Below are 72,089 nucleotides of genomic sequence, written 5' to 3'. Positions count from 1 at the left end.
CAAATTTATAGGACATAAATCTAACCACATTATTACACAGATTGGTAAACTGAGGTTCACAAAAATGAATTATTTTGCTTAAAGTGGCATAACTAGTTAGCAACTGAAAATATGAGCTCATGAATCTGCATTATGTTCTTTTTCCACTTCATCACTCTGCTTTACCAAAATGTAGAACCATTTCTCTTTCCAAAGAACAAAAAAATAATTCTGTCATTGTTGCCTTTTAGAAAATATACAGATGGCACTTAGTCTAATTTGTGGGCTATAGGCAGTAATCCATCATTAAAAGAAAAGAATCATATAGCTTCATGAGATTACACATATAGTGATCAATAGTTACTAGCTACTTTCTTTCTTTCACTTTTATTGCTCTGAGAATTACTAGAGAAGTCAAAAGATTGTAATTTATTGGAAGCAGAAGAGGGACACACAATTCTGCATCTCTTGGTAGTTTATGATGGTATACTATATAATTGTGATTGGTGAGTTTGAGGGGAATTTTAGAAGGAGTAATTAAGTGCCTATATGGCACTTCCTTTTAAAGGAATCCAGAGGTAGGAATTTGGCTAGAACTATATTTTCTTTATAGATTTATCCTCATAGACACAACAGTGACTGCCCTATAATAGTTTAATAATATAATTTGTTAAATTATATAATATGTTGAAATGTTTATATAAATTAGTAAATCTGTACCCTGTTTCTTTCTTCATTTTAAGAGGAGGAATCTTAATTTCTTATCCAAATTGAATTTTTAAAAATCTAATAATAATAATTCAGTTCCATGTTACTCTTGCCTACTATGTCCTGTTAGTCTTTCATATGCACATGTTTGGGCCTTTATCCTTCCAGTAGCACAACATTAAACATTTCCTCTACTTTGTTTTCCAAATCAATTAAGTACCTCTTCCTACCACACCCTGTGTTTAGGATAAATGCCAAAGTTACAAATGATTTTCATTACTCTACAATGAATTTGTTTAGTAAAATCACTTTTGCAACAAGATCAGTACAGTGGATGGAAATATTCCTAGAAGCCAGAAATAATGTGAACTACATAAATATATAACACTAAATCCAAACTCAATGTGTCTTTTAACCATCTGCGCTTTATATAGATACCAAAAATGCTTGCAACCATTGCAACACCATCTGACACCAGGAAATAGTGACGTTGGGGGCAACATTGACAGAGAGAAATAGCAATGTCAGTTAATTGCAGATCTAAAAAAGTCATTTAAAAAGTTTTACAAAAACCACAGACCCATGTGAAGATATTATTGTGCTACTCATGGACCCAGAGGAGAGTGGTCTTAAAGCCTAATTTGCATTAGCTTCCTGGTAAACCATTTTGTTTTTTTGTTTGTTTGTTTGTTTTTGTTTTCAATTTTACTGGATTAGCATATGTTTATTACATCCTTTATTTTTTTGCCTTATTTAGTTTATTTTGCTCATATTTTTATGCTTTCTGAAAGAGAGAAGATTTTATTTTTGACTTTTTCAAAGCAGTGGTGAACTATGGAGTTCCTAAAAAATTTTTTTGTGAGGTCAATTTCCTGAGACTTTCCTTCTTTAGATCTCTCTAGTAATTTTTGGTTCCCTATGGTTCCATATTTTGTTCTTCTAACCATAAACGTAGAGCTCTAGTTCTTTTGCTCTGCCATTCACCTCAGCAACTAAGACTCTATCCAGGGTTAAGTGATAGAAGGTCAGTGAGAAAAGAAAAGGAGCAGAGGTTGGCCCCATCCTCCTGGAACTACCACTCCAAATAATAAAGATGTTTCCAATCCCTCCAAATTTTGGTTTCTGCAGGATCCCACTACAACCACTGACATAGCTACAAGTTTATTAGGATGCTGAAGTCCCAGACAATGGAGAAAATGAAAAGCCAACCAGCCAACCAACCAACCAAGAAAAGGAATGATTTCTGTATACTCTCTGATATTAGGAGTTCTTTTTCCCATTCTACAAGAAGGAACTTGGAGAAATATGGGACAGTTATTTCTGGAAACTAGAAAGCAGATATATTCACAAATTGAATTATATGGAGTATATACCTCTAACACAAATATAGTAAGTATAATAAAGACATTTTGAAACTTGAAAGAAAGAAAAAAAAGACTAAATAAATGCACAATAAAGTGGTTTAAGTATAAATTTCAAAAGTGGCATGTCTTTAAACAGTTACTAGATATATGACATTAATGCCTACAAATGACATTCATCTTCTAGTCAACTAGGGGCCCACATTCCGATGCATACAAGAAGAAATGCAATCCTAACATATTATAATTTTCAGCATATAAAAAATGTGTATTAAGTCAAGGCACTGTACTCCTTGTGGGTTTAAAACTTTAGTTTCCATTGATGAATAAAAAACAGAAGACTTGTTTGTAAAGCAAAACTGGACAACTTTGAAATCATAAAAATAAAAATGCACTGAAGTTAGAACCCAGTGTGGCAAGGGATTATAGGATCAGGAAAGGTATAAAAAGGGTCAAAATATGTATATTAAAATTGATATAAAGGTATAGTCAGATTTGTAAAAAAAAGATGGAATGGTGCAAATCATATCAGAAATAAATTTAAACTATCAACAAAGAAAAGTACAAACTCAACCAAGGAAAACTGTTAATATGGTGAAACAGCCTTTGAAACCTAAGATAGTCTCCTTAACTTAATAGATAATTACAGTGATATAAGTTGCAATTTTCTAATTAACACCTGAATGTGTCAAAAATGGATACACCTCAATGTACAAATAGTTCACTCCTAATAAAAACCAAAAACCGGGTGCCTGGGTGGCTCAGTTGGTTAAGCGACTGCCTTCGGCTCAGGTCATGATCCTGGAGTCCCTGGATCGAGTCCCGCATCGGGCTCCCTGCTCGGCAGGGAGTCTGCTTCTCCCTCTGACCCTCCCCCCTCTCATGTGCTCTCTCTCATTCTCTCTCTCTCAAATAAATAAATAAAATCTTAAAAAAAAAATAATTAAAAAAAAAAAAAAACAAGAATCTCTAGCCACTAACAGGACACTTCCATGATTTACTAATGGAAACAAATATCCTGAGGTGAAATAGACATGGACATGAAAATGAAAATAGCTCATTTATTATTATAGTAAAAATTAATGGGAAGAGATAATATCTAACTATAGCACTGAAAATGTTGAATTTCAAAAATCACTATAAACTCTTACAATCATCTTTAGAGAAAAACAAAAGCAGATACTTATAAGAGAAAGTATAAATGAAGCTGAAGCTGTGTCCTTAGAGGTCTCAAGTCAATAATAACCACAGCCATAAAAGGCAGTAACAGAAACAAAAATAACAATACCACCACCACCAATAAAAACTTGTTGAATAGCTCAAAACTTGGAGGAGAAATAAAAACTTCTGAGATGCTCAACAAGTAGAAATTCACCATTCTTAGTGATTTCTTGAAAAATATTATCAAGCCATATCTGGATAAATTAGAGATGAATAAAAATAATCATAAATGGGAAAATTTAGATTTGAAAAGACCAAGCCATGATAGCAACCTTCTTAGGCTACAAGAGAAATGCGCTTTGGTTTTAGTGGAGGGAGTGAAGCACAGAAATATCATAGAAGTTCAGGTGCTCCAAAGGCTCAAGTGCATTGTCATACCTCAGCTAGTTCACTCTGCTTGGGACTGGTGGCTTCAGGGATCTCAGCTCCTCCAAATTCTCCATCTCCTCCAAATTCTGCATGTCTTTACTGCAGCAGCTGGACTTCAGTTTCACCAGATCCCTTTGTATAGCTTCCTCAACTCCTAGGCAAGATTCATATATGGTTCTGTGGTAGAATGTACCAGGTCTTCTGCAAGTTACAGGCATCAAAGAAGCTGAAGGATAGAAATGATCAAAGGAAAATATGGGTTCCGATTAATTTGGTGGATTTCAGCTCACCCTGGAGGGGTCCAGTTTGCCTGGCTACCCCCTCTATATGTTCATCTTTCCTCCCTGATAGCCAGATCTGCTCACTTTAGGACCTGTAGCAGATGCCAGGGTAAAAGACTTACATGGTGGACCTAACTCAGCCTCACAATTGTATAAGATCATATCAACATAATACATCCCTTTTATCATTCATAGTGGCTTTGCTTCTTTGACGAAACCCTGAAAGATTTATTTTCCTAAAGTAGAATGGCAATATCATTCTTCTTGAATACAAAGACTACAATAATGGTTTATCTAATAATAATAAACTATCCTAATTCCCAGAATAAGCTAACAGAAAACATACAGTTGGAGAGAATATAGTGGTAAGATCTAAAATAAATCGATTTCCTCAATATATATGGGGGAAAAGGATAATATATAAATAAGAATATTAAAAATAATGATCTAAACTATCCGTCATGTAAGGTTCCTGAGGAAGTACAATCTACTCTGCCAAGAGAGCTTGGAGAAGTCTTTCTGATGTTTGACTAGAGGTTAAAAGAGAATAGAGAACATTTCAGTGAGATGATTTGCATAAGGAAAAAAGATGGGTTTGGTTGGTTTAGAATGCTATATTTTTTAATAGTAGGGAATAAGATCCCCTGGTTTACACTGATGGTGCTTCAGCAAGACAGATTTGTGGTATGGCAATGTTTTCACTGGTAACAAGTAATCCATTCTGGGTTGATGAAAAACCCAAAGCTGCCAGTATATACATATATGAGGAAACACATCAACACATCAAGTAGGGTACTTTGAAAATTTCAACATAATTTTTTCTGAAGTTTAAAAAACTAACTTCCCCCAGCAGAAATGCAATATGCTCAATAGAGGAAGAAGGAGGAATTTTGCTATTTTATCAGCTTTGACTTTAAAAGCTGTGAATACTCCCTGAAAATGACATTATTTCCTGACACTAATTCCTCAATCCAAATAAAAAAAAAAAACCTGCATATCTATTCCTTGATACTTTTCATTTTTCAATTGAAGAGGCTTTAAGAAATATATTCTGCTTACTGTACTTTGTAAATGAGATGAAATATTTAAACTTTAAATTTGCACTTGTTGTCTTTGAATTAAATGTGTGTGCATAGTTTCAATAAGAAATGTGATGAGCAATATTTTGGCTCCTGACAGATAAGAGAAGCTCATACTTAAATCCTTCTTGTAAACTAAGTTGAATTGTAAAAATAGTAGGAAAATACACTTGACTGTAGATTTCTATGGGCAAACTAGCATAGGACAGAGGAGATTAGAAGAGATAAATTCCAATTAGTATGAAGAGCCAACCATAGGGATGGGATAAAATGGAGTTCAGAGTTTATACACTTATAAAAAGAAATAAAGACACATGACTGAGTGGAAAAATCTGCCTCTTAAAATGGTTATTGACCTGTGGTAAATTTAGAGGTAAACTGCACTGAGATCCAAGTGATGAGTTTCAGAAAATTCAACATTAATTTGTACCATCTTTGTCAGCTGTAAAATCATATGGCAATCAAAGCTTATGTAAAAAGTTCTTTTTTTTTTAATCAATCACAGAAAACTAAACTTGCAATGGGCTTTTTGATTTAACAACTTCAGTTATGGTGGCTGAATATATAAAATTTAACTTAATATTGAAACATAGGAAACATATAGGGGAATGCAAAGTTAGGTCCACTTTTACCCTGGCATCTGCTACAGGTCCAAAATGTAATTTTTAAAAAGTTAAAAGCATGACTCTTATACAAGTATGCTATGAACATGTGTCAAATATTTATTAACTCATCAATGAGGAAATCAATAAAATGATAAAGCTGATTCAAAGAACGTTTTGAAAAACTGGGCATTAATAGTCATTTTGAAAAAAAATTAATGAAGATGTTAAAATAAAATAGCTAAGATAGATATAAAACTAGTAAACATCCTCAAGGGCACTAAAACCATAAATTCTGGAGTTGTCTTCTATACTGGACAGAAATCTGCATGTTAGCATGCACTTCACGTTGTCTGGGCTTTAACAAAACAATAAGTAGCAGAGTCACCACAGGTTCATTCTACTAGATAATTAAATAATCCTAAGGGGCTCTTGTTAAACAATACCTGGTATGACATTGAAATCATACTGCACATTATTTTGTCTTATTTTCAAATTGGATACTTTTACTCTATAGTTCATTAACAACAGAAGGCATTGGGCAGGCCATTTTAATTATTATAATAAATATAATGAAACTATTTGAGTTTATATATAATTAAAACTGAAGTTACTTAAAACTAATGATAACATATACACAAAATTAAATTACAAATTATTAAATAACTTAAATTTCTGTATTTATATAATAAAAGAAAGGTTATGCATTATCTGATCTTGTTTTATAATGATGACCATTCCATTCCTATATCATATTCTTTACTTCCAAAAACCTAGGAGATAGTTTTAAAAAGTAAGTTAATATAAACTTTGTAAATGGTCACAATGTTAACCTTTGCTTTTTATTGTTATCTTGATTCTCCAGTTAAGTATTCATTTGTAATGCAGTTGTATTTTTGTTAGTTTAGTTTTTTTTTTTTTTAATTAACCCAACATTCATATTATCAAGAAAAAGAATAGTGGTGACTAGAAATAAGTTAAAAAGTGATAGAGACAGAGACTAAGGGATGTTCTTATAGAAGTTAAACTTTTAAGTCAGAATTAATTGGTATGGAAGTTGCCAAAAGAATATTAATCTAGGTTTGAACTTGTGGATATAATGGTTAATAATTTTACAACCCAATTGTAGACATTAGCATAGCTTCACTTGAAGCCAGTTTTGTAAGTTATTTAACACTAAATATAAAGTTGATTTTTAAAGGATTAATTTGGGAAGCTAAGCAGTTTCAGCTACAGCATTTGACATCTGCTGCTTAGCAAGTAATAACATTAATAAAGGAATGCAATTTTCTACAATGAACAGAATGGATAGTCTAGTAAATCACTAGATAACTTTACCAATCAATCTCTTCTTGCTCAAGGCTGGGGCATGACTGAAAACAAGAAAAAGAAAGAAAATAAACAGAAGGCTTTTCAGGGGAGTGAAACATACAAGTGAAGTAAATTTTCTTATTTGGATAGAAGACAAATGTTTCCAAGTCAGCGAAAACTACTCATTCTTAAACAAAAGACTTTGGTCTCTTTTTTATTCCTCTTCATAGCGGAACACTTTAGATTGTGGCTCTGCAAATTGATAACCAAGGATAAGAGCAAATAGAGGACATTTGCTCTCAAATTTCTTTCTTCCTCTTAAATTTTATCGCTGCCCGATTATAGGGGATGGATATCCTAGCCACACCCATGTCAGGGCAAGGAAGATGTGAAAATGTCTCTAAGTAACATTAGTTTACAGGTTGGAGACAGAACAGTTGGAAGATTAGCTTTTCTGTGGCTAGCACAGAAAACACACCAAAGACAACAGTAGAACCAACGTGAGTGAGAAACATCTCCCTATACCCACACTTCTTATTTAGAGAGTCTTAAGAATTTAAATTGGGAACCATAATGTTGGGAAATTTTTAGCAACATTTATATACACAGCTCCCGTGCTATGAAAGATTGAGCTAAGGGACTACATTATGTTATCGATTCTTGTTAATTCCTTAACAGCGTATGTTAAATTCATATAAAATGGTTTGAAGACAAGATAGATTAGCATGCATTAAATATCCATAATAATATTCAAAATTGTCAAAGAGATATTATGAAATAATGATGACATGTGAAAAAGTTCAGAGAGTTTCCCCTGGTGTCAATAAATAAATCTCAGCTTTTAAGGTTCATGGGCTCCAATTAAAATGTTATTCAAAGGAACCAAAATGTCAAGTTCAATAGAAATAAGAAAAAAAGATTAATTATGGCAGAAAAAGCATTTTCTTACATTTGAATAAATATTTCTGCAGAATCTTAACAATATGTCACTTTCTATTAATGGAATTTTATTTCACTACAGAATAAGTAAACTGATTTGATCTCCTTGAACCATATATAGGATAACAATCACTTTGTTACATATGTATATTTCATGATTCTTCTCTCAATATCAGTAACATTTTAAAAATGCATTATAAGAAACAATAATTAAAGTAATTATCTCAAAAAAATTATCTCCATATTAAGAATGCAAACAGTTTGTGGTAGGGAAAAAACAATCATGAAATGAGTGTGTTTGCCATTTTAGTTATTTTCTCCCATTTCTCTATAAAGTGGCCTGCTATGGTCAAATGAAATCAGAATTTTCTTCAAACAAATCAATGAACAGTCATTTAATATATTTTCTAAGTAATCAATTAAGTATATGTTTGCCTCACTCCCTTTCTTATTTATAACCACAGAAAAGTTAAGCAATTTGTGGGTGGTCTCAGAGAAGTCACTTTTTATTGCACTTGAATTTCCATTCCTCTAAGAATCCACACTATTTCTTCTTTCTAACTCACCAGTCCTCAGCCCTCTGCATTTGGTGTCATATGGATATATGGACAGTGATCAAGTTGAAAAGCAGAGCAGTGCAGAAGTCTTTATAGGGATGTACCATCAACTCGTTTGATGTGAAACTTTCTGAAGTTCATGAGACTACCAACAATCTTAAGAAAATTAATTTTCAAATTATTATACTCAATAGTCTTCCTTAAAACTGCCCTTATGGGAATTCATCTGCTGATATTTCTACCTACACTTTTACGATTGTCTCTTCTCACGTATTTCTTGTATCTTTGGAATCTTACCACGGAACAATAGCCCGAGGGTAAAAAAAGCCCAGCATACCAAACAAAGGGACATTTCAAAATACAGTATTTAACTGATAAAGTTGTTGAAAAAACGGGAAATGCCAAGTCCTGACTGACAGATCCTTTTAAAACCAGTCCATTTTTGTTATTGTTGTTCTAAACATATTGGATGGAAAACAAAATTCAGTTCTCACCTAGTAGCTTATTAAAAATAATTTTTGATTATAAGTCACTTTTGTCATATAAGACAGGAGGTGTACAAGGAGTTAAGTGACATCGCTTTAAAAAAAAGAACTTTGCCACTTACATTTACTTTTTTATAACAACAAATTTTCTGAGTCCAAAGCTATAAAAATGAAGACTGGTGGACAATGTTTCATTCCAGCAAATATTAGTATTTCTGTGTGTATATAATAATTTAATAAGTATCTTCTATCAAATTAAGGAATATGTAAACTATAAAATGTTATTTTAATAAATATCAAAAGTTAAATATATACATATACACATTGTTTTGATAATCATGTACTGATAATAATTTTATAAAACCAATTGAGGAAAAACATTTTAAAACCTAGAGACTTAGGACAACAGGATATTTTATGAATAGACTTCAAGTTATATATATATTCTGTTCTATGAAACTCTGATTAAGAAGGTAAATATAAAATATTTTCAAGAACAAAATATATTAAATTAAGATGTATTTTTAGGGAAAATTGGAGTGAAATAGAGTACAAAGAAAAATATTTAAACTTTTCATTGAATATTATAGAGAAAGAAAAAATGCACAAATCACTCAAGAATAAGAAAAACATCAGCATTACTGAGGGCCTCTTTGTGTATCTTTCCCATCACTAACCCACTTACCACAAAGTAAGCCCTATCTTGATTCCCAACACAAAGGAGAGTTTTTTCCTGTCCTAAATTTGGTTTGCACCAAAAATACTTCTGAGTCTGGTCCTCTTATCAATATGTAATGTGTTACTCTTTCCTATTTTTGTACATAGTTAAAGTTCGTTCATTCTAATTAGTAAATAACATTTTATTATGTAACAAAACTAGAATGAAATTGCTTAAAGGCATGCGTGTGTTCACTTCTCCAGTTTTTCTATTAACTTTCACTTCCAACAGCATATTATGATATTTCAAGCAGTTCAAGACCTCCCTAACATCTTGGTGTTTTTTAAGATTTTATTTATTCATTTGACAGAGAGAGAGAGAGTGCACAAGAAGGGGGAGTGACAGGCAGAGGGAGAGGGAGAAGCAGACTCCCTGCTGAGCAGGGAGCCAGATACAGGGCTAGATCCTGAGCCATCCAGGCACCCACTCCCCATCATCTTATTTTGTCTCTCTTTGGTATGTTAGCCATTTTGATGGGTGCATAGTGTCATCTGCAAATAATAGCAATTATCTCTTCCTTTCCAAAGCACATGTTTTTAATTTTTTAAATGTACTTGTGATACTATATCATATTATCTGACATTCCATTATATTGGTTTGGTTTGGTTTTGGCCATATTGTTCTGGTGTGGCCTAGTCCTGTAAAATGTTTTATAGTACTAGTAATGTAGGCATCCTTGCCTCACCCAGAACTCAGCGTTAAAATTTTCACATTTTACTATTATTTATCATGTTGTAAATTTTTGGGGTAGAGTTCTTTATTGAAATAAAAAGGTCACTCTATTTCTAGTTTACTAGAGTTTATATCATGAGTGAATTGATTATTTTATCAGTTGAATTTTCCATCTCTAGAAATAGTACAATATTTTATTTCTGTTAATATTATAAATTATATTGAATGCTTTGTGGATGCTAAAATCACTCATATTCTAGGAATTATCTTACTTTGTTCAATGTATTTATCCCTTTGTTTACTTCCTGATTTCTTTTACTAATATTTTGTTTATAATTATTAAATATGTGTTCATGAAGATGATATTTCTGTATTTTTTCCTTGAAATTTATTTGTGTGGTGTTGATATCAAAGTTACTGAGGTCTTATACTGGGGCGCCTGGGTGGCTCAGTCAGTTAAGCATCTGCTTTCAGCTCAGGTCATGAACTCGGGGTCCTGGGATGGAGACCTAGAACCTGGAGCCACAGTAGGAGTCCTTGGTTCCCTGCTCAGTGGGGAGTTGGTTTCTCCCTCTCCCGCTGCCCCTCCCCCACGTTGCACACTCTCTTTCTCTTTCTCAAGTAAATAAATGAAATCTTTAAAAAAACAAACTAGGGGCGCCTGGGTGGCTCAGTCATTATGCATCTGCCTTCGGCTTGGGTCGTGATCCCAGTGTCCTGGGATCGAGCCCCGCATCGGGCTCCTTGCTCAGCAGGAAGCCTGCTTCTCCCTCTCCCACTCCCCCTGCTTGTATTCCCTCTCTCGCGGTGTCTCCCTCTGTCCAAAAAAATGAAATAAAAATCTTAAAAAAAATAAATAAACTAAAACAAACAAACAAAAAACCCCAAAAAACAAAGTAACTGAGGCCTTATAAAAATAATGTTATGTTTTCCTTTTTTTTCCCATTAGCTAGAAAATTTTGCATAAGATTGCTGTAATTCTTTTTTTTTTTTAATATTTGGAAGAATTCTGAGGAAGCCATATGGGCATAAGTTTGTAGATTATATTTTGTAGGTTTTTTTAAATAATAAACTTATTTCTTTAGTAGACATCACACTTTCAGATTATCTATTGCTTCCTTTGTTTTGGTACATTGTAGTTTTTTTAATTACTACTTTTACACAAATTGTCAAATTTAATTGGCATAAAGTTGTTTTTAATATGTTCTATTTATCTTCTGAATATCTGTGCAGACTTCTTCCAGGCTAAGAAGAAATAATACTAGTAAAACTATGATGTGAGATCATAAAATCATGTTTTGGAAACAAAAACAAGCAAAACAATAAAATGCTTAGAACATATTTTTAAGTGAAAAAAACTTTAAAGTGTTTTAAAATCTTTACTAATTAGATAATTTGTATATAGAAAGAGTAAAATAGATTGAGGCATATACATGCAAAGTAAACACATTTAAATCATAACAAAGTTATCACAGGGAAATGAGATACAATTGCCTATCATTTTGTCCTTAAAGACTTTTCCCTGCATATTACATGGTTAATATGAACATGAATTGCTTTCATAGTGAGAACAATGTTTCAAACTGAAACAGAAGCTTGTAATTTTGTTAGATCTCAATCAAAATTAATTTTCTAAACCGTATTTGTAATTGCATAAATGCAATTATTTTATGTATTCCAGAGTCCTATTAAATGTACATATATACTTTTACTCCAAAACTTGTTTTTGGAAGGTAGTATTTCTCCAAATCTGTATTTACTTTTACTCTAGTATTTACTTTTACTAGAAAATATATTTAAAAAATAAAATATATTTAACATTATTTATTTATAGTGATCACAAATGCATGTTGTCATTTCTCATGATGATGACTCATTAACATAAATCAATTGGTGAGAGTTGGAAAAGAGCATAGACAAATCACTCTTTGTTCCTGCATACATTACTGAAATGACTGTAAAGGAACAGACATGGTATCAGGATCCGTTACATAAATGAAATGTAGCCAACCAATATTAGGAGATGGTTGTGGCATAAAGACAAGACCCATGTGCACTTCTGAATCTAATTCAAATGGCTGAAATTATATGAATGTGTTATGTCCAGATTCCCTAGGACCACATCAGGTTCAGTGATTCTGTAGGACTGAGAATCCTAAAACATGGTTATACGTATAGTCATAGTTTATAATAGCAAAATTATACAAATCAAAATCAGCAGGGACACCTGGGTGGCTCAGTCAGTTAAGCTCAGGTCATTGTCCTGGGATCCTGGGATTGCGTCCTGTATTAGGTTCCTTGTTCTGTGTACTCAGCTCATCAGTACCCAAGGTTTTTACAAGCGCTGGTGTAGTCACTCTCTAGTTTGATATGAATCTACAGAGCAGGATAGAACTTACACAAAATTTGGGTTTTATGTCGAGATTGATGGCAGCACACACACAAACACACACACACACACACACCAAGAGTGTAAGAAGAGGTTTATATTCACACAGTGAGAATTTTTGGGGTAGAAAGTGGGAGGAGAGTGTGGTGGTACTCAACAGTTCCTGTACAGGAGACTGGCTTGGGGTTTTTATGTTGTTTAGAAGATGCATTGGGATGAGGGTTACATAGTCTGAATCTCCTGCCAGCACCAATAAAGGGAGCACCATGTTTTCTTATTAGCTTACCCAGATGTGAGGCGGCAGGGTAAGAGTGAGGGACTTACTCTTAAAAGAGTAAGTTTAAAAGCTGTCTGAAAACATCAAAATATTGAGTTACATACCTTACTGAACCTTATTGAACACATGCCAAAATGCCAGACTCCTAGATGAAAGCAGATGTTGACTATCACCCACAGTTCTAGCACAGTAAGCCAGTCTTATCACTGAGGGAAGTTTTATACTAGTGTATGGAGATGTTTATCCACCAAGCTCCTAAACACCAGCCAAGGACGAACTCATCAAGACCTTTCTTAGGATGGGCATCTCCGGCCCGCAACATTAGCTCTTTTTTTCACAAGTGTGCCCTGAAGTTCACGTAGACTACCTCACCACTTTGATGTCACATGTTTTTGTAGTAGGCTTTAGCAGAATTTTTTTCTCAGCTTTGTTCTTCTGTAACATATAGGACACATTCTAGTAAAGATATTGCAGTACAGAGAAAACAAACAAAAAATAATCCTCCAATAGGGTGTGATACACACTACTTTGTCTACCTAAGTTCTGAGCTTTTTAGCTGTGGCATCAATTTGTTGAACATTTTCTGCTAACCTTCTGAGTTGTAGAATGTGAATGCTCCATCATATATATATATATATATATACATATATATATATATATACATATATATATATATACATATATATACATATACATACACACACATATATATATTTATTTATTTATGCAACTTATTCCCTGTATTCTTTAGTTTATACTTTTGATGAGAAATTAATTAATGACATCTTAGAGTAAACTATATACAACAAGAAGATAGTTTCATTAACTTACATCTGTGTATTCACTACGTATATCAATAAGCTTTTAAAGCTGTTAACACCTTTCCATTTAAGTGTTATAGTTTTAAAATTCAACTATCTTCTGATATGGAACAATCAAGGTTTTTTGTTGTTGTTGTAGGATAGTTACAATTCTTGGGGCGCCTGGGTGGCTCAGATGGTTAAGCGTCTGCCTTCAGCTCAGGTCATGATCCCAGCGTCCTGGGATCGAGCCCCGCATCGGGCTCCCTGCTCAGCGGGGAGCCTGCTTCTCCCTCTCCCTCTGCCTCTCTCCCTCCTCATGCTCTCTCTCTCTCTGTATCCCTGTGTCTCAAATGAATAAATAAAATCTAAAAAAAAAAAAAGGATAGTTACAATTCTTGTAATGAATAAGAGATTGAAACTATAAGCAAGGTATGGCACATTTATTAAAGTAATTATACTCTGAATACTTAGCTACAAATTTCATACCTCCTGGCTGAGGAGTAAAATCGAAATAGCAAACATGCCATAGTGCAATTTACAATATAATTAGCTGTCGGTAGCATTATGTATTTCAAGTAACTCCATTATTAAAACGTTTACAATTTACATAATCAGACAAATAATTTAATGAGGTTGATATAGGAGAGTTTTTTTCCTACATAGAATGAAAGACTACTTACAAGTAGAAGTAATGGCCAATTCTATTATTTTTATTTTTTTAAGATTTTATTTATTTGGGGCGCCTGGGTGGCTCAGTCGTTGAGCGTCTGCCTTTGGCTCAGGTTGTGATGGCGGCGTCCTGGGATCAAGCCCCACGTCGGACTCCTTGCTCTGCGGGAGGCCTGCGAGACACGGGGAGAGGGGGAACATGAGCAGGGGGCGTAGGAGAGGGAGAAGCAGGCTCCCCGAAGAGCAAGGAGTCTGATGGAGGGCTCAGTCCCGGGGCTCTGGGATCATGACCTGAGCCGAAGGCAGTCGCCTAACCGAGTCATCCAGGTGCCCCTATCTTAACATTTTAAACAGATTCCATGAAAATAAATATTCATTCAAAGCAAAGCTATTTAGCCTCTTAAAAGACACTGGATAAGTTTCCAGAAAAAATAAAGAATACAAAAATGTTATAAAATGTGAGAAAGATCTGTGAATAACAGCTTGCCTAGATAACTTGAGTGTATTGTTTGTCAAATAATGGCAGAGATCATCTCACCCACCCTTATGATATAATGCAAGTAAAAGCAGGCTTTCCCCATAGAGAGAGAGAAACAGACAGAGACAGAGAGAGGGAAAGAAGAAGAATTCTCAGTAACAAACTGGTGATTGGTGGTTATTTGTTTCCAGAGTCTTGTATAATAAAATATGCTCAGGAACCTCAGTGATCAGCTGAAAACCAATTTTAAAAAGGAACTCCTCTGGAGTATTCACTTTGGTAGACAAAAGTCTTTTAAGAACATTAGGAGTTTAGAAAATCAAATAATATACAATAATAACAATACAAAAAAGAAGGGTAGAGGTATTATTTTAAAAAAGCAATGACACCTAATGAAAACACTCTAGAGTACCCAGGACCATTAGCTGTAATATGTTTCACACACAATAGCACAATTGTCTTACTCCATTGATTCTTTCTCCTTCAATTTTTATTTTATAATTACGTGAGAACAATAGAAGGAAAAAATTCCTTTTCAATAACTCTAAATCTACAAATCTTTGTGTAGCACTAAATGAATGAAAATATGGGGAAAAGAAATTATCTTTAGTTCTCAAGGCTTTTGACAGACAATGCATGGTAAAATGGGCAGATTGAACTTTAACTTACACAGCCAGCTCCCATAACAAACAATAAAAACTTACTAAATATCTTTTTGTACAATATATTTTGAATGGTGCTCAGTTGGATATAAACAAGATAGCACAATATTTTCTGCTGATATGTTTATAGTAAAGTTGAAAATGACAAAGTAATCAGGCCTGCTATGATAGGCACAGTGCTTACATTAAAGTTAATGCCAATCAAATCTCATAAGGCAGATATTATTATTTCTATATTACAAATGAAGAAACTGAGATATAGAGAGGTGTTATTTATCCAGAGCCTCAATTAATAACTGGTAGACTTTGTTCTCAAATTTAGATGTCTTACCCTAGACTTAGCATTTTTAGCCATTGAACAGATTAAAAGTGCTCTAAGAAGGAAGTGATGAGTGGCAAATGAGTGTCGTGAATAGTGTTGGAATATACAGAAGACATAACTGAATGTGAATGAGCCAGGAAGTTTTCATGCAGAATGGGAAGCAGTATTTTCTCTTTGAGAGATGAGAATGATTTAGATGAGCTGAGAAGGAGTGGGGTGGAATTTTAAGAATCTGTAAAATTTACTGAAACACAAATATACAAAAAACAACCATTTGGCAGATCAGTCACAACATTGTTGTAAACATGAAACCTGAATGAACAATATTAAGTCTTGCGTCAATGCTCAGACAGCACAATAAAAAAGGCTTCCATCTCTATATCCAACAAAAACACCTACCTCTTCAAACATAGAAATAAAATATCCTTAAAGTTTTGCTTCTCTTACTCAGCTCTTCATTCTACCTGGAAATAGTTTTGCTTATGTTACAAGGAAGGATTACAAATCTGTTTGTTTACTTTCTTTTCCTACATAAAGAGTATTTTAAATGTTCTTGGTATTATGTCATGGGTCCAAGAATCATTATATGAATACCAATGCACACCTTGGAACATAAGTAGGCCTCATTTTTTGAAAATAGATCTTTGGCTCTTACAAACGATACATTATAGTTTCTAAAGACACGCAGTGCTAGGTCTGTATTTGCAAAAACTTAAATTAATTCCTACAGCTTTGAAACAATAATGATCATAGACTTGTTCAATCACTATTAAAATGTCTATAATTTGATTCAGCACCCTAGGATTGAAATTACCCACTGGCTTTCTTTCTTAAATACTGGTAATTAGTAATTTCATAAGATTTTTTTTACCTATTTTGTTAAATTCAGCTTTTTTTTTAAGTTTTTATTTAAATGCTAGTTAACGTACAGTGTAATATTAGTTTCAGGTGTTCAACACAGTGATTTAACACTTCCATACAACACCCAGTGCTCATCTCAGCAGGTGCACTCCTTAATCCCCATCACCTATTTTAGCCATTCCTGTTTGTTTTCCCATATCATAATGATGATTATATTGGTGATGATGAAGGTAATCATGATAATTATGGATAATTAATACATGTTAGGTTTAGTAATTGTGAGTTATTCATCTTAATACTTTACATATATTAATTCAGTCTCCACAAGAACCCTCTGAACAAAGCTTGTCATCATTATCCTTACTTTATAGGTAAGGAAACTGAGGCACATAGATATTAACTGACTGCTCAAGATTACAAACCAAGTAAGCACAAATCTGAGATTTGGATACAGGCATCTGGCTCCATGTTTGTGTCTTTAGTGCTATTATCTGGCCTCTTTGATTTGGATCATCAATCACCCAGTACTATTTATTTTAAATGTCTGTCCTTTGTTCACTGATCTGCAATACAATCTCAGTTAAATATCGTGTCCATATAATGTGGCGTACTTCTGAGCTCTCTTTTCTGTTTCATTGTTGTATTTTCTTATTGCTACACTGAGGCAGTATTTCTATTACCTGGTGTAATTCTTTCTTAATTAGTGTAGCTTCATGACAAGCCTATGGTCAGGAAAATCCATCAACTCTGTTTATCTTTAATAGTACCTTGAATACTCTTGGCTATTTGTTTTTTTCTAAACAAATTCTAGAAGATTTTGTCAAGTAACATCAACAAAAGACATTTTGAAAAATGGAATTTTGAAAAAAATGAGATTGTGATTTATATATTCTTGAATCTATAGCCCAGTTTGGAGATAATTAATATCTTAACAGTTTTAGATCTTCTAATCTATGAATATAGGACATCTGTTAATCCATTTGAGTTTTTAACCATGATTTGCTCATTTTCCTTTGAAATTATTGTGGATTATTGAGAAAAGCTAGTCCAAAGATTATGGGTATAGTAGACATCTAGGTGAATTGCCTTTTAGACTGATAATATGATGTGATCTTGGCTTTCAGATCCATGTTAGAATTTGCTTCTGATTTCAAATTTTAGGGAATTCCTCACTCATCCGACCTCCTGCTCTACAAGGAGCAACTTTTATTTTAATCCTCTTTAGATGAGAAAGTAGGAAGAGTTGTAGATTCACTTCTTACTTTCACAAAGATTATAGCCCTGTGGGATTGCAGTTTTCTAGAAGAATGGTCTTGAATTCAATTTGGGCAGGTGTTGAGACTGTGTCCTCATCCCTTTGTTGTATACTGAATGTTGGAGAGCCAGTGCCTGTCAAGTTCATCATTTTGTGGCAATGTCTCCAGAACAAAACTGTTCGGTAATGAATTCCCACTTTCATTTAGATACTCTAAATAACTCATCAATGGTCTTAAGAATACTTTAATAAATAACTTAGACACTCTTTTTTATTTTTTAAAAGATTTTTTTTATTCATTTGTCACAGAAAGCTCATGCACACACACAAGCAGGGAGAACGGCAGGCAGAGGGAGAAGTAGGCTCCCTACTGAACAAGGAGCCCAATGTGGGGCTCCATCCCAGGACCCAGGGGTCATGACCCAAGCCAAAGGCAGACATTTATCCAACTGAGCCACCCAGGGATCCCAATAGTTTACATACTCCTAACTGCTGCATTTTTAGTTGTTTTCTGGATACTTAGCCACTTCTTTACTATAAACAGAGCTCAATTTAATTTATTTAAATAGCTTATAGTTATTACTACCAGCTCTTCTTGAATATCTTGTTACAATTTTTCCGTTTATCAACCATGTGCTCAGGAAACAGCATGTGTTTATATAAAACCTATATATTCTACTATTTATACTTTTTAGGGACATCCTAAATCCTTATAAATTACTGATATTATTGTTTAATATGAAAGGTTGTGAGAAAATCAGAAAGATATGACTATGGATATGAGCTGATTTTTAGTAATAGAAAAAATACATATGATGTATAATACATGTAATAAGGAGGCCTAAAAACAGACACATACAATATTTTTTATGAATTGAGAGGCACGGTCTGAAGTCTCTGTTGTAAAAACAAACAAAAGAGAGCCACTTGTGCTTTTAATATTTTCAAGGCCAAAGATTAGTTGAATTATCACATATAAAATTTAAATAAAAGAAAACAATATACAGGTTGATAATGAAAGAGCAAGCCACTTAGTCTCTCAGAATTTAGAAAGAGATTGTGGAGGTTACAGAATTGAGAAATGAAGAAAATAATCTGAGTTTTAGGAATGTAGGCAAAGCTACAGATCTTTCAAATATGCTGCTAAAGAACTTAATAAAAATATATTTTTTGACAGCTGTTTGCAGATTTCCTAAATTACAGCAAATGAGTTTTAAAAGCCATGTGCCAGATGGAAAAAGGCTCATATTTCCTAAAGTGTTAATGAAGTTTAGTTATAGCAAGTTAGATACAGGGGAAAAAAAATTGGTATAAGACTTAACGATTTTGTCAAGCCAGCAGCTGTCACAATGAACTACTCCTCTGCCCATATTTGGGCATATTTCCCATATTTGTGACCATATTTATTATATAATGAAATACTGAAAAATGTTCACTTTTGATGCAAGTCAGATTCAATGGATGCCATTTATGTACAAAAATAATTCTAATATAATGTGACATTGTATGATTACAATAATTCTAAGAATACAGAAATGGTTTCATGGACAATTCTTTTCCATTTTTTTAAATTTTATTTTTTAAAGTTTTTATTTAAATTCCAGTTAGTTAACATACAGTGTAATATTAGTTTTAGGGGTGCAATATAGTAATTCAATTCCATACATCACCCTGTGCTCATCACGACAAGTTCATCCTTAATCCCCATCACCTATTTCAACCATCCCCCCCACCGACCTCCCCTCCGGTAACCATCAGTTTGTTCTCTATGGTTAAGGGTCTGTTTCTTGGTTTGCCTCTCTTTCTTGCTCTCTCTTTTTTTCCCCTTTGTTCCTTTGTTTTGTTTCTTAAATTCCACATATGAGTGAAACTGATTTTTGCTTTCACAGACAAATTTTTATTCACACTGATGACACAGGATCACCATTTGAAAATATTTAAAGGATTGATATAGAAGAGCATACACAAACAATTCTATTCATTTTTGTGATATCAGTGTGTTATTATTTATATTAATGTGAAAACATTTGAGAAATGAAATAAGCGTTTACTACCCAAGAGTGGAAAATTAGCCATTGATAAGATTGATATACCCAGAAACTCTAATTCTGATTTTATTTTTAAAGATTTTAAAGATTTATTTATTTATTTATTTGAGAGAGAGAGCACGTGCTCACTCACTCAGGCAGGGGTGGGGGTGGGAGGCGGGGCAGAGGGAGAGAGAGAATCTCAAGCTGACTCCCCACCAAGTGCAGAGCCCAACAGGGGCTCAATCTCACCAGTGGGAGATAATGAGTCAGTTGCTTGACCGACTAAGCCACCTAGGTGCCCCTCTAATTCTCATTTTAATGTTATAAAAAGTTGTCTTCACAAATACAGTATTTTCTTGTCTTAAAAATTGATAGGCAAAAATGTCTTCCTAAAACATGAAATGGTCTCTAGTAACATTTGTAATAAGTCATAATATTTTGAATAAACTTTAACATATGTAATTATTAGCTTTAGTTTTGAACACATGAAGGAAATAAAAGATATTTTGAATTTTAATAGAAAGTTATATTAATGATAGCATATGAAGAAATGTGTTAAGCTTTGTCATAATGTTAGTACAAATGAAAAACTGTTTTTATGTACTCACTTAATATGATGCAAAACCTTTACTAGACCTCATGGATATAGTGTGATTCAAACACAGGTCAGATAGGGTAAGAAACTGGACCAAACCATGTGATTGAGAGTAAACATGGTAATGAGGACTACATGAAGATGATATGAAAAATAGAATATTGTTTTCCAAAACCAAACATAATAGGATGTTTACAGTGCTACTGTTAAGCAACTTATCTATATTATGTAATCACTGAATACGTGAAATTGGTGAAGGCAGAGCATTCTGTAATTAGAGAAAAACACTGTTGACTACTATCAGTAAGACATAAGGATGTTCTTGAGCTTGACTATTGAGAAAGACAGATTCATAAATCTTACTTTTTATTTAATGTAATTATAAATATATTAATTCAGAGAAATTTACATCAATTTTTTTATTTCTATTTTTTTAAGATTTTATTTATATACTTGTCAGAGAGAGAGAGAGAGCACAAGCAGAGGGTGAAGCAGCCTCCTCACTGAGCAGGGAGCCCGATGCGGGACTGAATCCCAGGACTCTGGGATCATGACCTGAGTCGAAGGAGACATTTAGCTGACTGAGCTACCAAGGAGTCCCTATTTCTATTTTTAAATGTATTAGAAGCATTGAAATTTATTATGAAATTTATAGTAAGTTTTTACTGAAAATCAAGGATTATATGAGATAGATGATAATTTGTTTTTACCCTTTAAATGTATGTTTATGTGAAATATGGCAATCTCTTGAATTCCACATACTGCATCAACCACATAGATAAAACAATCTTCCAAGGATAGGAGTATACTAAGACAAGGAATGATGCTGTCAAAGCTTGGCACATCCACCAGAATATATTGATATATGTGATATCTAAATAACCTCTAAATGAGGTAATCTTCTTTTCCTCAAATGTTTAGGGAAGGGATGTTATCCAAATTGACTATCCTCTTTTGGCTAGCTATGCTCTAAGGGAATTTTAGAATTATTTAAATCCACTGAAATGCTTAATTCAAAACAACATCGGTTACTTGGGAGACATTTGAAAGTTTCAGTTTTCATTAATGATATACTAGATGCAGACATAAGAATACCTAAAAATTTATTAATAGAAAACCAGTAGGATCGCTGAGAAAAGCTGATGGATTCTGTAGATTAACCGCAGACCCTCACCTTTTGAATAAAGGGGCGCCTATAATAGCATCAGATGTGCCTGATATAATACTAATTAACTCCGTTAAGGAAGAATGGTATTTTTGTGATGGCCTTAACTCATACTTTCTTTTCAATTTATATTTCAGAAACACACCAGAGCCAATTTGCTTTGATTTGAGATAGAATGAGCTACATATTTATTGTTCTCCCACAGGGACATTTACATTTTTGTACGTATTGACACTAACTGGTAAGACTTAGGTTTGGTTTAATTGAAAACTATTGTTATTCATTATATTGAGGATATAATGTCGATATCTTAACCTGAAGATTAAGGTGAGAATGAATTAAAATACCTGATTATTGATATAACTACTAGGGAGATGTTGATTAATGTAAGTGAAGTACAGGACCCAGGACAAACAGTAAAATTCCTACTTATTACTTGGGCTAGAACAACTTAAGAGATTTGTCAGTCAGCCAAAAATATTTTTTTGTTTCAACTTAAGAGATTTGTCAATGAGCCAAAAATATATTTTTTTTTTTCCAGTTCCAAAATCAAAAGAGGATGTAGAAAGACTGATCCAGTTGTCTGGTTTCCAGAGAAATCATGATGCGTATCTAGGTATTGTTTTAGGGACAATCCACAAAATTGTGAATACATATGGATTTAAGTGATGACTTAAGTGACACTAGGTTCCCTTGAGCTTCAGAGAGTCATTGTTCCACTGATCTTTTGGTAACTGTAGCAGGCAGAATCTTATTTCACCCTGAATGATCTCCACCTTCTGGTATTTATGCTCTCCCCTTTAAATGGAGACTGTGGTTTGTTTCTTATCAATAAAATATGGCAAAAGTGACATCCTGTCACTTAGGCTATGTAAGATCATGACTTCTGCCTCTTCTCTCTCTTTTGTTGGATTCGACAAAGTGAGTGGCCATGTTGGTGAGGCATATACAGCAAGTTGATGAGGGAAGCCTACAGCCAACAGCCAACAGGGGACTGAGGCCCTGATTCCAGCAGTTCACAAGGATTTGAATCTTGCTAATAATGACATGAGCAGAAGCAGATCCTTTCCAGTTGAGACTTCATTTGAGACTCCCACCTGGGCCAACATCTTAATTACAGTCTTATGAGATACCCTATACAGAGAACCTAGCAATAGCAAGGTTCTTGACCCACAGAAGCTGTGAAATAATAAATGTGTGTTGTTTTCAGCAGCTATGTGTGTGATCATTTGTTGTGTAGTAATAGATAAATAATACAAAACCATATATGATTCTGACAATCAGAAGGTATTAAAAGTATCAGCATTATGACTTATGCTGACTGGAGCCTTTGGGAAAGGCCTAATAAGTACCATTTGGTTGTGATGGCTGGGATTTAGAACTAGAAAAATTACCTGAGGCTGCCCCCAGGAGTACTTTCTTTGAAAGGCAAATTATAACCCTTTTTAAGGGCTTCTGTAGTGTCTGAAATACTCATCACCTCAGGGTTTATGTTAGAATAGTATTGCAATAGAGAGGATTCGCCTCATCAAGTGAAATGACGTATTTAAGAATGTGCATCAGGGGTGACCACTAGTATTAGTGGTCACATAAGGAAACAGACAGCTGATATGCCTTTGGGCTCTACATTAATTCCTTCTTAGAAGTTACCTGATTCCATAAAGTTTTTTAACTCCAAAAGGAGTTAAAAAAAACTCTTCTCTATAATCAGTTATTAGAGGACTCCCAACAAGTATCATGGCTAAAGGTGGAGAACCAACATTCCATCTGGAAGGCAGCTACATTGTGACCTGTGATAGGTTTATTTGGCTGAAAAAGAAAAAGATATGTCTCCTAAATGAGCAGAATTAAGAATGATAATTTCTCATTTCATCAGAGGAATAAAAAATAGTGACAATTGTAAAGTATGGATTTATATAGCTCCTTAGTAGCTAATGGACTGGCTATATGGTCAGGAAAATGGACTCTAGATGACTGGAGGATGAAAGGAACCCTACTCTGGGCCCTGTGTTATGAAGAGGGGGTTTCAAACTGGGACAAACCTGTAGTCCTCAAAACAAATTCAACAGCATCCAGGAATAAACAAGCGAAGGCTGTTATTCACTACTTAGAAGGGATCTCTTAGCTAGATGAGCCGTAATAGAGGCATTCAGGCACTACAAAGAGGGGGAGAGGGAGAAGGAATCTCTTTCTCAAAACCTCACTATCAAGCATGTGCCCTGTCTCCTTTCTTATTGCCTTCTGTAGGACAATTGCTGAACTATCAAAAACTGCACACCAATGGCATAGCTGGAGTTTTATTTCTTCTAAACATATTTTTAAAATGTCTTCCAACTAAAACTATTGTTTCCTCTATTTTATTTATTTTAAGAGTTTATTTATTTGAGAGAGAGCACAAGCAGGAGGAGAGGCAGAGGGAGAGGGAGAAGCAGGCTCCCCACTGAGCAGGGAAGCCTGATGCATGGCTCGATCCCAGGACCCCAGGATCATGACCTCAGCCAAAGGCAGACGCTTAACCTCCTGAGCCACCCAGGCGCCCCGTTTCCTCTATTTTAAAGGCGTATTTTTAGATGTTTAATTTTGAATAAAAATAATCCTACACTTTAAAGAGTCCTATATTTTATTTTTTTAATTTTTTTAAAGATTTTATTTATTTGACAGAGAGAGAGAGAGACAGCGAGAGAGGGAACACAAGCAGGGGGAGTGGGAAAGGAAGAAGCAGGCTTCCTGCCTAGCAGGGAGCCTGATGCGGGGCTCGATCCCAGGACCCTGGGATCATGACCTGAGCCCAAGGCAGATGCTTAACAAGTGAGCCACCCAGGTGCCCCAGAATCCTATATTTTAGATAAAAGAAATTACACTAAAAGTTCTGATATCAGTGTTACCACTACTGCTATTAATTTAATATTTGCAGTGAGTTGAATATTGTTTAATCACTTCACGTGAACTCCCTTTAACTAAATTTCACAATTTTTTGAAAGAGTATTTTGTTTCTCAGTTTTTATAGAAGGTCACACACACTACAAAATTATTCTTTAATACTCTTTTGGTTATGATTAAGTGGTTGTATAATAACATATTTGGCTGGCTTTTGTCCCAGTTCCTGAGAAGTAAACTCTAAATCCTTGGAACTTCCTTGGTGATAGGAGCGTCTTCATTATTTAAGGTGGACTTCAAGCACACCTTACGGTTTATGCTGAGGTGGCTCAGAGTGGGCCCCAGCATAGTTTGTGCTATGGAGATAACTCAGGAGAGAGGTTGGCCATGCCAGAAAGGAAGACCAATCATGTGAGGCTTAGGGCTTTGTGTTACATGATATCAGCCAGAGCTCTAAAGAGTGGAGAAGAGCTGGAATTTCAGTTCAATAGAATGACCAATGATTCCATCAACAACCTACAAGTAATGAAACTCCAACAAAAACCTTAGACAGTACAGCCTGGGTGAATGTTTCCTGTTGGCAATGCTGTGTGTTAATACATAGTGATGTGCTGAGAGGTTGTTACCTGAGTCCACAGGAGGAGAACAACAGAAGTTTTGTGTTTGGAATCCTCTAGGACCTTGTGCTATATTCTCTGCCTTCAGCTGGTTCTGATTTGTATCCTTTTGCTATAATAAAACTGTAATCATAAGTATAGCTTTTTCCTGAGTTCTGTAAATTGTTCTAGCAAATTATCCAACATGAAGAGGTGGTGAAAACTCTCCAATTTATAGCCAGCTGGTCGGAACTGGTTGTTGTCCAGGGACCCTCAGACTTGCAGCTGCTGTCTAAAGTGAGGGCTTGTGGAGGACCCTGCTCTTAATCTATGAAGCCTGGCCTAAGTCTGGGTAGTTGGAGTTAGAAATCTTTGCAAGAGAAGAACAGTGAATTTCAACATATGATTTTACTTCAGAATTTAAAAATATGTCAATAAAGCCGAGTAAGATATTTAAGATCACTCAACTATGGTATGTTATCTACTATGAGTTTATGTGTGGTGTTTAAATACTGGAATTATATTAACATTATACACAGAACTATGCCTATTAGGTTAAAATATTTCTATGTGTTCAAACTAAGTGTTGTTGTCAAAATTTATCTTTAATTTAAAACAAGTATAATTTGCTTCATTTAAAATTAAGTGTACAGACTGGGGGTTCTAGAGGGGAGGGGACTGGAGGGATGCGTTGGCCTGGTGATGAGTATTAAAAAGGGCATGTACTGCATGGAACACTGGGTGTTATACACAAACAATGAATCATGGAATACTACATCAAAAACTAATGATGTAATGTATGGTGATTAACATAACATAATAAAAAAATAAAAAATAAAGAGAAAAAATAAAATAAAATTAAGTGTACTGAGGGAACGTGGCAGGAGAACTGGCAACAGCCTCCACCTACTTGCACCAAGGGAATGACACTGGCAACCATGGAGAGCACAATGGAGACCATGCAGGGCTCATGTGGGAAATCAGAGATCTGAACAACCATTGGGTAAAGAAGTTTGGAAAGAAGTGTCTCTGCTACCACTGAATTCTGTAAAAGGCTTTGGAAACAATAGCAAAAATGAAATGATAAAGTGCATTTGAATTAGAGAGAGAAGCTCGAGACTCATGTTTGTCCTCTGCCATGCACTAGCAATGCAATCTTCACTAAGGCACAGTCCTCAGACAAAGAAATGAGAAAATACAAAATAATGGGACCCTGAAGATGATGAAGAAAACATCACCTCTGCGCCATTTGTGTGTCTGTTTATCGATGTGATGTACATCAGGGGGCAGTGGCCTCTGTCATTCAGAACTTCTTCAGCATCATCGAGGTGGCTGTGGGGGCAGGGAGGGCCCAGTGGGGCCACACTGACCTCCCCACAGCTGGAAGTGGTCATGAGGTCCTCTACAGGATTATGTCTGGCATGGGAATACCTGGTACCCACATGTTCATCTTCTAGTTTGCACAGTAGCCCAGAGAAGCCCCCAATTTGAGCCATAAAAGCTTCAAAGCACTGACATCAGTCCTTTCTGCTTATTCTTATGATCTTGGAAGAGCAATAAGAGATGATGTTAAACAAGAAATTCATTTTGTCAGGGCGCCTGGGTGGCTCAGATGGTTAAGCATCTGCCTTTGGCTCAGGTCATGGTCCCAGTGTCCTGGGATCAAGCCCTGCATCAGTCTCCCTGCTCAGCAGGAAGCCTGCTTCTCCCTCTCCCACTCACCCTGCTTGTGTTCCCTCTCTCGCTGTGTATCTCTCTGTCAAATAAATAAATAAAATATTAAAAAAAAAAAGAAATTGATTTTGTCTTCTGGAAGGTCACCTCTTTGTTCCTCATGAGAACAGCAAAGTTATACCTATTATTAGGAGAAAAGGCTCAGAAGCAACTACAAGAGACACAGGGTGAAAGAAGTGTTGAAGGCATCTCCTTTCCTGTAGGAGATGGCTATGTTTCCATTGCGAAGAGATGAAGGTATTTCAACATGGGTCACAGTCAGTTTCCTAACAGGCAGTTTAAAGCCCCCAGGAAGAAGCAGCATAGGCATGCTGGATTTGGGGGCAAGATGCACTCAGGTCATCTTACTTCTAAGAGTTGAGAGCACCCTTCTGACATCCCCAGTTGGTAGCATAACATCATTCCAGATATTTAACAGAACCTATAATCTCCATTTCTACATCTACTGGGTCTTGTATTGATGTTAGTAAGACTCTTGAGTTGGGATGGTATAGAAAAGAATCTGCTAAAGGTGGAAAGGAGTTGATCAGCCCTGGTTTGTCTCCCAGTTTCGAAGGAGAATAGGGACATGTTGGAATAATATACAGGCTCTCAGGACAGAAGGTGGGTTAGCCTCCAAGAGTTGTGTGCTGGCAGAGGGGCAGAAATCCTTTAAAACAAAATGAGCAAAATGGAAGGAGTGAAGAATTTGAATTTTTATGTATTTTCCTACCATCATGACTTTGCAGCAAAATTTGGCCTTGCAGATGCAGAGAAAGGAGGCAGTCTTGTGGCTGTAGACTTTGCAACTCTAGTCAAGTGTGTGGGTTAGACAATGGAGACTCATCCACAGAACAACCCTTTTGTATGTACATGTGGATTTCACCTATGTCAGCTTGCTACTGCAAGAATTCATGTTTCTGGGGAACAAAATGCTAAAGCTGACTCAGAAAATTGACAATGTTAAGACTAGCTATGCCCTGGGAGCCATTTTTCATTACATCGACTCACTGAACCGACAGAAAAGTCAAGCCTCTTGGTAGCCCAGCTTCTCAGCTTCCTGTTGCCAAGCTGCCCTATTTCCCCCATTTCTCAGTCAACACTCAGATTTACCTTGGGACATTCTCTCCAAAGTGGTGACAGTCCCCATGAGAACAACAAACATTGTAAGATGAGTAAGTTCTTTCACAAGGATTACACATATCATATCATCATGTTACATACTTTACATTTATTCTGATTTTATTTGTCAGTTATACCTCAGTAAAGCTGAAAAAAGTCAAAACCAGAAACAGATATTGCACGCAAGAGAGGAATGAAGACATGTTTGTTGATAACACCTGTCCTTGAGGTTTATAGCACAGTTTGCCTCTATCTGCCTACTGTATTCCTTAGAATGGATTTTGAAGCATGGGCAAAGAGTTAAACATTTTTTTAAATTTTATTTTATTATATGTTAATCGCCATACATTACATCATTAGTTTTTGATGTAGTGTTCCATGATTCATTGTTTGCGTATAACACCCAGTGCTCCATTCAACATGTGCCCTCTTTAATACCCATCACCAGGCTAACCCACCCCCCCACCCCATTCCACTTTAACTCTTTTAAAATAAACAAACAGAGAAGAACAGTACACCTTTGTGGAACTTCCTCCCTAGCCTGGTCTGTCAGCTAGCTGGACATCAGCCAATGTGATTTTATCCTTGATTTAACTGTTGAAGTGTTGGAAGGGAAGCTTTATCTTCTGCACCTGGGCAGCACTGCAGCCTCACTGTGGAATGGCAGCTTTGTCTCATGTGACATGAAGACCAGAGAGTAGGGAGAGGTTCCAGAGGAAGGAGTAAAATGCAGGTCCAGGTCTCAATGCCTCTGTCTATCAGTTGTCTGGAAGTGGGCCATGGACCAGACAGGGGCAAAGTAAAGATGTTCAGGCCAGTGACACTCAGCTTCCCCCTCCACACATTCCCCTCTGTCTCCAGGGTTATTGCTGCTGTGGCAGGGCATCCTTGTGATGCAGGAGTCTTTTATTGTTCTCCCTGCTACCTGCCTGGTTTCTTCCTGGAGGAGTAGACCTCTACATTTTCTGAGTGGGAAGGTTCTATTGACTATCCTGGTTGCTCTCAGCAGGAGCCAAGTAAAAGCAAAACACACACACACACACACACACACACACACGGCCCTCTAAGAAAGATGGATTGGATATGGAGTAGACTCCTATGAACTTTGTGACTGAACATGTTTATCTCTTCCTTGGTTGTGGACATGCACAATTATCCAGATGTCTTCCTCAAATCCTTGGCTGGTTTGGTTTGGAGCTACCTGACAGAGCTGTCACTATGAACAGACATGTGGATCCCAAGGAAGAGGGTTTGGGGGCTTGCAAAATATCATTTTGTAGACCCTCATATGCCCTGACTGGTCAAAACCAGTGCTTAAATGTGAACGTGATGTTGAGAGTCAATTGCTGTTAAAAATATTTATAGTTGTGGTGCTTCAGTTTCAGGTCTTTGAGTGACATCTCTGTAGTGTAGGTGCTGAGTGGCTCATGGAGGAGTTATGTCCAACAGTGCCGCCTTTTCTGGAAACTGACTCTGTCCAAGTGCATCCCTACCAGGAGCCACCTTTGCAACCAAGCAATGGCAAAAAACGCTGGGGACCCCGTTGCACTTCTCATCCATAGATTCCAACTCAGGGGTCTACCTGAATCAGAGTCCCAAGCATCATCCTCTCTTTACTCTCTCTGGTGTCTTGAGCCACAGCCAATTCACCTGCTGGCACAGAGATATCCTTGGTACTTGTCCCTACTCATCCTGTGTCCTGCTGGGTGACCCTCCTTCATCAGCAGGCAGAAGTCTGTTCCTTGGGACACTTAGTCTATTCGTTCTTCTTAAATGTGGTTTAGGGTCTTCCCATCCAGCCCTTAGAGTCATTCATGCAGTGAATGTACAATAAGAATAAGCTGAACCTTGTATGTTCAATCTAAAATAAAACAGTTTATAAGGGAAAAGAAATAAAGTGTTTCTAATAAAAGTTGCTCAAGCAAGAGCAATACTTGTCAAAAAATGTATTAAATGTTTAGTTCTTTAGTGAATAAATTACAGTAACACCTTTAAACAATATGTAAAGGTCTACAGCTTGAGATTTAAAGTTAAATATATATTTTTTGAGACTCAACCACGTATAACCTCAGGATCTAACCCTATTGCCCATAGTCTTACATTTCACACAACATCAATTTTACTTTCAATAAGATTTCATAAATATATTTATCAGAAAGAAAGTAAAACTTAGAACTATGCTAATTGGGTCCTTCTTTGCCAAAAGAGTTGGAGAATGGGACCATTTTGAACAGACAGTGGGTTTGTTCTTAACTGCTGTAGGGTGACCTATGAGAAGTTAAACTTCTCCACAGAGAAGAGAAAGAAGTTCCTGAATTTCAAAGATAGAATAATTTCTATAGTTCAGAAAAATGAGGCAGTAGTTGTCCTTCCTCTATTCTGAATAAAGGTCATTGACGTCATTAAATTTTGCTGAAACATTTCTGCAAGTAAAAAAGCATAAATGATTCAAGGAGTTACCAGAATAAGAATTCATTTCTTCTTCCAACATTATTTTATATATTTCTATTAGGGCTTTTTTTTTAAATTTCAACTAATGGAACTATGAATGGAGTCAGATCAAACAAACAAACAAACAAAAGGATTCAGAGTCCCCTCCTAAGGTAGAGGCAGGAGAGCTAGTGATCAGAAAGGCTTACAGACATCCCTGAGAAGCTAAGTGGCAGTTTCTCTTTCTATATCTTGCTGGTCACCTTGACATTATTCCTCTTCCATAAGGGCAACTCAGTCCACACAGCAAAAGAGTCTATTCAGATCTTATGAGTTTACAAATTAAACATACATGTGCCATGAGAAACTGTTTCTGACATCACCAATTAAAAATTCCTTGGGAAGAAATTCTTATTGTTTTTGTGGAAGGGAGGTACCTATTTCTTGTCCTGTTAGGTAGGACTGAACAGATGGAGTGGAGTCTCTGCAACTAAAGGATTTTGATCCTATCACGATAGCAGTGTTTGAAGCCAAACTCATACTCACCCTTCAAAAGAATTTCTGGCAGTCATGTATGGGAATTTTATTAATATAATTATATCATTGGTAAAGAAAGGAAATATTTTTATTAAAAGTAGAGTCCAGTGATTAACCGATTTTTTCCTCTTTTCATATTTTAGCTATATTGCCTCTAATCATTAATCTGTAATAACAAAGAGGATTTAAAGTTAACCTCATATAATCATAGATTGCAATAAGGAATCTGGTGTTTTGTATATTCCTCTTGTAATATGATTTCATTGAACTTTCTTAAAGCTTATTCTCTTCACTTAGATCACATCTGCATCACCTGATTTTTTTTTTTCCCTTAGGATTCAGGATTGTTTTAATAATAAGCCTCCCAAATCCCTAACACAATGTGCTTGGTAAAATAAAGTGAAAAGAGGAGATGAAGCAATCCATAGAGAAAGAAAACAGATTTTCCTATGTGCCTTTTCACCCCACAATGTGTTGATGAGCTGGATAAATGAAAATGTGTGTATGTGTATGTGTTTGTTGCTTTTAAGGTTGTTTTCTGACTACTAACATTCAAACTTTGACTTTATCCCATCCTTCATATATGCTTAATTGATGTGCATGTGTATATATATACATATACATATATATACATACATATGTATATATATATATTTAATAGGTGATTTGATTTAATTTAATAGGTCATTATTAGGAGACCAATATAAATGTATCTAATAAGCATTCAAGTGATCACTGAGATAATGCGATTAAAAAATTCACCTGTGTAGAAGAATCCTGAATCCTTTCTGTAGTGAAGGTAGCTCTCCATAATCTAAAAAATAAACCCCCAAATTTCAACGACTCAGCACAAGGGAAGTTTACTTGTCACTCAAATGGCTAGCTAATGTGGGTATATTCCTGTTTGATGTGAGATTATCTCGTCTTTGGGGTTCTTTAGGAACCAAGTTGCTTCCAGACTGCTCTGCTGTCCCCCAGAAACTCAAGAGTCTTCTGTCCTCAGTCCTCAAAAGGGTAAAGAGAAAGCAAGAGGCAGGCTCCTGTGATTCTTAACTAACTTCACCCAGATACGTTTCACTCACTTTACTTTCATTTTCACTTTCATTGGAGACAGGTCTTATTACCACCACAGAAAGGGTCTAGGTAATGTCATCTCTAGCTGAGAAGCCACTTCCCAATGAGAGCTGTATAACATGAAAAGGGGAAAAAGATTTTGTTGGAAATCAACATGTTGCATTCTCCATAAAAGTAACCAGGAAAGTTAAAAGAAGCTTCCCAGCTTGAACAGAGTTAACCAATCTCAACTTTGTACAAAGCTTAGCACTCACCAAGTCTGAACTCTGACTCTAAATTTTCTCTCTGATATGAAATTGTAATAAAGTGAAACATAGATAATAAATAGCACCATTAAGATTCTCTTAATTGGGAGTTGTTCTGGACAGCAGACTGTCACTCAGTGGATAGACATGTACTTCTTCATTTTGCTATTATATTTGCCAAACTAGAACTTACCATATATAGTAATAGAATACAGTACACAGTAACAGTACACTAATTAATTAATGTAGTTGATATACAGGTATTGTTTATGAGTTACAGTGTATTGACCAATGCCACAGAATTTGCAAATAAAACAATCTATCACATAGATTATAGTTTATAAGATTAAGATAGTTTGAATTTAACTACAAGTTCATTAAAACTTTATTTAAATAAATATTGCATATATAGTAATATGTACATTTGGGTAATTTTTATTGAATTCTACATACACACATTTCTGTTTTGATTTTATTATTTTAATGTTTGGATGTATTATATATTTATATGTTTTGTTATACACTTGTTCTTATAACTTTCCTCATTATTACTATTTTATGCTTTTATACTCCACCTTACTATTAGTCTCTCTGCTATCAATTAAATTCATTAAATATTACGAGTGGGCAGATTTTTAGTAGAAATACTTTGAGATAATTTGAAATCCACTAGGATTTTGGCTTTTAAACTACAGTATGGAAAATGGTAAATAGACTGCTAAGGAGAGACATAGCAAAAACTCATTAAAAACGTTAATTAGCAAGCTGAATCTTTCTGACATACCCACTTCACTAATCTGCTAGCTAAACACATCATAAAAATGTGCTTGCGTTGGAAGTGAGCAAATATCCAGAGGAAGGTTGTTGTGAATTTCCAGATTACTTTCAATTAACTGGATGCAGAACATTCTAGAATATGAACGGTTGTGTTATTGAAATTGTATCGTAAGTCCCTAAATGAGCCACAGAGTCCAGTCGCTGTTCCTGAGGCAGTATGACTGCTTCTGTTTCTTCTCACCCGTCTCCTTACCCTCTTTCTACAGAACCATTTATTTAGTGTACAGGTTCTGGTACTTTTATTACATCAGCCTTCACATTTTTATTTTTATTTTTTTTAAAGATTTTATTTATTTATTTGACACAGAGAGAGAGAGAGCACAAGCGGGGGAGCTGGAGAGGGAGAAGCGGGCTTCCGCTGAGCAGGGAGCCTGACATGGAGCTCCATCCCAGGACCCTGGGACCATGACCTGAGCCGAAGGCAGACGCTTAATGACTGAGCCACCCAGGCGCCCCCATCCTTCATATTTTTTAAAAAGATTTATTTATTTATTTATTTATTTATTTATTTATTTATTTATTTATTTATTTATTTATTTTAGAGAGAAAGAGAGAGCTGAGCAGAGGGAGGGGCAGAGGGAGAGAGAGAATCTTAATCAGGCTCCACACTCCACACTCAGTGGGGAGCCTGACACGGGACTCAATCTCATGACCCCGAGATCACGACCTGAGGCAAAATTAAGAGTAGGACAGTTAACTGACTGAGCCACCCAAGTGCCCCTCATGCTTTGTTTGTTATTGCATCTACATTATTACAAATTTTACATTACATATTACAAATTTTATCTCTTCTACTAGATAGAAAGTTCTGTGAAGTCAGGGATTAAATTTTTTCTGGATACCAGAAATCAGCTTTGGAAAGTGTTGAATCTGAGAATAAGTATAGATGTTGCACTAGGCCTTTAAAACTATGTTCAGGAGGTGGAAGATGGTATCTGGCTCCCAGATAGGTCTTCCTTGTGTGTGTGTGTAAAAGAGTGTATGGAGGCAGTTATATCTTCCTAAAATACATTACATGAATTTCTTTTTTTTAATTTCTTAAAAAAATTGATATAAAGTATAAAGAAGATAATGATAAATAATTTAATATTCTCTAAGTTGGGAATCCCAAGGTTTAGACAGTGAAGATGGCAACTCATTGGTTTTTAGTCAGTCTCTAGCCACAAATCTAAATCTTTATTATTAGTAAATCTAAATTTTTACTTTATTAATAGTGAAGTTTATATCTTAAATTTATATGTCCATCTTCTGTTTTATTTCTCTCTGTCTCTCTCTATATATAAAAAATAAAGAAATTCATCTAATGTATTTTAGGAAGATAAAGCTGCTTCCATACACTCTCTTTCACACACACATACACAGTTTTAAGGCATTGGTATCTCTCTCTCTCTCTGCATATATATATATATATATATATATATATATATATAAAACCAATGCCTTAAAACTTTTAACTGTTTAGTGAATTTTCCTCAAATCTTGAAAAAAAAATGAGACATAGAGTGGTCTGAAACAACCCTAGTGGATGACTTAAAATTTTAATTTTAGTAAATTGAAGGACAGGACCTTTACAGCAGCAAGTCATATGAGATCATGGGCTCCACTTTCTGGAGTTAGGAGATTGATATTTGACAGGACACATGAGCACCTTAGTAACTAAAACTATGATGAACTTTGTAGCTGACCATGACCATTTATGCAAATATTTTTATTAAGTTGGTATTGTGGAAAGAAGCAAGGATTTATAGAGAAGAAAGAAGACTCCTAACAAAGCATTTTCTATACTGAAGATTAGAAATATGTATTGCAAGATTTAGCCTAGTTGTTCAGGAAGTTGTGAAGACTGAAATTTAGACTGCAAAGAGCTAAATTCCAGGTGGACCACAGGACACTATGGTGTGCATTTCCTGCAGTGCAGTGCTGGACGAGTTACCTCAACTTCAGTCCATGAGTGTGATGTTCTTAGGTCAGGGAGGAAACCTCAGAAGAGCTTTTCTCCACCATCTGTCTGGCCTATCCTTGGACATAACTGTCACCTGATCAATGAGGTCCCAATATTGTCATATGTGAATTACAGAATCTCTGAGTATAAGTTTAGATTTAAAATATTTGCTATGTGATTACTTCCTTAATTTGAAGCATGCCAGTCTATGCCCAACACCCCTAGATTTCTACCTGACATTCTGTCAATTTGATGCCACAGGAAATGGCAATCTGTTGGTTTGACCACCTTTCCCTCACTGACAGATGAATAATATTCCATTGTATGCATTTACTACATTTGCTTTATCCTTTCATCCACTGATGATCATTTGTGTTCTTATCATGTCTTGGCTATTGTAAACAATGCTGCAATGAACAAGGGGGTGCGGATATCTCTTAGAGATGATGATTTCATTTCCTTTGGATAAACAGCCAGAAGTGGGATGGCTGCATCCTACAGTAGTTCTATTTTTAATTTGTTTAAGAAACGTCTATAACTGTTTTTCATAGTGGCTATATCAATTTATATTCCCACCAACAGTGCACTAAGTTCCCTTTTCTCCACATGTTCAACAACACTTTTTATCTCTTGCCTTTTGATAATAGACATACTAACATGTGTGAGGTGATATCTCATTGTGCTTTTGATTTTTACTGATGATTAGTGATACTGAACATCTTTTCATGTACTAAAGAGACAAATTCATAAATACATTTCTAAGGCTGATGTCCAAAAGATTACTGCCAATGTTTTCTTTTAGGAATTTTATTGTTTCAGGTTTCACATTTGGGTCTTTGTGTATTTGTATTTTTTTTTTTTTAAAGATTTTATTTATTTATTTGAGAGAGAGAATGAGAGAGAGCACATGAGAGGGGGGAGGGGCAGAGGGAGAAGCAGACTCCCTGCCGAGCAGGGAGCCCGATGCGGGACCCGATCCCGGGACTCCAGGATCATGACCTGAGCCGAAGGCAGTCGCTTAACCAACTGAGCCACCCAGGCGCCCCTGTGTATTTGTATTTTTAACCTCTTTTCAACTTCATTGAAATTTTTCTCTGCTATCTGATAAGTACCCAAATTATTTGTTATATAACATATTGCCATTTGGGTGTTTTATCTATCATCTATCGATCTGTCATTTATTTATTTATTTATTCATTCATTCATTCATCTATTTATCGATTTATTTATTTAACTTTCTTTCCTATATGTCATGAATGCTGTTTCCCTTTATCCACTAGATTGCCTTCTGTATTTATATTAGTTATTTTAAATACAAATGTGGTAATTCCAAGATCTATGTTATCTATTCTATTGGCTGTTTCCTTTCTTGATGATGAGCCATGGTGTTTTGCTTCTTTTGTGCTTTGTAATTATTTTTTTTTCACTTGAGTGCCAGGTATTTTGGAACTTAAGTAGATAATATCTGTGTACAAAAATTTCAGGTATTCTCTTCTGTCAAGTTGAATCCTATATGAGGCAGTCAAGTTCATGCTGAAATAGCTCTATTCACTATTATTATTATCATCATCAACAACACCAACAGTTGGCTTAGGTTAGATTCAGGTCGTTTATTTCATATTTCAAATTATTTGAATTCAGGACGAGAAACTTCTATTTTTGCTGGATACCTGATTTCATTTAGCTTTTCTTGCCTTCATCTTCCTGCTAGTCCTGGGCAATTACAAACCAGGAGAGATATCTCTCTCAGTTCTCCTGCTTCTCTTCCACATGTAGATATCCAGGATTTAATACTCACTATAAGATTCAGAGAGACATTTCCTGTTACTAATGGGCCCCAAGACTGGTATTTAGCAAAGTCTGTCACCTCTCCTACTATTTCCGCACCTGTAGAGGGCTGCTGGTTTGGATTAAGTAAAAATTTAAAGTGTCTATAGTGTTTATCTCAGTTTTCTAGCTTACCACAATAGTTCTTCAGGTATGATATTTATACCTCACAGGGAGTTCTCTCTTGGGGTCCTTCTTTGCCTTCATTTTTCCCATGAGCACTTAGGGAAGACCAATGGAAAAAACTGTCTAATATTTAAAGTCTTACCTTAAATCAATTACTCTAGAGAGTTTTTGCTCTTATGCTAGTTCTCACTTTGCCATTAAAAGGGTCATTAGCTTTCTCATCTGATTTCTTCTTACACAGATCTTTTTTTCTTCCTTCTGTTGCTCCATCAAAGATAAAAGCAGCTATGGGCCTCTTTGTTGACAAGACGTATTCATCAAATTGCACATTAGTTCATTGGTGTTCTTTGTGGCATAAGCTCTCTTAAATGCTTTAAAAATGGTTCTGTTGGTTTTCTACCTTGTTTGCATTGTTAGAAAGCATTCATAGTTCTCTTGTGACTTCCTACATAATAGCAGGATGTGAACTTTCTCTTGGCTTCATTTGTGACGAAATTCTAAAGATTATGTTGCAATTCACTAATGTGCTTTGTGTAGACTATTGTTTCTCAAATTCCTAATTGTATGTATTATATAAATTTTATCCAAGATTTCTAATTTTTCAAAATGTATTTACCTACTACTGCTCATATCTGTATAAATTTTTGATTAATAAATTCAGTCTATCAGTTTTTAAGACAAATATCTTTAATTTTACCTCCACAAACATCTTCAATAATCTTAATATCTTTTTCAAATTGTTAAGTAACATTATTATTGTCTGTTGTGAATTTATATTTTAATTATAGAATCCATTAGCTATCTTTCTTAGAATTAGGTTTTGCTCTTATTTATAGATTTTTTTCCCTTTCTCATTATTTTAAATTTCTGTCTCCTTAGCATTAGCTACTCTCCCCTCTCCCTCCCTCCCTTCCCCCCTCCCTCTGGGGTTCTCCCTTAAATTTAGCTTGTGAGCCTGGATCCAGTTTTTCATTTGCGTATGAAGTGTATTTAGTATTTATTATGCTGCAAGAGCCAAATTTCTGGCCACCTTTGCACATGTGGTACTGATGCCTCTCTAGATAGTGGCAGAAGTGTGCTCATTAGTTTTTTTAATTCTTCGTTTGTTGTTGTTGATCTGTTTTTATGAGCCTGGATTTGTAACTTTATTTTATGTGTTATCCATCATTGTAATATATTGACAGCAAAAATGATTATCAATGGGTGAATTCATAGCACTACTTTGGATGCACTAACTATTCTTCTTCTTCTTTTTTTTAACCATCCTTCTTTTAACTGTATTTTTTCCAAGAAGCTCAATAGAAATTTTCTTAACACTATATATGTGTGTGTGTATATATATATATATATATATATATATATATATATATATATATGGCAGCCATAGAGTCTGAGCATAATAAACCATAATGCTATAATGTCATAAAAAGGTCAAGGCTCATGGAAAAGCAGACTAAATAAATGCTGATTACTCAAAACGTTTGCTCTTCTCTCTGACTTTTTCTTCACTATGGTCATATGCAAGGCCATGTGGACAAAAAGTGATAGTTAATTTCTTTACTTTGCATTTAGACTTTCGACTCAATGCTGCTCTGGTGTCTCCTGGATAATTTAGAAAACTTTTGCTTAATAACTCTGGCGAAACGGGCATTTTAATTTTCTGAGGCTTTCATTAGTTAGAGGCAGTAATTTAGGAATACCCACGGATAACCTATGAAACAGTTAAATGCTAGTGTGAGATATTGAAACAAAAAACCTTAAAAAGATGTATAGAAAAGTAACATTTACCAAAATAATTCAAATCTCCTACTTATACACAAATGCTTTCTTGAGCTTTGGTTGCTTTGATTTTCACACCGAATCTTACAGTATTTACTGAATTCAATTTCTGAATATGTCAGCATTTTTATTCACTACATGATGAAATAACTAAAAAAAAAATTGAGCTAGTAAGTTGTATAAAAATTCAGATATCTTACAAATCTTTAGAAAAGGTGACATGTGTTTCCAGTATATAGTAGTGAAAATTTATAGCCTACAAGTAGGGAAACTACAAAAAACCCAAGAAGGTAAATAAAAATCATAATACAAAAGAGCAAAAATGTACATTTAACATTTAAGTAAATAAAAATCATAATACAAAAGAGCTAAAGTGTACATTTAGCATTTAAGTAAATAGAAATCATAATACAAAAGAGTTAAAATGTACATTTAACAAGTGAGAAAACTAATAATACAGACTTCTCAGCATCCTCATTTTTTCCTTTATTTCATCTACTCTGAAAACCAAAAGAAGATAACATCCACATTTTAGACTTTATTCTCTAATACCTACTCAAATTTGTTTATTGCTCGTTAGCATTCAGCTGAATTTCATGCCAACTAAAATCTAAATCATGCTTAAAAATCAGGGAAATGCACTCTAGAATTAATTTTATAAATTAAAACCAAATATCATAGTTTTAAAAATATAGAAGAAAAATGCAAAAAAGTACTTCCATTTTTGTTCTGGAGTAAATTTAAAATATAACACATTCTATTTTATATTAAAACACCAAAATTAGATATTATGGGATATTGCTGTGGTAGCAGTCCCCGGTTTTTCGTACCCTTGTCTGTCCGTACACTTGTACAGTCCTCTCCTACTCTGATCCTAGGGTTGCCTGTGTGACTTGTTTTGGCCAATGTGACAGTAGCAAATCCACTGGGAGCAGAAACTTTAAGCTTGCTCACTGGGGCTTGCTGTCTTGATACTTACCACTTCTTCCACCAGGTGTAAACAGCCCGGCTAATCTGCTGGAGACTGAGAGACATTTTTGAGAAGAAACAAAATCTATATTCCTGTCCAAAATAAAATAGCTTTTATCCCAGTGGGCATGAATGATCAAAAAAAGATGGTTGGTAGAGTACCTAATATATACCCTAAATTGGGCTAAATGCATATTCAAATACTCATTATTCTGGAATTTTTAGTGCCAGGAAAATAATAAAATGGGCCTTAAGATATATACAATATTTGGAGAGAAAGAGGAAGCACACAATGCAATTGGATAAAAAAGCAGAGTATAAAAGCTAATAGATTCTTAAATTCCACATATGAGTGAAATCGTATGATATTTGTCTTCCTCTGAATGACTTATTTCACTTAGCATAATACACTCTAGCTCAATTCCCCACTCTAGTGGTTGCAAATGACAAGATTATATTCTTTTTGATGACTGAATAATATCCCATGGTATATATACACCACTTCTTTTCCCATTCATCTGTTGATGAACACTTGGGCTCTTTCCGTATTTTGGCTATTGTGGACATTGCTGCTATAAACATTGGGGTGTAGGTGCCCCTTTGAATGACTATGTTTGTAACCTTTGGATAAATACCTAGTAGTGCAATTGCTGGATTGTAGGGTAGCTCTATTTTTAACTTCTTGAGGAACCTCTATACAGTTTTCCAGAGTGGCTGCACCAGCTTGCATTCCCACCAACAGTGTAAGAGAGTTCCTCTTTCTCTGCATCCTCATCAACATCTGTCATTTCCTGACTTGTTAATTTTAGCCATTCTGACAGGTGTGAGGTGGTATCTCATTGTGGTTTTTATTTTTATTTCCCTGATGCCAGGGGTACTGAGCATTTTTTTCATAGGGGAAGGGAAGGAAAAATAAGATAAAGACAGGGAGGCAAACCACAGGAGACTCTTAACTCTAGGAAACAAAGTGAAGGTTGTTGGAGGGAAGGTGGGTGGGGGAATGGGATAAGTGGGTGATGGGCATTAAAGAGGGCACTGGATGTAATGAGTGCTGGGTGTTATATGCAAATGATGAATCACTAAATTCTACCCCTGAAATTAATAATACACTATACGTTAAATTGAATTTAAATATTTTTTAAATGTTAATAGATTCATTGTAGATGCAGTGTAGGTAACAATAGCAAAAGGATAGGATATCTCACATATCTTTGTCTCCAAAAAACAGGTAAGAGGATAGATCAAATAATGAACATTAAAACAATTCATGGGGTAACTGGGTGATAGGAAGTAAGGAGGGCACTTGGAGTGAGTACTGGGTGTCATGGTAACTGATAAATCACTAAATTCTACTTCTGAATCTAATAATACACTGTATGTTAATTAAATTGAATTTAAATTTAAAAATGTCAAAAATAAATAAATAAATAAAATAATTCAGCAAAGCTCAACTTCATCCCTCCCAGGTAAAAACAAAATCGTTTTAAAAGTAATAATATTCATGATTGCTATATTTTATATGCCACTTTGGTACTATAAAAATTACTTTATACATCTACATTGTACCAAAATTATATATTACACAAATAGAAAAACTATATTTTGATAAAAAATATAATCTGTTCAAAGTTCAGAGAAACTTCACTTACTTCGATAATTATAAGAATGGAGGATACTGAGAAACATTATTTGATCAATCATTTGTGTTTTTAATGAGTCATTTAAATAATAGAAATGATAGTTCTCATGAAAATACAAATAAATCATAAAGGAATATGTATTGGTGCTGAAATGGGCATTACAGGTTGTCTGGTTTCATAATATCATCTTTCATACACAGAAACTACAGCATAGAGAATATTGGTGGATTTTTCAAGTTTGTATTCAAATAGTGGCAGAGCTTGTCTGCTTACTTCCATCAAATTTTGTTTCAGATTTCTTTAATGTATAAACTTTTAGTAGCCTGAAATCTGAGCAAAGCCCTTTAGAATTTGAGTGTAATGCCCTAATCTCTGTAATTTAACTGTTTCAATATTCTTAAATGGCCTTTAGACCCCAGAAATAGATTTCAAGGCACAAGGAGACACTTTATTTTAGACCAACAACTTAATGTCTCTTGGCTTTCATAGACCTGATGAGTCCTCGTATTGCAAGTTGGCTTAAATGCAACATTTAAATGAATGGACAGGGGGTGCCTGGGTGGCTCAGTTGGTTAAGCGACTGCCTTCGGCTCAGGTCATGATCCTGGAGTCCCTGGATCGAGTCCCGCATCGTCCTGCTCGGCAGGGAGCCTGCTTCTCCCTCTGACCCTCCCCCCTCTCAAGTGCTCTCTCTCTCTCATTCTCTCTGTCTCAAATAAATAAATAAAATCTTAAAAAAAAAAATGAATGGACAGAAGAAGCTAGCCAAATACTGGTAAAATATCTGCTTTTGTTTTTGGCATTCTCCTGCAGTTTTTATGTCTGCTTAGTGCCTCTGAGGTCTGAGTGACAATGACCCAGACTTTTCTAAACCAGTAAAAGAAATTCATGTTTTATAATGAGAGAACCCAAGTGCTCTTACATAGGATTGTTCAAGTCCTACTGCTTGCTTTCGTTGTGGCTTTGGTGAACCAGTTTTATGTGTCAGTATATTATCTGTAAACACAGCAGTAGAGAGAGCAAAGACAACACTTATCCAGCACCACAGCTGCAGCAAGAGAAATTCTTTGGACAACAAATGTACTTGTAGCTTAAGTACGTGTGTTAGAAATGGAAAGGCATTAATTCTACCTTATGGTTTTTAAGCAAAGTTGACCAGATGTTCTACTTTGGCTGATTTCTTTATTTAGTTAAATATCCTTGTAACTTGATTGTTTCTAAATGTTTATTTACTCCTATTTTTTGTTAATCTACTTAATGCTTTGTATTTGAAATGAAATATTATTAGTTACTATATTCTAGTTTATATGTTTATTTTCCACCTGCTATTTATCTAGTAATCATCATGAAATCAAAGGGTGTTTTGGGTGGAGTTTTTTGTTCCTTTGTTTGTTCTGTTTTGTTGTAAATGAGATGCTTTTAAAAAATTACTGAGTAAGTTATGTCTAATTTCTGGTAGCGCTTATTAGGCAAGTCTAGAATTTAAAACTGTATAGCTCTTTATAGACAAATCTTTCTCTTTACTTAAAAAAACTGACTACTCTCAGGAAGTGGAACTTTCTGTCAATATTTGTTAAATCAGACTATAAGCAAAAATACACAAAGATGGAGAAGTTGACATTGGAATTGTTAAACTGAGTGAAATCACCAAATGAACATTCTCATTTATTTATTTTGTTTAAACAAAATAGATGTGTCTCCAATGTCCAAAACAAAACAAAACAAACAAAAGCAGAGCAAAAAAGGGCATGTTGACAAAATATGTCATCTGTTAAAATAAGTTGTTTCAGTGGTTTTCAAAAATTAAAGCAACCAAAATGCATATGTCATCTCTTGAAAAGGTAAACAAAGTTTCATGTTATTTCAGCAGTAAGCTATTTATTTAAATTAAGATATGTTTATAAAGTGCAACATTAGTCATAGAGCTGACACACTTGGATCTATACTTATTGTTCCATGATCACAATAAACAAAGTGAGAGCTACGGAGATATACACACACATTAAATGAGTGTACATTATATGGTTCCAAATTTAAGCATAGAACACTAAAGATTAACAATGAAATACATAGATCAACTTCACGATATATTTCAAATTCCTTAGTATACTCCCTATGTAGTTTGTAAATTTCAACATGATCTCTTATCATATTAATGAAACTATCATGCCTTTTGAACCATAGTGAAATGACAAGACAGACATAAATAATACAGTGACTAAGATAAATGTATATTAAATTAAGTCAATGGCAAGGAAAAAAAGGAAAACACTGAAAATTATACACTTCTCTAGTTTTGAAGCTGTAGTATTTTTTCTCCAAAGCAAAGTTATTTATAGCTGTCAAGTTATTTATAGCTGTCAAGCTTTTTTTCTTTGATTATTTTATTTAATTTAATGTTATCTAATTCACACCAAATATGCTTTAGCATATGTACCCACTTCAATAATAGGAGCCAAAAGACAAAGACTCTCATTTACAAAATTTATCAATAGAAATTAAACATGTTTAACAAAGAAACAATGAGTGAAAAAAAAGTAAGTACATAGCTAATACTCTCTGAGCTGGCTAAATAGCAAAAATACCTTTCTATAAACTTTTACTGTACATGGGTTCCATTAATTTCTGCATAACAAGCCTGTATCACTATATGTTGGTATATATTAAATAATGAGTAAAGCAAAGGAAAAGATCTGGAAGTTTAGGTACCAAATAAAGTTTTCTTTTGGTAGTGGAAAGCTAGGTATTTTTACCATTTTATTTATACTTATCTATATTATCTTATTTTTTTCTGATAAGCATGCATTACTTTTATAATTTAAAAGGCCTATTTCCAATTTATTTTTTTTTAAATTTTATTTATTTTTTAAAGATTTTATTTATTTATTTGAGAAAAAGAGCACAAGTGGGCAAAGGGGCAGAGGGAGAGGGAGAAACAGACTCCCTGTTGAGCAGGGAGCCCTGTGGAGGGTGGTGGGGGGGCTGGATCCCAGGACCCTGGGATTATGACCCCAGCAGAAGGCAGGCACTTAAACAACTGAGCCACCAGGTGCCCCTCTATTTCCAATTTAGAAGAAACATGAAGTGAGCATCTTTTAATCTTTAAAATAATGTTCATTGAATTATTGACCTAGTCAAAACCGAGCTAAGATATACTTAACACTAATGTTTAATGAGGTTGAAATAAAAGGCTAATTATATGAGGTATCTATCATAAATTTATGTCCATTTGTGAAGACTTTCTAAATTTTTAGATAAGTTCAAATTTTTACAAATTAAATTATGTTTTACTCTTCAATCACAAGAACAATTTGGAGTTGCTTTCTCTTAATTTCTTCTTGGTAAAAAGTTGACAATGGATATTAACATTTTGACTGTTTCTGAGTTTCCCTTCTTTGCCTTACTATCTCTTTGTACTACTTAGAATGCCTCCTTCTTCAAGAAATTGAGGACTTCAATAAGTGGCTTCAACAAAAGTATTATATTATCTCAAGATAACAAAATATTTGAAGACATGTGACTCATTCTTTTTTTAATACTTTTATTGAGGTATAATTGATAAATAAAAAAAACTGCACATATTTAATATACAGAATTCCATGAGTTTGGACATATGCAAACAACCAGCGACACCATCATCATGATCAAGGTAAAAAGTATATTCATCACCTCCAAACTGTATTTCCTCATGCCCCCCACCTAACAACATGAAATCTACCCTTTTTACAATTTTGTAGTGCATCATACATTATTAACGATATCATAGACACTATGTTGTATCCAGGTCTCTAGAACTTATTCATCTTGCGTGACTGAGTGATTCAGGGCTACAAGGACAACAGCTCATGATTTCTGTGGCTTTTCCCACATCTATACTGCAACATCAGTCATCCTATTCATATTCAACCCAGGAAGAAGGGAAAAAGGGATGACACCGGCAAAATCACAACCTTGTATCAGGAAAGTAAAAGCCTTCCTTGAAGATACCCAGCAGTTTTGCTTTTGTTTTCTACAGTAAAAATTGTTTTATTGGTCATTCCTAGCAGCAATAGAGACAGGGAGGTAAATTTTTGGCTTTTCCAGTCTCTAGAGTGAAGTTGGCAAAGGAAAAGCCATTTGAGTGAGAATGTATATTGAGTTAGCCAACTATTTCTCTAAAGTTTCATTTCTTATTTCTTCCTTAAATTTTATTTATTTCTTAAATTTTGCTTTCTCTAGGTTTTTTCATCAGTTCTCGTGTGGTACAACATCCACTCCTTAAGCAATCTCTCACATAATCATCTACCTAATGTTACCTTTTCCCAAAACCAGACCTCACCTCTGAGTTCTATATCCATATGCACGTATACTACCAACCAGACTTCGTCCTCTAAATAGTATATATATTAGGTGTACCAGATAACTCAGTGTGCCCTATTTTGAACAACTGCTAACAAAGAACCATCCCCCATGTACACAACAACTACAACAACCAATAGCAACCACCACCCATAGACAATAAATCAATCTAATCCATGTGCACTATTAGGTCAAAGTTAGAAATCCAAGCTTTGACATTGACTCTTCTATGCTCTGTACCACTCATCATGACCTACTTATCAAACCTCTCAAGCTATTATTTGACTCTGTCCTTTGTTCCCTGTTACAGATATAATTACATTAATTTAGTTTCTTATTTTCTAACGGTTGAACTATTGCAAAATCCTCTTGGCTTCAAACCTCCAGCATCTCTATTCCCCAACACCTCTCTGAATAATACCATGCATGTTATTTTCAAACTATAAAAGGCTAATAATGTTACTCTCTGTTGATGATCTTTTCTTTGATTCCCAGTACGAATGCCTCAAAAGTCATTTACTACCCCTTTTTCTCACCTATCCCCTTCATTGTTCTGGACATACTAAACTATTTGCAATTACATGCAAGTTTGTACAAACTGTAATACACAATTGGGCATGGACTTGAATCATCCATCTGCCTGTGAATTCTGATTTAATCTGTATGAACTAAATACGTGACATTTGTCTTTTTTTTTTTTTACATCATTTTCTCCATGATGGTTATAACTATCTACCCTACTTGGTAGCATTCCATCATGCCATGCTTTTTATTATGGAGCTGATTCATTTAGTTACACTCTGTTTTTTGTACTAGAATGTGAGCATCTTGGTGGCAGTAAATCTTGTTTCCCTCTGAATCTTCAGTTCAATAGGACTGATGCCTTTATTAAAAAAAAAAAGAGAGAGAGACATCAGGTGTGCTCTCTTCCTCTCTCTGTCTCTCTTTTTATCTCTCTCTCTGTACATGCACAGAAGAAAAACTATGTGATGACACAGAGAAAAGGTACCATCTGTAAGTCAGAAAAAGAGCCCTTACCAGACACTAACCTTGCTGGCAACTTGATCTTGGACTTCCAGTCTCCAGAATTTGAAGAAAATAAATTTCTGTTGTTTTAGCCATCCAGTCTGCATTTTTTTGTTATGTCAGCCTGAGCAGACTAATATAATTTGTGAATCAATTGTCCATTTAACTTTATTTAATGAATAGTGTAGATTGTGTTAGTAAAATTCATCAAAGACCTGCTTTCTAATGAGAAAGCAAAATACACCAAGACTGAGTTTATAGCAATTACAACATAAAGAAACTTGTATTACATCTATACTGCAAGTTTAGCAAATTGTCAGGTTATGGGGTAAAAATTATTGGGTCTGAATAGTTTAATTCAAAGTTAAATTCAGAATCTATATCAGAAGACACAATGTAAATTTAATTTCTGGAATCAAAAAATTTTTTGTAACATTTTGTTTTCTCTAAGTGTCATAATACAAAGGCCTCAGACAGACTAAATTTATCAGTAATTCTTGTTCACACTGTAGGGGTTTTTCTTTTGTGAAATAGAGATTGATAATATGCTTTATGTAAATTACTCTAAATTTAAATACAGTTGATTACTTATTAAATTACTATTTTATACAACCATAAATCTACAGTTAAACTCTCTATATAATGAATTTGAAAGTAAATAATATTGCTATCTGTATTGACTTTTATCCTCCTTTATAGGTATAATATATTTTAATTATATTTATTAACAAAAACAAAAGCACAATGAATTGAACAAGTAAAAAAAATTCTTAACAAATCCATACACTAGGATAATAAGGGATTTAAAAAGATTCCATTGAGAAAGAAAAAGAAGATTAAAATTTTGCAACATTTTATCTATGTGGAAAATTACTTGAGGTGCATTTTTATGGTTATTATTATTGCTTGAAAATTTTTTAAAAAGCTTAAAGAAATATGACAATTAGGTGCTAGAATTTTAGTAAAGTTCCTGGGATTGAATCTAGACTCTGATGCTTATTTTCTTTATGACTTTGGGCAATTTATTTAACCTCTCTGAACTTCAATTTCTTGCCCTGCAAAAAAGGAACAATTACGGGACTCACCTTCTAAGGTTGATATAAAAATTGCATGAGCTAACATGTAAAATGCTTGGCATAATGCCTAACATCTAATAAACACTCAATGAGATCTGGCTATCTAATAATGTTAATAGATATTCATAACCCATTTTGTATTTGATATTCAACAGAACTTAACACATTTACATTGGACAAATAAAGGCATACCTACCTGATATATAATAAATTTCAGAGATCTATCTAATTCACTCTACCACTTATGGTCACCTGGGGTTTTGAACTTTTGACCCCTAATAAAAGAGGTTTTACCTATATAACTACAAGAGTATACAACACCTTTCTGATATCCTGTGAGGAGCAAAGAGTTTGTTTATTTTTTACCAAGATGGAAAATGTTTCTGCAATACAGAGTTTCTGTATAATACAGAGAAGTCATTGAAGTAAACAGGTAATTACCAGGTTGTCTTGTTTTACCAATTTATTTTCTTAAACACATATACACACACAAACATACAGATTCAATATCCCCCAGAATAAACAGCCAACAGGTGAAGAATCACAGAACAGTTTAAAAATTAGTAAAAAGATACATAAAGTCACATGTTCTTAAAGGGAAGGCTCCAAGAGCAAATGTCATTTGTGCTCCAATGAAATACTTAGTTTATTTTCTTCTTAATATGTGCAAACACTTTTTTTAATGTTTTATTTATTTATTCATGAGAATCAGAGAGAGAGAGAGGCAGAGGGAGAAGCAGGCTCCCCACTGAGCAGGGAGCCCAATGCGGGGCTCGATCCCAGGACCCTGGGATCATGACCTGAGCCAAAGGCAGACACTTAACCATCTGAGCCACTCAGGCGCTCCTGTGCAAACACTTCCTAATTTGACAATCTAAAAGATGTTTTGGGATTCATAAAACAGTAAGGTGGTTTAGGGATTAATATAAACAGAAACTTCTAATTTTTAAAAAAATAACATATGAGTGCCTCAGTCAAGAACTAAAAAAATAATAATAATAGATAAAAAATGGCAACCATAGCGGTGAGGAAAAGATTATCATTAATTGCTTTTCAACAGCAGTGGCCGTGTTTCAAGGTTGTCTGCTGCCTGCAGATTTGTTAGCTCCTTCATGGAATATGTCACAAGGGAGGTATTTTTGAAGCAATCACAGAAGTGTGTGAAAAAACTCCATATGATGCATGAGTGTAATCTCCTCCTTGCAGATGTTAATTCCCTGCTTGTTGCAACTAGAAAGCAGGTGTCAACATATTTGTGAAGGCTCTTTCCTTCTGGACACCACACAGGCAAGTTGGGAAAGAATCCTATAACAAGCCACATGCCATTGATATGTGATAAATATTAATAGTTCAAAAGTCTTTCCAAATGCATGAGTGGTTTTAATAGTATTTAGTCTCCTTTAAGTTGAAAGATGAAATGCGGTAATTGAAGCTGACCGTGTGCTCTGAGCTTGGAGGGGAAGATATTTCCTCATCATATGTTGTTTCTGATGAGCACTCAACAAAGGCAAATCATAGATGTTTTCGAACACTTTCAAAAGTGAATTCGGTGTCAAAACTAAAAAGTTGCTTTTTTTCATAGAACACTTATTTAATGAAAAAATATCATGATAGGAAAAGAAAAACTGAAGAACAAATTTCAATCTTCGGGGTCATATAAGATAACTTTGTAATCTGAAGATAGAAATAAGCAAAATGTATCTGAAGAAATATTAAAGCTAGAATCAGAAAAATAAAGTTTATAAAGGACAAATAGATAGCAAAAGTATACATCAAAAATTTGTTTTTTTCTTAATAGAAATGAGTTTTCAGGATCTATATAAACTTTCAAACTGACATTTCATGGTAAACTATAGTACTTTTATAACTCAACAGATAAGGTTACCTACCTTAATATAATGATTGTTCTATTTGAATAAATATGGATAAAAATGAGTTTTCTAAGTGTTGTGATGAAATTGTAATTGTCCAGATACTAACTTAAACACATTTTCCATGTACTAAGAACTTCTATTTATACCTATTAGAATTGTAAATGTAAGAAGTAGAGAGGAATAATACTTATTTTTTAGCATGTATGTGACATATTTTATAAACTTTGGATGTGTAAAATAATTTAATTTCTACAAAAACTCTGAAACGCTCTTTTTTTCCTTATTTGGCACGTAAGGATACTGAAGCACAGAGAAATCATGTAGCATTCCCAAGTAGTTACCTTGTGCCACATCTATTTGTCTCCAAAACTGCCTTCTGTTTTTTGTGGGTTTGTGTGTGTGTGTTGTTGTTGTTGTTGTTGTTGTTGTAATAAGAAAGTCCTAAAGATGGATAAATCAAAAGAAGAGTTGTGGGGTTTTTTGTTTGTTTGTTCGTTTGTTTTAGTTAAGGAAATGCACCCATCACTTGGAGTTGAGATGAGAACGGGAAAGAATAGGAGAGAAGCAGTGGAGGTATAAAAAATAAAAGAAAAACAAAACAAAACAAAAAGCATAACCTTTTTTTGTATCCTATTAAACCTGATTACCTACAAATGAAATAAGCCAGTATTTCTAAAAACCAAACAAAACCAAAAGTGTGGCTAGGAAAGAGGGCATTTGAATTAGCAATCATTTTGATTAGAGCTTAATCAGTTCCACACAGGTCAAATGAAACCAATTTGATTTTCGGATGGTAATGTTGAAAAATTGAGTAAAATAGTCATATCCACATCATACAATAATGAGATGAATGCCTTATAATACAGTGAAGATCAAAGGTTAAATCCAGCTGTATTTTTATTTTTTTTCTCTCTCTCAAGTAATACTAAGTTCTTTAAAACTAGGAAGTTTGCTTTAAATAATTTCATAGAAAGAGGCAATGAGCTGAATGACTCCATTTACTCAACAAATATTGTTTAGCAGAGTTTGTTTCAGGTGCTTGAAACACTACAGTGAAGATAACATTAGAAAAAGGAAGAGGAAGAGCAGGAGGAAGGGGGAAGGAAGGGGAAAAAAAGAAAAAAGAAAACATTCTTTCTTTTCCTTTTTTTTCCTAGAACATTCTCTTTCCTTTTGTGGAGCTTGCATTTTATCAGTGGTAGACATACAATACACTGTTGATACACTAAATAAGCATAATATTTGGTATGCTAGAAGGTGGCAAGAGCTTTGTCAAAAAAAGAAAAAGCATGGCAAGGTTAAGTTATGCATAGGGATTGGAGGTGTTGTTATACAGTCGACTCTGAACAACACGGGGATTAGAGGCACCAACCCCCACACAGTTGAAAATCCATGTATAACTTTTGACTCTCCAAAAACTTAACTGCTAATAGCCTTCTATTGGTTGGGAAGCCTTACTGATAACATAAACAGTCGATTAACACATATTTTACATGTTATATATATTATATACTGTATTCTTACAATAAAGTGAGCTAGAGAAAAGAAAATGTTATTAAGAAAATTGTAAGGAAAATACATTTACAGTACTGTACCATATTTATCAACACCATAAATTTATATATTAATTGAAAAAAGTCCCCATATAAATGGACCCACGCAGTTCAAATTTGTGTCATGTTTTGAAGGGTCGGAGTCAAGGTGGGTCTCATAAAGAAGGGCGCATCTGAGCCAATGCTTGGAGGTAAAAGAGTCATGAGAAAATCTGGGGAAATATTTTCCAGACAGATGGACCACCAGTGCAAATGCCCTAAAGTGGAAGCATGGCTGGCTTGTTCTAGGAACAGCAAGAATGCCGCTCCCACCACCCTTACCCCTGCATGACTTGAAGGAATGAGCTACAGGGAGAGCAACAAATGGGATTAGAAACTTGCTTGCTGAATCACATAGAGGCACCTGTAGCCAATGTAAGGACATTGCGTTTTCACTCATAGTTCAATAGGAACATATTGCAGGATTTTGAGAGAGACGTGATATGATTTCAGATACCTTGAAAGAATCACTCTGGCTGCTTTGTTAAGAACAGACTGAAGGAGCACAAAGGTAGGACACAGAGAAGCAGGAAGCCACTGCAGTGATGTAGGTAATAGCAATGATGAGAGCTTAGATCAAAGTGATGCTCAGTGAGATTTCAGTGAGATAGTAAGAAACAGTTGGATCCTGTTAATATTTTAACAGCAGAGCCAGAAATGCTTCCAAATGTCTGGTATGAGGGGAAAATAAAGTGAAAAACAACACCAAGTACATGGCCTAAAAATGTGAAAAAAACAAAATTGTCATCCACTGAGACAGAAAACATCATAGGAAGAATAGATTTGGACCAGACTATGAAGGGTACACTATTAGATATGTAGAATTTTAAATGTCTGGAGACACAAGTTGAGACATTTAGTATGCAGTTGGACAGATGAGTCTGGATTTCAGGTAAAAATTCTGGGCTAGGGATTATATTTGGGAATCACTGGCATATAAACCACGAGGCTAGATGAGGTAGCTTTTTAATTTGGAGCATATGGAACAAAGAGGATAAGATGAAATGATTATACTGAGTGTAGCTATCAGAAAACAAAATATGCAAGGAGCTCTCTATATTTAGCAAACTTTCACAAGTGCTCAGAGTTTAGGGAAAACACTAATATGCTTAGCTCCTGACTTTTGGTGTCAATGAAATGTAGTCATGCATTTTTATTTCTAAATGAAAAATAAATATCCTATTCTCAGGCAAGTTCATGCTATTGAATAGAGAGATTCAGCCACAGGAAAGTCAGTGGCAAGAAATCCTTTGGAAATCAATGTTCTATCCTTCATTAAAAACATAATCCTAGCAACAGAAATAGACTCCAGAAATGTATATATTTATAATATTAATAGGATTATTTGCACAATTTAAATTATAATGATTTACCATATAGATAATTTACATGTCTAAGAAATTATCTGAAATTATTTTACATAACCAAATAAAAATTAGAGTATCAGAAAGTTATGATTTACTAGGAAAATTGCCTTTGAGTATATAAACAAATTGCATACTTAATGTACAGGCAAATAATGAAATATATTTCTAAACATTATAAGACAGATGCATTCATTTCTCAATAATAATAATGTGTTTACCATAGTCATTTATTCACTAATTTCAAAACAACTGTATTTAATATCAACTCTTTGTTATATTCTGTATTTAAAGTTTTGAAATTCCATTACAGATGAGAAATCTTGTGCAGAAATAATTACAAAACAAATTAGGATGTTATGAATTTTAAGGAAAGTAGGATGTAGAAGAAACCATACCCATAATTAGCCAATAAAAGAGAATGCTAGTCTCAAAGAGCTTAAGTTCATGAATTCATTTATTCCCAAGTGTATACTGATTGCCAAACACATATCACATGCTATGCAAGGGGTTGAGTGTAAAGTAGTGAATGAAACAGATCTAATTCTTGTATTATTGATGGTTATACTTCATTTGGAAACTATATGTATATATAAGTGTATGTGTGTGTTTGCAAATGTGTGTATATGATAACAAATGATGTAAATACTATGATGGAAAAATACCAAACTCCTTGCTCAAAAAGAGATTGAATGGATAATGTAGTCTTTTTGATCAGTGAAGCCTCTTGCATGCCAGGGCCTATAGGGAGAAACAAACAAATTAACAAAACACAAGGTCTTTGGTAAAACACAAGGGATGGGAAAAAACAAACCAAGAGTTCAGTTTTGGAAAGGTACACTACAGAGACTTGTAAGGCATTAGAGAAATATTGAGGAGACAATAAGAAATGTGAAGTTGGCATACAGGATTGAACTAAAGTTGATATTCTTTTTTTTCTATAGTGGTACTCATAAAAACCAGGGTTAAAAGATAAGATTATCTGTTTTTAAAATGTGTTCCAGAAACACGTATGTAGTGCTTAATAACCGTCAAGCAGTTGAATTGCAGTAGTGCACTCTGATATCTATAGAAAGATAGGGAACAGAAGAGACCCCCGCTTGAGTCCCAAGTGACACTAAAATTAGATGTCTATTCAAAGGGAAAAAAGTGGTAAAGGCATTAAGGAAAAAGAAATATCCTGGTATAAGGAGGGAGGTGAAGAATAAGGAGAGACAGAGGGAGAGAGAAGGATTGAGTTAAAGAGAAAAGAAAAAGACAATGTAGTGTTACAATACATAGGAAAACAGATATTACTGTAGAAAAGAAATAAATGCTGGCAAAAAATCTAGTAAAGTATGGTAGAGTGAGATGTATAAAGTTTCCCTTGGCTTTGGCCTAATAGAAATCAATGGTGACTGCAAGAGTATTTGGTTTGAATGGTAGTAGCAGATGCAGATGCCAGGTTGGAATGGCTTAAAGATTGACTGGAATGTTACAAAATAGTGGCTTTATATGAAAATAACTCTGGAGTAGCTTGCAATGATGATGGTGGAACATAGGGCAGTAGCTCTAGGCAGATGTGTGCCCAAAGAACATAACTGCTGTGGTACTCTAAACCACTGAATTCAGCAACAACAGATCTAATCAGAAAAACACGTTGCTTTCGCAATAAAATTCTACACATTTCATAATTCATTTATCAAGATGTATTTTCTGTTAAATATTATATTTGAACATGCATTGATTTTGTGTCTTTATTAGCATACAACAATACTATCGTGTATTGTTTCATTGGCAAATAGAATTATGTAAGATAAATGTCTTAATGCAATTAAATTCCTTACCTATATAACATGAATGATATTCAAATAGTGTTCCATTCAATATGCTACTTCAATTTGTAGAGCAATATGAGAAAACACAGAAATAGCTTTGTCACTCTAGTCATTTTATTTTTTAAGGGAGAGAGCAAAGGTTATTAGAGAAATGGAAAATTTTAAATACAAGTTATTAATTATATTAGAGAAAGGCGAAGTTGGCTCTACATTTTATTAGAGAACAGATATTCTAAGTACATTGCACAAATATGATATTTTTATCAAAATCCGTTCACTTTTTGCTTCATATTTCAAACATATAATTATATTCTTTTTAACCACTGAATAACATCACGATAATTCTATTATAGTGTATATTAATCATAATCCACTTTTGAATTAACAACCTGTCTTCATGGTGGTAGTTGTTATTTGTTTTGAGCATTTGCCTAAACCTTTATATGAACAATCTTTTAAAATATCATTCTTAATTAGATAAATGCTCATGGTTTCCTGAACAAGGGATTTTGTCAGTCTTTCTAAGGTAGCAACAGTTTATACCATTAATCATGCAGTGCTTAATAACCGTCAAGCAGTTGAATTGCAGAATCATATTCACCAGATCTATTATATTGGCATATCATACCTGTTAATCATGGCTTTAAAAGTCTAACTGTGTAACTGTGATATCAAAATGGTGAGTTTTTTCTGTTGGTTTTCAGGTATTTTGCCTAGTCTTTGGCATGTTTCTTGTTTGTGTGTTTATTCATTGACTTGTTTGTTTGAATGCTAGTTATTGGTTATACAAAAATGTCAGTTTCTCAATAACATTTCTTTTCTCCAAGTGAGGCTTACAACGTTTTTTTCTGTTAGGCTGTTAGTTTAGGGTCAAGTAATCTTTCTCCATACAGAGACTGGGAATATTCAAGACTAGGATTATACTTTTGTGAGGAATGACCTATTGCTGATTTCTAGAACAGAGCAGTTTGTAATTGAAACTCGGAGATTTTACCCTTTCTCTTTGTCAGTCCATGAACTCCATTTTTGTGTCCCCAACTCCCTGAGCTCATAAAAAACAAACTTCATTTGGCTTTTAGTTTCTGAGTCTCCTTTTCTTAGCCTTTCCCCATGAGTCACTTAGAAACTGCAAATTACCTCAAGACACAGAGAGCATTGTTGCATGGGTTTCAGCTAATTTCATTGAACTTTCCTTCTTTCTGGGATTTTGACCCACGAAACTCTGGCTGACTTGGTAGTTTTAACGTGTGTTCAAACATTTTATATTTTTAAATGAGTCTCAATTTTCCAGTTATTTCTTATTATTTCCTCTGAATCTATTGGTCTATGATAAACTGTCATTTCCAAAACATAAATTTTATTTATTTCTTCCTCATTTAGTTCTGCCAACTCAAATGTGATGCCATGTGTTTCAATAAAACCCCACATCTCTGGGGCGCCTGGGTGGCTCAGTTGGTTAAGTGACTGCCTTCAGCTCAGGTCATGATCCTGGGGTCCCGGGATCAGTCTCCCTGCTCAGCGGGGAGTCTGCTTCTCCCTCTGACCCTCCCCCCTCTCATGTGCTCTCTCTCTCTCTCTCTCTCATTCTCTCTCTTTCAAATAAATAAATAAAAAATCTTTAAAAAAACACATCTCTTAATGTATTTTACATTAACAAAAGTAAGCACATCTAGAAAATAACATAAATACACAAATACATATATACACACTTTGACTTACTCTTTTCCTTTCTTTACCATAATTTTAGCTCATCTTCAAAACAAGCAAAGTAGATTAACAAGTCCAGATTACACATCAAGGTATATACAAATATTTGTTTGAAAACAAAACACCTGTGTATTTTTTTTTAAGATTTTATTTATTTATTTGACAGAGAGAGACACAGCGAGAGAGGGAACACAAGCAGGGGGAGTGGGAGAGGGAGAAGCAGGCTTCCAATTGAGCAGGGAGCCTGATGCGGGGCTCGATCCCAGGACCCTGAGATCATGACCTGAGCCAAAGGCAGACGCTTAATGACTGAGCCACCCAGGCGCCTTGTCACCTGTGTATTTTTTGATTCATGAAAATGATGATTTATAAAAAAAAGATAAAGTCTTCCTAAAAAATTCATGAGAAACACTACATTTTTTTCATGCTAAACTTCAAAATACAGTTTATAAATTATACCTTGCAGCACATCTCAATTCACACTCGCCATGTTTCAAATTCTCATTAGCTGGGCACCTGGGTGGCACAGTCTGTTGGTTGTCTGACTCTTGGTTTTGGCTCTGGTCATGGTCTCAGAGTCATGAGATCAAGCCCTGCATCAGGCTCCATGCTCAGTATGGAGTGTGCTTGAGATTCTCTCTCCTTCTCCCTCTGCCCATCCCACTTGTGCTCATGCACTCTCTCTCAAATAAATAGATCTTTAAAAAAAAAACAAAAACAAATTCCCACTAGCTACTTGTGGCCAACAGCCACCATATTTGAAAACACAGTCCTGGTTCCATTTTTAATATTATATTTATAATTAACGAGTATGGCAATCAATAAAATATGTATATCATTTAATACAATCTGGATATTTGTAAAGTACTTGATAAAGAAAAAAACATAGAAATCAAAAGGGAGAACATTCTAATGTCAAGATCTATTATGTACAATTTTTCCAGTTTATTTTCTTCCATATTAGTTATCTTCATTAGAATTAGGAAATATTGGTTCTTTTCACCAAGTACTCCTTATTTGTAAATCTAGATGTATTGCAGTTGAGGCATTTATTTCATTAAATTAAACAACCTGTAAAGGAATAGAGAATTACAATGCAATCACATATTAGTTTAAATCCAATTTCTCACAGATTTTTGTCAAGGAGATAAGTTTCTAGACCACATAGTTCTAGAAAACACTATAAAATTTGGGGGATCATAGGCCATATTATATTCATCTCTTTATCTCGAAGACATAAGATTGACTGGAATAGACAATTAGCTTACTTTCATAAAAATAAAAATACTTATTTTCTCAAGTTATTGTTAATATTTTCCAGGAATTTTTTTTATTTTATTTTTCTGAATGGATACGGTTGGACAATTTCTGATCTGATGTCTGCATTTGGAGAGATTCAGCAGCACATGCATGCATGGATGGTAATAATCTTTTATTACAGAATGGTTTCCAAAATGATCAGAGAAGGCAATAAAATTTTAATTTAATTCCAAAAATACCATTTGTTTTGGTACATTTGAATCATATAATCTATGCTTCATTTTATTTTGTGCCAGCAACAGCTTCCACTAAACTACATAATCATTTTTTCTAAGACATTCAGCTTTTCTGAACTAGTACATTTCATGAGAGGTGGGGTTTGAGGAAGAAGGAGAGATATATTGGGGAAGAAGTTTAAAAAATATTAAAATAGATATTTGTTTGATATAGGTTGCCATGAAATGATATTCAAAGGTTATAGTACCAGGTTTATTATCTTTGAAACATAGATTCATCATTTGTAAAATTAGGAAAATATTATGGAACATACAAGCAATTGTAACACCTACCAACATTTGAATACAAAGCTGAAACTGTTCTTGCTGGTGGATTTCTAGTTTCATTAAATCATAGGAAATGAGTTTTATGAACAATCCTCCAGATGGGCAAATGTTCACATGCCACATAACATTCACAGATTTATAGGAAAAGCAATCTATAACCATATGCATATCAGAAATGAGAAAATGAATCTTCAAATATACATGGTTTGCCGTTAGGTGTACAGCTCTATGAAATTGATGTTTTCCTTCCAGTGGGTTTACCTGATGCCCCCTTGCTTTTTGTCAGCTAGGGTGAGTAATAGTGATTAACCTTTACAAGAAATTAACTGCTAGACATAAACAGTGTTTTCTTTCTTTCTTTTTTTTTTTTGCATTGGCAACATATGAGAATAACCTATGCATTTACAGTTTTATCTAAAATGAAACATTAATTTTTCGTTACCTGCAATTCTCATACCCAGAAATAAAAGCGTATTACAAAATCATATATTTAACTTCATATAGTATCACATAATTTCTTTGCTTATTCTTTTGTGTAATAAAAGTGTCATTAAATATAAGAATAATATCTATCAAAAATATGTTGTCAAATTTAAAATGTTTTAATCTCTTGCTTAATCAGAGATAATTTACTATCTGTGTGCTTTACAAAAATCTATTTCTTAATCTTTTGGTGATAGCATAAATATAATACATATAATAGAAAAAATAATGACAGCACAAATACTACCTACGATTTCCCTTCCCTCCCTCCCTCTCTCCCACTCCTGGTCTTTCTTCCTCCCCACTTTTCAGAATTTAATGATCACCTAATCTCCTCATGCATGTGGTTAATTGATAGAATGCAAAGATGTATAAGAGACAGCACATAACATTTTTTTCTTCTTTTATTTTATAATGAAATAAAGTTTGATAGAATACATTTAATATATAAAAACAACTTAACAGCTTGGTTCAAGTCTCTGAAGGGCAGAGAATTTCTTATTTGACTTAGTGCCCACAGGTCTTGGAATTTTGCCTGGCATATAATAAATTTCACAAATTACTAAAGTAAAACTAAACCCACTGAGTCCATGTGGATTCTATTATAGATCTTTAGAAAATCAATTACCGTTAAAATGTAAAATATATATTTATAGACTGCCTTTCATACTTTCCCCATAGAAATTATATTCAATTAAGTGCTAAGTTCCACACATGAAATTATATCTTATGATGTGAAAGTAATTATCACTTTTGAGTAAATCTTGCAACAGATAAATAGTCTACCATCACTTTTAATATATTTTACATTTTGAATTCTCTGGATCATTCTGAGCTACTCTTGGATTTTCCTAAATTTATTCGATAATCACACAGATTATACACTATCCTTTCCAGGCTTCTCCAGACCAATTAAGTCATTAATGTATTTTTCCTTCTTGGTAGCCTCTTCAACAAATTCCTGAGCAGAATGAAATCTTACGAGTGTTCTCATTGACCCATAAACTGGATATTTTTAAGTTTGAATTTGGTAGTTGTAGCAATATGTTAAGTTCTTAAAATGGAGTTTTTTGTACTAAATATGAAACTTGAATTTGTGTAATAACTAAATTATGAAATCAAACAAATTAATTATGGTAAAGAATGGCAGCATGTAAATCATTGCAATGATCAGAAATGTATTAAGTAAAGGTATCTATAATGAAGCTTGTTTACTATTACTGTAAATCTTCACGTGTAATTGCCATTCATTCATCTATGCTTTAATATAGAATGATATGACAAAAATTTAATATTATTTCACACATTTCCAACACACATTGATTTATTTATTAAAAATAAAAGAATAAATTGGAAATACTATGGATTTAATAGTTACAGTTTAGCCCTTCATGTTCCCCCAAATCTGAATTTTCATTCTCAGCTCTCACTGCACCCCACCTTGCTGCCCCTCCAGAAGTAACTCCAGGCCAAATACTTACCTATTGCCTTTCATATTCTTAGGTTTCTATTTGTTTTCTGAAATGACTGGACTGCCTAACCATGCTTAGAAACTGTTTGTGCAGTGCATAACTAGACCTAACAATATCACAAAATAGAAATAACTCAGATATTCTCAGTTTTGTATCATAACTTAATCATTCATTTGGAAAAAAAATCATTTAATTTGGCCAAGCTCAGTATTTACAGATGTAAAGTGGTGATATATTTTAGGGTAATTTCAAAAATTAAAATGTTCTTATACAAAAGCTAGTACATAATCTAGCCAGAAACTCTCCTTTAAACATTTTTTCAAGATATTCCTTTCACCTCTCTTCTTTCAACCCTTCTAAGAGATCTCGCATTCTTTGGCAGGCAAGACCAGAATCTCTGTAATAATATAGGCCATTTAACTCTAAACACATGATTGTGATAATTGGGGAGAGTTTTTACACTTTTTTTCCCCAAATCTAACCCAAAATAGAGAAATAAGAGCATCTTCCACATTTTATAATCTGTTAAATGTTTTAAGGCAAATTACAATCACCATTAACAGCCAACCTCTACTAATTCAACCTAACTGGAAAGAAGCTTTATCTAAATACATAAAAAATATGTCATTTATGTATTATTTAACAGTTTCTGCTGTTTAATTTAAAAGAGGACATTACCATGAACTAGTTAATGATTTCTTGCCAAACAGGACTTTAAAAATGGGTAAATGACATACATTAATAAACCACTTACATATAATTAGGTGTTTCTAAATGCAACTTTTCCTTTTAAGTAAGTTAAATATCCTTCTTGTAATTCTAGTTAAAAAGTCTAATTTATTGGGCGCCTGGGTGGTTCAGGTCGGCTGAACCTGGTGGTTCAAGCAGCTGCCTTCGGCTCAGGTCACGATCCCAGGGTCCTGGGATGGAGTCCCACATCGGGCTCCCGGCTCAGCGGGGAGCCTGCTTCTCCCTCTGACCCTCTCCTCTCTCATGCTGTTTCTCTCTCGCTCGCTCTCTAATAAATAAATAAAAAAATAAAATCTAAAAAAAAAAAGTCTAATTTATTAACTGCTTTTTCATATTAGAGAGTGAAACCAGATTTTATATTTTGTTCAAATCATATTTATTTTAAATGAGACTCATCTAGACGAAAAATTTTTCCTCTAATAAGCTCAAATGCTTATTTAAATGTTTTAAAATACAAAAATAAAATTAACATCCAATATGTTCCTTAGTCATCTTGATATGAAAGTGAACTGTGCCAAGTATTATCATCATATCCAAGATTTTTTCATTGCTATTCTTGATCAAAGTAAATCTACAAATTCTCCTGGGTCCAGTGTTAATTATGCCCCATTCCCCCAACTCCCAAAGAAAGAATGGTCTAATGCCCTGCTTCCTTGAGAATAGGACGTATAAAAGATCCATTTTTTTTTAATTTGCTGAAACCATGTGATTCTTACAAAGTCAAGACAGTTAAGACAGAAAAATTTATCATGCTCATTTGTACATAAAGAAACTCATACATTTACTCATATGGAAAGCTGCCCTAGGAGACAGATGTCCAACAACTTACTTGCACTACCCTGAAAAATCTGAAATCTGAGTATTTTAATAGTTATTATTTGTCACAACTTAAGCTGTTCATTTATCCAGTTTCCACCATCTGCATACATCACATCCCCAAAGGCTACCTTAACCTTATTGACAGAGGAAAAAAAGGGTACCTATTAAATATCCTAACATTGAAATATTTACTTTATGTATTCCTACAAATACTCTTAAGTGTTAGGAGATATATTCCATCCATTTCTGTATTCCACACGGTCCCCAACATGTATATTTTCTGTAGAAGCAACTCCACATGTTTTGTTTTTGTTTTCTTGAATATTAAATCTCATGAACTACACCTACTCTACTTTAACCCCCAATCTGGTAACAGACTAAATGTTTAGTCACAGCCAGTGTGTCTGGTGTAATTTAATTAGTTTCATAAACATGAGTTTGCATCCTAATTTTTAAAAAATAGTTTGATACGTGAACTTTAAGATAGGAATGAACACATTTTATTTATTTATTTGACAGAGAAACACAGAGAGAGAGGGAACACAAGCAGGGGGAGTGGGAGAGGGAGAAGCAGGCTTCCCGCGGAGCAGGGAGCCCGATGCGGGGCTCGATCCCAGGACCCTGGGATCATGACCTGAGCCGAAGGCAGACGCTTAACGACTGAGCCACCCAGGAGCCCCGAGGAATGAACACATTTTAACAAAAAAAATCAATATTCATCTTTTTAATATCTCATTAGTGTATTGTCAACAAATGTTATTTCAGGGATGTAGGGACTCTAGTATAACTTTCAATTTCATGTAATCCTTAGTCATATAATTTCTCTTTTCTGCTACAAAGAAATCACATTGTGTTTTATAGGCCCTAGTCTTTCTCTTTGTGCACGTATACCTAGAACTATAGAATCAAGATAACAGGATAAAATAGATGTTACTGCTACGAATTGAGTTTTCTAAGAGACAGTTAAAATAGGACAGCTCTTGCTAGGATACAAAATGATGGTCACTTTCGTTGCCAACTGCAAATAGGAGAAAAGTCTCACCACTTGTGATGCTGTATTTGCACCGCTATTTTTTCTGTCTCTGTATTAATAATTCAACATGAATATATTCAATAGGATGTTTAAAATTTTGTTGCAGTCAGCAAGTGCAAAACTGAGACAAGATGAAATGATTCTCATAAGCTTCTCCTACATCTAACAATCCTTAGGCAACATTCTTCAGACATTTGACCTTATATATTCGAAGAATATGTCTAAATTGCAATTTTAGAAATTTAAAAAATTGAAAATTGTATCCTACCATTTTGTGTGATCACTCAGCAGCAGAACAATGGAAAACAGTTATGAATGAAGTCTTGAGTTGGTAAGAAGTTAAATTTATTTATGCAAAAGTCACTTGTGAATTATTTGTGAAAAGTAGGCTCAAATAAATAGATATTTTAGTTATGACACAGGTGCTGGAGTTCTAAGCAAGTAATTCCTAGCTAGGTGGTTAATCAAGGCAAGGTGACTAAGTTATTTTAGGAGATGATTTAAAGAAAACATCCCCATATCTTTATATTGGTCTTGAGTTGGTCCTGAATTAAAAATTACTTTCCCAAAGAAAAATCTCTATCTAAATTATTGTATGAATAAAAATTGCCAATAAAATATCTTCAATTGAACTTTCAATATGTTATTTTCTTAATTTTATATTCTATATATCTCTACTGTATTTCTTGCCACTTGTATATTTAAGTCACCATTATTTCCTGGGCATATGGCAAGAAAAGACACACACCAAATTTATTGTATTAACTCTTAACTCTTCCACTGAATAGAGGATTTTTTAGGAATAAATTAAACTCTCAAATTTAATAATATATCATAAATAAAAACAATAATTCATATGTGATTTTCATATAACAGTTTCATGTACTTTTTAATTACCATTACTGCTTGAAATATGAACCAAATTGGTCCAATGGTATGTATGAAAATGGTGTATGGGAGTGACTTAAAAGATCTAGAGACTAACCGCAACTCAGTAACTAAGCAATTAAGACACAAGCATCATGTCTGTCCATGTTCTCTATAAGTAGCTCTGGCAATCATATTTACTGGAAATTTCAGAGTTGTTTCTTGCAAAAAGGGACTTTCTAAAAAATTCGTAACTCTTTCCAAATGAAACTTTTATGAAACAAAGAAATAAAAATAAAAACTATTGAACCTTTTTTTTGTTTCTTATGTTAACCTCTATAGAGTATTTCCATTTGGTACTTACGGTCTCATTCAAAAACTGTTCCCTTATGAAGCTCCTGACATCTTTTGTCATTCAGAACAACAAAGTTAGTATCTTTGCCTTCTGTTAAGACAACTATGGCTGGAAGCAAGAATAGGAATAGCAACAGCAATACTATATATATATACACGTATATGCCTGTATGCATATTTGTCCTCCATCACTAAAGGTTCTATGTTTTCATTTAGAAGCAATCATTTTAGATTTTAGCTAGTGTCTGTACTGAAAGTCAGATTAGGCCCTACACTGATTTGCTCTTCATTATAATATAGATTTATTATTAAAACAAGTTAAAGAAATGATATTTCTCACCAAGCTTTAAAATATTAGTTTCCATTTTGCCTCAGAATAAGATGTTTTATTCATTGGCAAAATTCCCAGTCCAATAATATAAAGGGAATAAATTATGTACATTTGGATGGCACTTTAGTGGATTCTTAATTAAGAAATGGTAACCATCATCTAAGGGGACACATTTTATTTAGCAAGTAAAAGAACAGATCCATTAACCCCCATAAATTCCAATATTTAGCACTAGGGATGAATTTAAAATTAATGTTAATTTTTTCATTGTGTAAAAAAGATATAACCTTAAGATATTAAGAATAAGGAATGAATAAAATCTCCTAGCTACATAGGTATAACAAACATTTTGAATATTTAAATAAAAATGTAAACATAATCATTATTTAGCATGTTTTGTTGTTAAAGAAATAGTGAGTTTTTAGCATTTTAAAGCAGTTTAACACACTGTAGTTGTTTAACAGAGATAGCTATTGAATGGGCAAGAATTTCTTTAAAGACATGTGCCTCTTTGTAACTATAAATTAGTTAGTTGACTGGATATTCTCAGGTGATAATGAAACCCCCTAAAGTCAGTGGAATATGTTAAAAATTTACTCCAAACATTTTTTGGAATAGATGAAGGTATGTTTTTGAACAAAAAGAAAACAGAGAAGCAAGGAAGTACATTTTTGATAGGGGAAGGAAGGAAACAGTCAATAAAATAGTCTATATTTGTTATGTATCAAGATGGAATTAAAATTAGAGTAGAAACTGATACTTTCCTAAAATAGTAATAGGTTAAAATATTTGTGTGTTAAACACATACTTAGAAAAACTTAAAAATAATGGCAAGCATTTTTGGAAATTTTAGAAGAAAAAGCTCTTTATGAGTAATATTTTCAAATTGAAAAGCTAGTTGAGTGTTCAAGCCAGAATGTGAAATATTTATTGATTTGTGAAATTCTGGTACAAATGATTTCCTTGTATTTATATTTGATAGAATTCATTAACATTTCAACATGTTTCAAAAGATAGGATGCCTATTTATTGAAGAAATTGATGGTTTTAGGACAAATGGCATGGCATATTTAACAAATACCAGCCTATGATTTAAAAGCAGAGATGGTCACTTTTGATGATTTAATAGCAGTACTACCTATCACTGTCAGCAAAAAAGTAAAGAAAATGACAATAAAGATGAATTGTACGTGATTTTTTCCTTACTAATGAAAGGTATGTTGACTTCAGATACAAAGTATATTTAAAAATAAAACCAGCAATACCTATATTCCCCAAACAATTTAAATTATATTTAAACAATTTATATATGCATATTTGGTTATTTACAATATTGGGAAAGAACAAAATCAGTTCAAATTAAGCTACTTTGTTTGTATTTGCTGCATTATGATTTATTTATCTCCTGGAAATAAATATTGACTCTTAAACAGTATTTCAATATTAAACATGTAAACCATATCTTCTTTATTACTTTGAAAATAATATTCTATTAATCAGTTATATTCTAAAAATAAATGTGATAGTTTTTTTTTTATTTACAATATATAAAGTGTTTTCAATCTTATTGCCACTCTCGCAAATAACTTACACTATTAAAGCATCTTTTCAGATTTTCTTTTCCTATCTGGTATCTTCATTTTCATTGTGTTCTAGTTGGTATGGGTTTATTTTATATATCTTATTAATTAATTACTATAAAAAAGGACTCATGCTTTTCTTTGAATTGGAAAAAATCCTTAACGGCTATTAGCTCCAACATTTTTTTTTTTTTTTACCATTTTCTCAATCATCTATGTCTGAAATAATCATTAGGAAATCCTGATGCTGATACTTTGTAATATTTTATGATACTTTTTTTATCTTTTTTACTCTCTCTGTGAAGAGTCTTGGAGTCCTAAGTCCTAAATTCAAATTGACTAAAATGCCCTAAGAACTTGTCCAGGTTAGAGTTTATAATACATACTTTGTTTTTACCTAAATAATTACATGGTTCATTTTCTGTATGTTCAACTGTTTGTAGGGTTTTTTACATGCCTCTTAGATTATCCCATCATCCGTTTTTATATCATAAACTCTAGTGAGTTTTTGGATAATATTACTTTATATCTGAGGTAATTAAACATTCTTACTGTACTTACTTACTTTGGAGAGAATGTATCTCCTTCCTTTTGAGTTTGTTAGGCTACCAAATATTATTATGGTTAAGTTGGAACAATACCAGCTATTCTAATTAATAGACTCTCATTGATAACAATTGAAAGACACCAGGAATTTTTATTTTTTGCTCATGCAACAGTACAAAATGGTGATTCTTGTTGCTAGATAACCTAGCCTTCTACCTTTTTGTACCTCTGTCTACAAGAGTCTCATCATTTTTTACATGCAGAAAACAGCAAGGGATTCTCTAAGAGATAATGTGAGATAAGAACATCCACATTTTAGAACTCTTACCTTGCAAGTGGAAGAAATCTCTTCTCTTCATATTCCAATTGGGAAAATAAGATATATGGCCACAGATACATGTAAGAAGCTCCAGGAATGTAGAACCTGGTTCAGCAGATGCTTTCTAGACATAGTCACAGGTCTTTACCATGAACAGAAAATGGAGATCTAGCCATTTCTGCCAACACACATTTTTCTCTTCTTCATGTACTTTGGATTTCTAGTTTGTGAGGATACCGAATCTCTGTGGAGAAATTCTCTCTCTATGGGGCACCTGGTTGGCTCAGTCGTTAAGCGTCTGCCTTCGGCTCAGGTCATGATCCCAGGGTCCTGAGATCGAGCCCCGCATCCAGCTCCCTGCTTGGCGGGAAGCCTCCTTCTCCCTCTCCCACTCCCCCTGCTTGTGTTCCCTCTCTTGCTGTCTCTCTTTCTGTCAAATAAATAAATAAAATCTTTAAAAAAAAAGAAATTCTCTCTCTCTCTCTCTCTCTCCCCTCCATTCTTCCCTCCCCCTGTCCATTTATTCTTCTCTTTAGTTGATTTTGTGATTGTTTCACTGAGATACTAAGACCTCAAAATAGTTCATAGTTCAGATAGTCACAGCTCAGTCAGCTTTTATGGTATTGACGTTTGGACATCACATAGATCTACCTGATTTGGATGTAGTGCTCACTGTGAGGCTCAGTGTACTTCTCAATCCCTGACTATGTAATCTTAAACTACGGTCACACATATTTTTAAAAGATTAAAAATGTTCAATATACAGATCATTTTCACCTCCTTGGTTAAATTTATTCCTAGGTATTTTGTTCTTTTTGATGCAATTGTAAATGGGATTGTTTTCTTAATTTCTCTGATAGTCTATTATTAGTATATAGAAACACAACATATTTATGTGTATTGATTTCATATTCTGCACATTTACTGGGTTCATTTATTAGTTCTAATACTTTTTGATTGAGTTTTTAGAGTTTTCCACATATAATATTATGTCATCCACAAATAGTGACAGCTTTACTTTTTCCTGTCCAATTTGGAAGCCTTTCATCCCCTCACTTTTGTTAACATAATTGCTTTGCCTAGGACTTCCAATACTGCATTGAATAAAAGTAGCTAGTGAACATTCTTGTCTTGTTCCTGATCGTAGAGGAAACACTTTCTACTTCTTACTATTGAGGATGCTGTTAACTGTGGACTTTTCATAAGTGACCTTTGTTAGGTTGAGGTTTTTCCTTCTATACTCAGTTTGTTGAATTTTTATCATAAATGGATGTTGAATTTTGTCAAAAACATTTTCTACAATATCAAATTAAAAGCTTTAAAAAGGTCTTGGTGGGCGCCTAGGTGGCTCAGTCGGTTGAGTGTCTGCCTTCGGCTCAGGTCATGATCCTAGGGTCCTGGGATCGAGCCCCGCATCCAGCTCCCTGCTTGGCGGGAAGCCTGCTTCTCCCTCTCCCACTCCCCCTGCTTGTGTTCCTGCTCTCGCTATCTCTCTGTCAAATAAATAAATAAAATCTTAAAAAAAAATAAAACGTCTTCATTCCTATTTAGACTAGTAATACTGACCCTCAGTTATTCTCTAGAGTGAAATTACCACCTTATGGTCCATTCTGCAACCAGAGGTTCAGAAGATCAGCCTGAACTTTTTACTTTGAATTTCTGTTGATTTTTGGTTTATAGAGACACTGTTCCTTTTTTCTCTCTCTCTCTTTTTTTTTTTTTTGACAGTGTACTTATAACATTTATATCTCTTGCTCTGTACTAATAATATTATGGAGAGTTAAAATAGTCAAGGTGCACATTGCTAGATTACCTTTTTATAGGTATGTTTGTTTGTAATATATTTTGTGAATTATATGTGTTCATGTACTTTGCCACTTATCAAATGTAGGTATTCTTTTTTTTTTTACTTGTATCCTCTCCTACTCTTTATATTTATTAATGTCTTGAGATTTTGTCATATTTCATGTAAATATTTCCAGTTGGTTTGGTGCCTCCAATTATTTCTAATGCTTATGTGGAAAAGTAAGTAGATAAAAGCACACCAGTACTGATCTGCATCTTTATCTGGTTCATTTTATACAGTCCCAATATGACCTTATGCTTTATTTGTTTGTTTGTTTACTTTGCTATGTATGTATACAGACAATATACTCCACACTGTATACAGCCTGGGAGTTTTGTCATTAAGACCATAGGGATAAAGACCAGGGAACTATCGAAACTTTTGAACAAGCACAGGAAAAATGACCCATAAAAAATTGCATGATTATTACAATTGTAACCTCCAGATATTTTGCAGTGAAGCAGACCTTGTAAAAACAAAGTTAAAGTAATCTGTAGCATTTCCTGAGAGTCTAAGACTTTGCACCATAGCTAGTAAATTGATCCATGGCTCCTTTGTTTCTCTGGGCCACGGAAGTCACAGAGCTTAGTCTTGCCTGAGGGATAGATTTGTGCTCATTTCTCCTCTCTGCTAGAGGACAGTGAGTGATAATGACAGACATTGCTCCCATGGGGCGTTCCAAAATGTCTTTAAGGTATAGTTCAAGAGAATAGATCTTTGCCCATGCTGATTCAAACTTCACATCACCCAACAATTTTGAGTCATTCATGAAATTTAAGCAGTTTTTATTTTCTGACACTAAAAATTATTTTAAATTTTTAAGATAATACAGTACTTAAAAATAAAACCGTCTATAATAGCTGTTCTAACAAGATAACGTTCATTTTGCATGTACTTTTCACATATTTGCATCAAGCTTTACTTTTTTTTCCTTTTTCTAATATATATATAGAAGCATAATTAACATAATATTATATTAGTTTCAGGTGTACAATATAATGATTCAACAATTCTATGCATTACTCAATGCTCACTACAAGTGTTCTTGCCATCTGTCACTAAACAACTTTGTTAAAATAGTATTGACTATACTCCCTATGCTGCATTTCATCTCTGTGACTTAATTTATTTTATAACTGGAATAATATAACCTCTTAATCCCCTTTACCTATTTCACCCATAACCCACTCACCTCTCTGGCAACCATCAATTTGTTCTTTGGGTGTAAGAGTCTGTTTTTCCTTCTTTCTTTCTTTTTCTTTCTTTCTTTCTTTCTTTCTTTCTTTCTTTCTTTCTTTCTTTCTTTCTTTCTTTCTATCTTTCTTTCTTCTTTCTTTCTTTTTCTTTGTTCCACTCCTCCTTTTTTTCAAATAATGTTAAGAGAGTGTGTGTGAAAAGATCATTCCCCATCAAAACTTACACCTTAATGTAAGTTAAGTTATGTAAGCCTGATTGGCTCAGTCATTAAGCATCTGCCTTTGGCTCAGGTCATGATCCCAGGGTCCTGGGGCTCTTTTGTGGCTCCATACAAATTTTAAGATTGTTTTTTCTACCTCGGTGAAAAATACTGGTGTTATTTTGGTAAGGGTCCTAGGATCAAGCCCCGCATCAGGCTCCCTGCTCAGTGGGAAGCCAGCTTCTCCCTCTCCCACTCCTGCTGCTTGTGTTCCCTCTCTTGCTGTCTCCTTCTCTGTCAAATATATAAATAAAATCTTAAAAAATAAAACTTACACTTTCAAAATAAAGCTTACCTCAGTATTTATATTCCTAATTTCTATCATGACATATTTCATGCCATGGCTGCCTTCAGAAGTTGTAGTATAGTTTTATGTGAGTTTGCCTTTAATGATATTTCTATACAAAATGACTCTGATTCTCATTCAATACTTTACAGCTTCAATATGTTTCAATAGTTCACTTTGTTTTTGTGAAAAATTAAAATCAAATACCTACTGCTGAAGTAAGTGTAAGTTTAAAAAGCCTTTTGTTTTCTAACTTACAAAATTCTACAAAAGTGAACTAAGATAATTTAAATTGTCCTATTCATGAAGCTCATACATTTTTTTCTTGCAAAGTAAATGTAAATTACATTTTGAGGTTTTTTTTAAAGATTTTTATTATTTATTTGACAGAGAGAGAGAGCGAGGGAGGGAACACAAGCAGGGGGAGTGGAAGAGGGAGAAGCAGGCTTCCAAGCCGAAGGTAGATGCTTAATGACTGAGCCACTCAGGCGCCCCTTGAGTTTTAAAATATATATATAAAAATAAATATTTTTTGTTCCACTAGCTAAGGTAAATGGAGTTCATGTTTAATATCTTTACCCAATACTTAGGCAATTTTTTTGTGATCTAATAAATTATTGCTTAGAATCTTTAGATTATCTGTTTCAGACCATGAAGATTCTTGGTAACCATAATCAAATGTTAATGAGTAAAAATTCGGCCATTACCTATCTTCTAATGTGCATAATACAGCGTGTTATTATTTTGCTGATTGAATATATATTGTTTACTTGTATTAAAATGTATACACATATATTACATGTGTGCACACATATTCCCATTTTTTATATTATGTCTGTAATAGGATATTTTAGTAAATGTAATAAAAATAATTAGCATATTGCTAATATTGTTCAAATTTGCATTTGACTTTCAAGTGCTTAATTGCTGACATTTACTTATTGATTTTATTTTTGTTTTTAAGATTTTTTTTTTTTAAGTAGTCTCTACACCGAATGTGGGGCTCGAACTTACAACTCTGAGATCAAGAATTGCATGTTCTACTCAGTGAGCCAGCAGGCCCCCCTGACATTTGTTTTTTGTTTTCTTCCTTGGTTTAGTTTTAGTTCATGTCTTCTGCCCATTTCCCAACTGGATTATTTGTTTTTTGGGTGTTGAGTTTGATAAGTTCTTTATAGAGTTTGGATACTAACCCTTTTTCAAATATGTCATTTGCAAATATCTTCTCCCATTTCGAAGGTGCCTTTTAATTTTATTGATTGTTTCCTTGGCTGTGCAGAAGCTTTTATCTTGATGAAGTCTCAATAGTTCCTTTTTTGCTTTTGTTTCTCTTGCCTCCAGCTATGTGTCTAGTAAGAAGTTGCTATGGCTGAGGTCAAAGCAGTTGCTGCCTGTGTTCTTCTCTAGGATTTTGATGGTTTCCTGTCTCACATTTAGGTCTTTCATCCATTTTAAAGTTATTTTTGTGTATGGTGTAAGAAAGTGGTCCAGTTTCATTCTGCATGTTGCTGTCCAATTTTCCCAACACCATTTGTTGAAGAAACTATCTTTTTTCCATTGCATATTCTTTCCTGTTTTGTTGAAGATTAGTTGACCATATAGGTGTGTGTCCATTTCTGGGTTTTCTTTCCGTTCAATTGATCTATGTGTCTGTTTTTGTGCCAGTACCATACTGTCTTTGTGACTACATCTTTGTAATATAACTTGAAGTCCAGAATTGTGATGCCTCCAGCTTTGCTTTGCTTTCAAGATTTCTTTGGCTATTTGGGGTCTTTTGTGGCTCCATACAAATCTTAAGATTGTTTATTCTACCTCTGTGAAAAATACT

At 34.1% G+C, this 72,089-nt stretch overlaps 1 pseudogene; it reads left to right on the top strand.

Moving 5' to 3' along the window:
• The first annotated feature begins 27,201 nt into the window (after positions 1-27,201).
• Positions 27,202-28,017, top strand: LOC110584927 (annotated as a pseudogene).
• The last annotated feature ends 44,072 nt before the right edge of the window (positions 28,018-72,089 follow it).

Source organism: Neomonachus schauinslandi, chromosome 7, assembly GCF_002201575.2.
Source record: "Neomonachus schauinslandi chromosome 7, ASM220157v2, whole genome shotgun sequence".
Taxonomy (NCBI): domain Eukaryota; kingdom Metazoa; phylum Chordata; class Mammalia; order Carnivora; family Phocidae; genus Neomonachus; species Neomonachus schauinslandi.
This window is presented reverse-complemented; position numbering and strand designations above follow the sequence as displayed.